The 72,089-nt window shown below is 48.5% G+C and overlaps 1 protein-coding gene and 1 pseudogene across 1 annotated transcript; both read left to right on the forward strand.

The window, feature by feature from the left end:
* Positions 1–212: 212 nt before the first annotated feature.
* LOC149347911 (scoloptoxin SSD14-like) lies at positions 213–47,134 on the forward strand. The gene is made up of 11 exons (XM_089541649.1): positions 213–385; positions 2,320–2,442; positions 5,782–5,879; positions 16,256–16,466; positions 17,430–17,593; positions 20,237–20,441; positions 24,523–24,598; positions 33,554–33,747; positions 41,818–42,055; positions 45,052–45,165; positions 46,913–47,134. The coding sequence occupies exons 1-11, from the start codon at positions 213–215 to the stop codon at positions 47,057–47,059; spliced, it is 1,743 nt and encodes a 580-aa protein (XP_089397775.1). The 3' UTR covers positions 47,060–47,134.
* Positions 30,070–32,049, forward strand: LOC149347912 (uncharacterized; annotated as a pseudogene).
* Positions 47,135–72,089: the final 24,955 nt, after the last annotated feature.

The following is a 72,089-nucleotide window of genomic DNA, read 5'->3' on the forward strand; positions in this document are numbered from 1 at the left end:
GTCCTTTTTTTTAGCTGTGCTTTGGGTTATGGCCAGGGAATATGCGCCTTCCAAATGTAAGTAAGCCTACAGTGTGTTTAATGAAACACAAAAATGCTCTTGACGTCCGTCCAAAGAACCATTCGAAAAAAAAAAAGAGCGCTGCATCTCATAGCAAGTGGCTATGTCGGTCCGCTGAGGTCTGCGCTTATTCGCTCGCTGCTTTCTGTGACATGCGGAACTGGGCTGATCTGCTCGTGGCGACTGCGCTTCTGGGGCTGTGCTCCGCAGAGCGACAAGATCGCGGTGAAGTCTGCGACGTGAAGCACAGTTCATCCACCGTCATGGGCAACTTCACCCGTTGGGCCGTAGCTTCAGATGCTGCGCTGTGTGCCAAGGTGCCCAGGTTAGTAGCGACCGGGGTGAATTTATTTCTTCGCTTAATCTATCACTTGTTTTAATAGGCGCTGTCCAACTCTGCTTTCAAGCTTTTATTGCCTGCTTTTAGTTTATCTCAACTGATGGATGCTAATTGAGTTGCTTGCTATTCCTTAGGTTTTAATCGGAAATGGATTATTCCTTTTTCAGAATGTGTTTGTTTCTGTGAATCAAACAATGGAAACAGAGAAAAAATTAAAGGGGACGCTTTAGCTCCACCTTAAGAGTATGACGCGATAGCATAATAAGCTTTCATATTTGCAGAAGGTAATTCTCTACTTTACATTCATAGATCCCTGGGAGCCCTTATGCCACTTCTGGTGCAGTGTTGCAGCGATAAACGATGCTCCACTGCACTGCGATGGCATGGGCTCCAAGCGGTGGGCCTTGTGCGGCACCGGCTGCTCTTCCGCAGCGAATTAATTTAACTGCTACCTTCAGCGGGGGCAGCTTTCTCACTATCCGGTAGGCAGGTTGTGATGACGTCGCAAGGTCACGTGACCTGGGTGACCCACCTGCCTCCTCGGTTGCTTTCCTGGGGATCCTCTGACAGAGCGATGATTTTTCGCTCACAACACCGACATCAGATTTTCTGGGGAACGGGCATTGAACGCTATGGCGTCAAGAATTACGAAATCGGCACCCGCTTAAAGGCAACTTAACCTTTTTCAGCGAGAGGATTGCCTGCGTTCTTATGTTAGCAGCCAAGCTTGAGCGTGATACATATTTCATTGTTCAGGAGGATTGGCATTATTATAGAAAAAGCATTACTAGGCTATGTCGGCGGGGTCGTGTCCGCAAGACGTGTGGGCAGCAGTTGTGGGCAACTCAGAACGTCAAACGAATGGTTTTAATCGAAAGAGGATGATGTGAGGATGCTGCGCAAAAGAAGAATTTGAAATTGGATGAATAGGTAATTAATTATAGCCAAAAATGTTCAAAAAGTGGGTGGCGCCACAGCGAAAGCGGCACCGAATTTGAAAATGCCGGAAGTGTGGCACCAGGAGACCGGAAGTATGGCCGAAGCCACCGCGTGGAGTCAAATTTGAAAGTCCGGAATGAATACCGAAATGACACGAAAAAAAATGCGGAGTTCATCGAAATCCAATCAATAATTAGTGGTTATAGAAAGAGTGCAGAGTGAATTAAGGTGAATTAAGATGCACTAATTGTGAATAAAGGTAATTTATTACGCATTAAGGTGAATTTTTAATGAATTAAACCGAATTAAATGCGAAATATTTGTGGATTAAGATGAATATAAATTAAATAACTGAATGAAGTGGGTAATTAGGGAACCAATTAAAACAAAGCAACTTGAAATGAGGGGGCGTCATTGCTTTGGCATCACTGCAATGTGGGTTACCGCAGTGGTCTCGAATTTTTTATTGGTGTCGAGGAAGCATTTCACCCTCACTTTACTTACTCAACCCTTCTGAGTTGAAAACGAAATTCCTTTTACGCAATATTTTATTTAGAAATCAACTAGATAACAAGCAGGTGATGGAAGCAAATGTCATAGGCTTCGCCGCCTTTCCTTTCAAAGCACTACTATTGTACTCAGTCTAGCGTTATTCCCTGCAAGCGGGCTAATTTATATTTCCAGTACATGACCGTATCGGTATTACAAATACTATTTATAGTACTGTTCTGTCCTTGCTTTTGGCCTAGTGAGCTATGACGCTGCGATTGATTTGCTTTTTTTTTCGAACTCTAGTGGAATGGCAGGGAAGCCTTATTTTCGCGGGATGCCGCACCAATGAAAAGTTTGGGCGCAGAGATCGTGAGTTTCCTGAACTTCGTGATGACTTCGGGAAGATGTCCGACTGAAAGCGCTGATAATAAGAACCTAAGAGCAATAAATGCGTGGAAACTTGCCGCTTTCTGCTATTACTATGGCAGGAAGATGATGCAGAGAGGAGGCAATATGGCCGACGCGGCCGTGGCTACTATGCTCTGCATGGGCGTGGTACTGCCTCACTTCATGGGTATCGGCGGTGGATTTGTGGCCACCTATTATTCAAGGTACGACTCATGTAGGGAAATGAGAAAAAATGGCTGGACTTCAACGTAACTTGAACCTAGTTATACGATCGAAAAGTGCGCTGAGCATTGTGTCCACTGTCTCAAATCAAATGTCAAGGTCAAGGCGAAGGTCAGGCCCCCAAGGCCACAGTCATATGATCACGTAGTCATTCTACCGTAGCTTGGGCCATACCTACACACAATAAGTTCAGTTTGGCCTTGTGAGGCATTGAAGGTCGTTGACGATATGGTGCTCACTGTCTCAAATCAAATGTCAAAGTTCAAGGTCAGGTACCTAAAGGTCATAGTCAATGATCACGTGGTCATACTACTACATATCGGGGCATACCACCTCGCAGTTAAGTTCGGTTTGACCTTGTGAGGTGTTAAAGGTCATTGTAGATGTGGTGCCGACTGTCTCAAATCAAAGGTCAAGGTCAGGTACCCTATTATCAGAGTCATATGACCACCTGGTCATACTACTGTAGATTGGGCCATACCACCACGCAGTTAAGTTCGGTTTGACCTTGTGAGGATTAAAGGTCATTGTCGATGTGGTGCCCACTGTCTCAAATCAAATGTCAAGTTCAATGTCAAAGGTCAGGTACCCAGTGGTCATAGTCATACGATCATACTACTATAGTTTGGGCATACCACCACGCAGTTAAGTTAGGTTTGACCTTGTGAAGCATTGAAGGTCATTGTCGATGTGGTGCCCAGTGTCTCAAATCAAATGTCAATGTCAATGTCAAAGGTCAAGGTCATGTACCTAACGGTCATAGTCGTATGATCATGAGGTCATACTACCATAGCTTTATCCATACCACCACGCAGTTAAGTTCGGTTTGACCTTGTGAGGCATTGAAGGTCGTTGTCTCAGCTGCATCGAAATCGGAAGTTGTACCCCGAGGAGTAGAGCTCTCGTTCTAAAAGGGCTGGTTGCTGCCGATACTTCTCATTCATTATGTATTTTTTTCCGGCTTGTGAAAGCTTCGATTCCAGAAGTCTGGCCTGCTTATAATTAGAACAAGGTAGCGAATCGGTGAAGACAAAGTTCACTTTGCACTCGCTGCTCCGCTAATTCTATGCCTTGGAGAAAAAACAGGAGGGTGAGAGAGAGAGAATCGTTTAAAAGGGCATCGTGGCGTACACCCTATGCACGCATAGCCAGCACGCCCGGCCTGCTTGTGCGCAAGCCGTCTAGCTTCATTCCGACGGAAAAAAAAGCAACGCAGAACCGTAAGCATGAGCTCAAAGTACCAGATAAGCTTACTGTCAGATCCGCTTCTATTTTCTTCTCTTTTTTTTTGCGCGTTTTTCGCCATTTACTTCACGCTATATTGCTGCTTTGGATTTCCGAAAGTGTGCCCGTGACATGTTCTGCGGCCCTTTGTTATTCGGAATGTTGCCATCCTTGAAACGTTCACCTGTGCTTAGATAAACTACGACCGTTAGGGCAGCTCACTTTCAATGTGCGACGCAAAGTACAGAACGACGAATAACAGTAGGGATAAGAGTACGCGTTCACTCTTTAGTGAAACCATTAGGAAGGGGTGGAAGGAAAGCCTCAGTACACTGACCAGTGTTTCGGCAAGAACAAAAGCTCTCTTCTAGTAAGAGGTGAACTTCCCTGTTCCTCTTGTTGTACCTTGTAGCCGTCACCAAGTAAGCTCACTCGAAACCTACCCGATAGCAAGAGTGCCCAGCTGAATAGGAGGTCGTGAATTAACAGTCGAAAAATATGACAGAGCCGGTCCCAAAATACAGCAACAATTTTTGTTGTCCTGTCGTTACGACAAATTTTTCTGTAGTGTTGCCAAGTTGTCTGTTGTTGCGACATAACTGGCTGTGTCGCTACGACAGAATTCCGGTCAATACTAGTGACACTCCTGTTGTTATTACAAGGATTTCTGTTGTAAGCTACCAAAATACTAGAGGAAATCTGTTGCGACAGCAGAATATTTTCTGTTCTCTTTTTCGATACGAAAGTGTCATACTAAATCCTAAAGTGCATGACAACTTTTGTAAGAGATTGACAAAATTTTTTATAGCTGATCTCATGCGCTGAATTTCTCTCCCCTTCTTTGTGACTGCCGTGAACTGTGGCGCTATCTACAGTATATCAGTTTCAGACCTTATAATATTTTTTAAAAAGTGAAAGAATTCGCAGCAAATGTTTAAAATTAGGTTTCCGAGGTATCTGGAAACAATCAGCGTTGCAGGAAAATTGTTTTGGTCTTTAGAAGTGCAAGATGCCGGGCTAGTTGGTATTTCATAATGAAATAAAACAACGCAAGGAACGTGTCTGTGTTTTGCTCCTTCGTGTTTCGTACCGTTCCTTGCGCTGTTTTATTTCATTCGGTCTTTAGTTACGCGACCAAGCTAAATCACAAAAAAAAATTTTTCAAGATTTTACTGACAGCACACAGCATGCCACAGTTTATATCGCTGGCTTTGTAGCGGTCGTATCACCAAGGCTTTTGCATTTTTTGCAATTCTTCTAGCAAAACCGTGATTTAAGATACTCTCCCCCCCACCCCCCCTCGTATCAGCTCCATCGTTTTTAAGACTGACGTATAAAACCAATGAGGAACGCTTTTCCCGATAATAAAAACGTTAATAGCAAAAACAAAAACAATCAGCCCACTGGAGATGTTCGGATATTTTGATTGATATAGCGAAATCTCACAATCTATGAAAAGATTTCGCGCATGAATTCTTTGTCGTTGAAAAAATTCAGGGGACACTTTGGCTGTGTAAAGTGCTGCAAGGCGAAAGCCTTTCCTGGCACACTGTTTGGCAGTGACTGCGAGACTGTTTGTGCTGTACTAATGCTTTATTTGACTACACACTTTGACTAAACATTACAACTACGCACTTTGACTGCGGACTGACTGCTTCTTTAGAACGACTCTCTCTCTGCTTCGGTGAGTTCGGTTGTGTCCATGGCTCTGTTCGCAGTAATGAGGTATGTAATGTGGTCACCCACGGACGCCTTACGCCCCCTGTTGGTGCGGACGACAACTACTTTATTAGTTGTCGTCTGCTCCAAAAGGGGGCGTCGGGCATCCGTGAGTGACCTCATTACTTCGAATCCGCGCACTCAGACGTCATAACCATTTCGACCAACCGAAAAGCGTGACACCTCTGCTGAAAACCTTCTGTCGACAACGATGAGTCATTAAAGGCTTTCGCCTTAACATCTTTTTGGCAGTGTCGAGTGTTATTTGTTTAAAGGCCATTATATTTCGGCAGCTGTTATGCTTTTAGTTACGCGTCGCTGGCGCGTATTATGCATTATTGCAGTGCACTGACGTGAGCCGCCTCTCCTTCCTGCAGGCGCAGTAAGCGGGCCTTTTCTCTCATCGCCCGAGAGGTGGCGCCGGCAGCTGCGACCACCGACATGCTCGTCTTGAATGGAACGCAAAGACGAATGGGTAATGTCTTGCTACACCGGAAGACTACGCAGCGGAGGCTTTACTTCACAGTAAATATAGTTCTGTAATCGATGCCGCCTCCTGAGGTATTTTGAGTGGTACAACAATTAAAATTAGACATTTCTGAGCAATACATTCTGTATTTATGACGAGAAAGATTACTATTTAAAAGTATTTACGCCTGCGACAGTGATGACAAATGTTAATCTGGGAAGTAAACAGGTACTGAAATCCAAATTTTTCTCTTTTTGTGTTTCGCCTCCATCTAAACGCGCCCGCCGCGGCCGCGTTTCGCTTGAGGCGAAACGCGAAAGGCGCCCGTGTGCTGTGTGATGTCAGTGCACGTTAAAGATCCCGAGGTGGTCGAAATTTCCGGAACCCTTCACTACGGCACCTCTTTTTTCCTTTCTTCTCTCACTCCCACCTCCCTCCCTTCCCTTAGGGTGCGGTTCAGGTGCCCACCGAGACGTGGCACAGGTACTGCGCATTTCCTTTTCTCAAAAACCAATTTCCAATTTCCCGTGTGCTGTGCGATGTCAGTGCACGTTAAAGATCCCCAGGTGGTCCAAGTTATTCCGGAGCCCTCCACTACGGCACCTCTTTTTTCCTTTCTTCTCTCACTCCCACCTCCCTCCCTTCCCTTATGGTGTGGTTCAGGTGCCCACCGAGATGTGGCACAGGTAATACGCCATTTCCTTTTCTCAAAAACCAATTTCCAATTTCCCGTGTGCTGTGCGCTGTTAGTGCACGTTAAAGATCCCCAGGTGGTCCAAGTTATTCCGGAGCCCTCCACTACGGCACCTCTTTTTTCCTTTCTTCTCTCACTCCCACCTCCCTCCCTTCCCTTATGGTGTGGTTCAGGTGCCCACCGAGATGTGGCACAAGTACGCCATTTCCTTTTCTCAAAAACCAATTTCCAATTTCCCGCGTGCTGTGCGATGTCAGTGCACGTTAAAGATCCCCAGGTGGTAGAAATTGTTTCGGAGCCCTCCACTACGGCACCGCTTTGTTCTCTTCTCTGAATCCCTCCTTTATTCCTTACCTAACGGCGCGGTTCAGCTGTCCACCGAGATATGTGAGACAGATACTGCGCCATTTCCTGTCCTCAAAAAGCAATTTTCAGTTTCATTTGAACCAGCGCTACAACTTCCTATATTAAACAAGATACATTTAATGCATGACACTGCGCCGAGTTCTTAATGCGTATTATGCAGGAGGGCTACCATGCACGTAACTCCTATGTAGCACAGTACGCACATTCGCCCATCATCAATTCCTGATTCCTTTCGAGCTTTTGCGTGTAAATCTAGTAGCCGTATAGGTGCACATGCGATGAAATATCCCGTGTCAGTCTCAGAGCTGTAACTTATCGCCAAGCGGCAGGAGGAAGCATACCTTAGCCGCACCACTTGGCTGCATTTGCAGGGATGAGCTTCCGCGCTCTTTTTGAGCTACACCTGGCACTCGTCACCTTGCTCGGCTCGCTGCGACGATAGCAGCTGCGCAAGGACTGTGTTATAGCCAAACGCACCTCTAGTCGAAAACAGGATATGACCTTGTGTTTGAGGGATGGGGGAGGGGGGGGGGGCATGCCACTGGCGACAGCTGTTTTTAGGTGCACAGTGGAACAAGTGTACTTCTGCCTGGACACTGTAGGCTGCATATATGGATGTATTATGTAACGTGTTGTGTCGTTTACCAGTGCTGTCGGTCGGGACGCCTCGCGTTACGAAACCAACAGCTGGGGAAGCAAATGGGGAAGCAACACACAGGCATTCCTCAATTTATGTTGTTCTAATGCGAAATCGTTACTACTCCTATTAAGAAAAAGCCGGTGGTGTGTGCGCATGTGTGCGTGCGTGCGTGCGTGTACTACCACATGGAACAGAAAATCGTAGCGATGGCAGGAAAACAGATTACATAATCACGTGGTCTTATGACACTGAAGAGAAGTACTGTTTAATTGGACCCAGGAGCATAAAAGGGATAGCCGTCCCTCTACAAAAGAGAAAAACACATTACGGCTACAGATGTCACCCGATGCGCACACATACAACCACAAGCAACGTAAGTGTCCAAAACACAAAGTGTCCAAAGTACAAGAGTTCAAGAGGGTCCATACGCGCAGGGGAAGCACGCGGGAAGAAGACCGCGCACCAATTCCGCGCACAAACATCGCGCACTGCATTGACGCGCGACACTCAATATGACAGGAGCCGCACCGTCACACGGCCCCTGCTTGCGACGATGAAGCGGGTGCTCCACCGTCGCAGGAACTCTTCTTCGGGCAGCGTCACCCTGTCTAAGCACGCCTGCTGGAGCAGGCGTTTCGCTGCAACTCGCTGCAACATCGGGAACATGGCCCGCTAGGGTCGGCCCTGTAAGGAAGCGGCGCCTACATACAGTAATAGCCGCACAAGCGTATCGCGCGGCCTAGTGCGGGCGTCGAGAGAAACAAAAAACATACGCGACATAAGTCGCCAAAACGTTCCTGCCACTGCACACTCAAACATGGCGTGCTCGAGAGTCTCAGTCTCGCCGCAGTGCGCACACCGCGAAGAGGGTGCGATGCCCCACGCTGCGACGCGGACTTCCGTAGGCAAGACATTCCAGCCTCGCAGCCAGCCAAAGTCGCGGACGTCTGGTGGAAGCGTGTGAGACGTCAAGTCTCGCCACCGCACCCGCCTGCTCCGCTCTAGCTGTTCAGGTGCAGCCTCCTGGATGGCAAGGAGGTCGCAAACGCGGGTGGTGGTGGTGAAAACTTTTAATTTCTGAAATAGAGTTTGGGAGCCACAGAGTGGCCACGCTACATGGTCGGCGTCCCTAGTCCGGGACACCGCATGACAATGCCCCGTCTCTAGCCCGTTTCACCAGAGCCCTTTGGGACTCAAGCGAGGAGCAGTTGAGAAGGGCAGTCTCCCATGCCTCTCTGGAAGGGGTAGGGGAAGGGGGGAGGTGGGGATTTTGAGTACATGCCCACACCATGTGGAAGATATCACAGGTCTCCCCACAGTGTGGGCATCGCCCATCCGTGTTAGGATCGTAATGCTTTAAGATTGCAGGACAGAGTAGAGTACCTGTCTGCAGGCGCCTTAAAGTTCGCTCCTCCGTCTTACTCAGCCCCTTTGCAGGGGCCGGGAAAAGGCGGTGGATGTCGCTATAATGCTTTATAATTTCCTTGAATCGCAGCAGCGGCTGGTTAGTCTCCGAGCCAGAAGAGCTGGGATGAGGAGCCCGGTGAGTAAGCGCTCGGGCAGCCGCGTCAGCGGCCTCATTACCTCGTAAGCCCTGGTGGCCAGGAGCCCAAATGATTCTTTTGGGTGTTGGATCAGTGGCAGTCCGTCTTAGAATGCAAGCAGCTAAGGGGGAGATCTCCCCTGCCAAGTAATGATCACATGCTTTTCGGGAGTCCGTAATGATGATAGAGAAAATAAAAGGCTGATTGATTGATTGATTGATTCTCGAATTGGCGTGGGCGGCAGCAAGCGCTATCGCTACTTCCTCAGCTCGCATTGAATTCGGGGCTCGAAAAGAGAGTCCATCAACGTGCATTTCCTGGTGAACGACAGCGGCCGTGTAAAATCCCGTGGGCGATGGGCCTGCTACGTCTACATAATATACACCGGGTCTGGAGCCGTGTTGTCTCTCAAGAGCCCGAGCCCGCGCTTGTCGCCTGTTTACGTGCATGTCGGTGTCCATGTTACGGGGGAGCGGGGAGACCCAGAGCATATGGCGCCACAGTACTGGGATACGCTCCGCCTCCTCTGGAGTGCAGTCGTGTTGGATGTGTAAGCGGTTTAGCAGGCGGCGCCCAGGGGCCGTCTGCATGAGCCGCGTGTATTGGTTCACGAGGTGGGCCTCCCGCAGCTCCTGGTAGGAGTTTAGCACCCCCAATGCCTTGAGTTTGGCATTAGAGGTAGTCACCGGGAGATCCAGGGCTCGCTTAGTTGCCTTGCGGATGACAGCGTCTATTCGCGCCTCGTCTTGCTTAGTAGTGCGGAGATATGGCACGGCGTAGAGGATCCGGCTAGTCACGAAGGCATAGACGAGCCGAAGCGCGTCCCTGCCCCGCAGACCGCCCCGCTTGTTGGAAACGCGGCGGATCATGCGCCCTACCTGTTCGCCTACTCTCTTGAGTTTCAGAATGGTGGAGTCCGGTCTGAGTCTGTGGTGAATGAAAAGGCCCAGAATACGGAGCTCCTCCACCTCTCTAATAGGACCTCCTGACAGAGAGATGTGAATTGCTGTCCTATCCTTTGGGTTCGCTCTGACATGCAAAAGCTCTGATTTCGCTGGAGCACATTGGAGCCCACAGTCAATGGCATACGCATCGACTATGGAAGCGGCCTGCTGAAGGCGGGCCTCCATGTCCCCAAGGCTCCCCTCAGTGGTCCAAATTGTAATGTCATCTGCATACAACGCGTGTTGAATGCCTTCCACCCGGGCCAGTTGGCTTGGGAGGTGCATCATAGCTATGTTGAACAGGAGCGGTGATAACACCGCTCCCTGAGGTGTACCCCGTGTTCCCATCATGTAAGGGCCGTATTCCTCGCCCTCAATCCGAAGAAAGGCCTGGCGATTAGTCAAGAAATTTCTTACATACGCGTAGGCCCTAGCCCCACAATCGGTAGAACTCAAGTTGGCCAGGATGCTTCCGTGTTTAACATTGTCGAAAGCTCCTTTCAGATCAAGGGCGAGGATGGCTTTGTCATTGTGTTGCATAGTTGTGGGTCGTATTACATCCCTGTGCAGCTGGAGAAGGACATCCTGTGCAGACATGTGGGGGCGAAACCCGAACATGGTAACTGCAAAGAAGCCCTTACTCTCCAGGTATGGAGAGAGGCGATCCCGAACCATCGTCTCCATAAGCTTGCCCGCACATGAGGTCAGTGATATGGGCCTCAGGTTGTCCGTATTCACGGTCTTACCTGTTTTAGGGATAAACGTCACAAGTGACGTTTTCCACTCGGGAGGGAGTGGACGACCGTCCCAGATCTGGTTGATGTATTCTAATAAATGGAGGTAGGCTGAGTCCGGTAGGTTCGCCAACAGGTTCACTGTTATGTGATCCCGTCCCGGAGCCGTACCCCGGCGCATTTTTGCTAAGGCCGCCTTAAGGTCGTGCAACTCAAAAGGGGCATCAAGTGTTTCATTAGGCCTGCCAGAGTACATGTACTCAGGCCCAGGCGGGTCCTCCGTACGACAAAGATATCTGTCGCACAGAGTGTCCGCAAGTTGCGCCGTCGTACCTTGATACCCTTGCAGAGCCCGCCGGAGCTGCTTTTGCGTCTCCCCTCTCGTTTGAGAGGGGTCGATTAGACTGCGAAAGAGACGCCACGTCCCCTTCGAGCTCATCTGATTAGCTGCGGCGTCGCAGCGTGCTATCCAATTTGAATCTGAGAGTTCGGCAGCATACGCTGCAGCTTGCTCTGTGAGTTTGACTATGCGGTCGCGTAATTTGCGATTAGTTTTCTGCTTTTTCCACCGTTTAGTTAAGCTCCGGCGCGCCTCCCACAAATGCAGGAGGTGGGTGTCCACTGCGGGGATCTCTTCAGTGGTTTGTAGTGTTGTGACGTGTTGTTTCTGAATGTTGTATATGTGGTTAGCCCACTCCGCGTAGCCGCCGGAAAATAGTACGGGAGGGATAGTGTGATTTCGGAATTTGTGCCAATCGGTCAGCTTGGCCTGACCCCATTTTTTGCGCGCTGCCTTCGCCATGAGTGTAATCCGGAGAAGGAGGTGATCGCTGCCTAGAGAATCTCCCAAGTTCTCCCAAGCAGCCGCTCTAGCATTTTTGACGAGAGAAAGGTCTGGACACGTGTCGCGGGTTACCGAATTCCCCACTCGGGTGGGATACGCCGGGTCCGTGAGCAACGTGAGGCTGAGTGTTGAGATGAGCTCCGCCAGCTTACGTCCTCTTGCCTGTTCGAAGTGGTAGCCCCAATGAAGGCTGGGAGCATTGAAGTCTACAACGATCACTAGAGGCTCTTTGGCTGCCATTTTTATCGCGCGAAGGAAGATTTCATTAAAAGTTACGCGCGGCTTATGCGGAGGGCAGTATATGTTGAGGATATGTATTGACGGGTCGCGGCGTCTGAGAGGCAGTACCCGGACCATTGTATATTCTTGCTCGGTACTCAAGTCTAAGTCGACCTGAACCCCGGTGTAAGCCTTATTCACCAGGATGCACGTAGAGGGGCCCCCCTGAAAGGTGCTGTAGCCTGATAATTTAGCATCTATGCCGGGCTCCTGCAGGGCAACGAGTGCCGGCATGTCACCTAGGGACTGCAGGTAGAGCTGGAGGTGTGACCGTTTTTTCCAAGCCCTGAAACCCCTGCAGTTCCATTGAATGATTTGGATTTTTTCAAGGTTTTTATCATTCCTATTAGATGTGCTAGCCATGTTGTTCTATTTATTTACGGGGGAGCGGTCTAGCTCTGGCCGGGAGCCAGCGCAACCCCAGCGAGAGGCCGCACCGACCCAACAGCTGCCGAGCCTGAACCGTGTTCCTTCGCTGCCTGGCGGGAGGCTGTCTTACGTTTGAGGTGAAGGGAATCGGAGCTAGTGGCGTTCTGAATTTGGGTGCTGACCCAGGGCTGCACGGCTTTAAGGACCGAGTCAGTGACCTGGGCCATAAGGTCGGGAAGTGCTTGCGTTAAAGCTGCCTTGAACATGTCCTGGAAGGACTCGCGGTCTGCTGACATGATTTGATTCGGGAGGGCCGCCACTTGCTCCTCCAGTTGCTCGGTTTGGCGCTGCAGTGCCTCTAGGCCGGCGACGCGACCAGCTGATCCAACTACCGTGTCCCCGCTCTGCCGCGAGACGCTAGTGAGGCAAGATGTTACGGATGATCCGTCATCCTCGTCATCTGGCTCAGCTTCTTGCATTGGTTCGGATGACCCGGCCTGTTTGGCCTCTAATTCCTGAATTTTGCGCGCTAGAATTTGGTTCTGGCGCCTGAGCTCCTCTACCTGCTGCTGTAGGGCGGTTTCGGTAGGGGAGGGACGGGTAGGGAAGGGACGGGTAGGGGGCCCAGAGACTGCCCTACTCCAACTGCTCACCTGTGATTGGACGGGTGCCAAGGGCGGGAAGTCCCTGGCGTTGAGGACCGGGGGCATCGCCTGGGTCGCGGACTTGACAGGTTTCGATGTGCCGGGTTTGGCCTTGATTTCCTGATCGGCTGGCGCTTTCTTGGCCTTGGGCGGAGGAGCCTGCTTGGGCCCCGTCTTTGTCTTCGGTTTCGATCCGGATGGGGAGCTCGGTTTGATGGCTTTCCGGAACCGCCCAGCACAGCCAGGAGCTCCGGTAGGGTGGCCACCTCCGCAGATGAGGCAGCTCGGAACACAGTCATGTTCCGCCAGGCCGTCAGGAGTGGCATCGGGAACCTGGACTCCACAGCGTTTGCAGCGTCCCGGCTGCGGTCGCGGGCACGCATCGGCCCGATGGCCCACTGTGCCACAGCGGTGGCATGCTGGCACTGTTTTCTTGTACAGGCGAACAGGGAGCCGTTCGTAGCTGTACAACACCGTCCGTGGCACCTTGGTCCCCGCGAAGGTGATCACCGCAACCGGGGTTCCCCCTAGCTTGCGCACAGACACCACATTTTGTTCCGCACTGAGTTTTCTTTTAACGCTTTCAGACGTTTCGTCTGGCGAAACAGTCACGACGCCTCGACAGAACGCACCGGAGAGTTTAGGGTGTCCCCGGAACGGTAGCTCGCGTTCCCCTACCGGCAGCACAATATCCCGGAGTAGCTTCTCCGCGGCGTCGACTGATTTCAGTGCACATACAAGGACGTTTTGGTCCCAAACGGGCCACACCGCAAGTCCAGCATTTGCGTCGTCCCCGAGGATGCTGCGGACTGCAGCGCCGGCTTGTCCAGGACCAAACGTTGCCTTGAGGTCGACCGTGATTCTTGGTTTCAGCACAACAACGATGTCATCTTTTTCAATGCGCGGCGTGTTCTGCGGCCGCCACCGGAGTTGCTTGGAGCTCTTCAAGGCTGCGTTCAGCGCACTCCCGCCCTGCGTATGCGCAGAGCTAGCCGGTGCCTGTTGCTGGGTGGCACCAGCACCAGCGTCCCTCGATGCCGCTGCCGCGTTCTTCTTTCCGCGCCAGACGCGGATCATATCTTGTAGGTAGTCGTCCTCCGTTGGTAGAGGATCTTCGCCTTCAGTCGTATCCTCGGATTGATGGGTATCCATTGTTACGATCTGCAAGGACTGCGGGTCGTATCCGGTGACTTGATTTTGAGCCGCCAGAGCCGAGGGATCCCCGACCGGGGCCATCGCAGGCCCCGGCGCCGTTAGGCTTAGCACCACCGCGGCGTGACGAAAGCTTCAAATGACCGAAAAGTGGTCGAAAATTGGCCCCACCTTAACAAACGTGGTGTAGACGGGTGCCGCTGAGGTTCCTGGAGACGATAATACCAGGCTTGCAGGGGAAAAAGTTGGTGTATCGCAATTGATTGCGATTTGTCACGGAGCCGACGCGGTATGTGACCGCTCCCGTCACCGACGCTAGCGCCCCCCCCCCAAACGCGGGAGGCCTGCGTCTGAGAGACGTCGACCTCGGGCAGGGTAGCACACAGAAATTTGAGCACCGCCACTTCAGACTTTCCTATAAATGCCGTTCGTCTGTATATACACCCCACTGGCCGACCTCCATGTGGCACCAGTTTTCCCGACATTGGTTCCAATATTGTGACGCAACCGTTTGTCGTACAACGCTCCAGGTGTTGTCTTTCGATTTGTCTTTGAATACAGCTTACGTGCGCTAGTCAAGTTGGAGGCTGCCTTGCGACAGGGAAACGAGCCGACGACTTATGCACCGTCACTTTTATGGCTTCCCAGACTTTCCCACAAAAAATTGTGATGCAACGGTTCGTCACGTAGTTTCGGGGGGTGTCACACAAGAGTGTGCGTGTGTGGGTGGTGGTGTCATACATCGCGCCACTCATGCTTTCGCACTCCCACGCGTAAGCAGTCTTAATTGCCTCTGCCGATTTTTTTTTTAACTATAGAGGCAGAAGAATGCGATATCCCCCACCGCACAAATCTCTCAGCAGAGAGGAAGCTGTCACTTGGAGACAATTACAAACAGGCTCTTTCCCAAACCTACATATACTAAACAAAATGCACCCTACCATATACGCGGACAAATGTCCCTGGTGCGACGAAAAACCTACTCTATACCACATCTCACGGGCCTGCCAAAACATACACGTGGTCCCCAAAATACAAAACCCGAGTGCGGAGCAGTGGGAGGCTCTGCTGTCCAGCGACCGCTGTGAAGACCAACAAGGTCTGGTACAGCGAGCTCAACGGGCGGCAGTGGCCAGCGGAGCCCTGGACTGAGGGCAACCGACCACTGATTAGAGGCGGACGACTTCGACAGAGAAGGCTCCTGGGGATAGAACCAAGACGTCTCTGAAGATGCCCCCAAACCGAAGGGAAAGCATTAGTAGAAATAAAGTTTTCCCTTGCTTAATGCGCCTGCATTATACGGCTCATCGGCAAAGAAACCTGGCGTTGTTGACTGCAAATGTGGTGACGAAATCTACCGCTTTTCTTTTGCAGCATATGCCAAGGAACCAGGAAATTTAATTGTGAAAAACCACGCGCTTATAAATAGCGGAACGGGCAAACAACTGGCAGCATGGGAGTGTGTGCAGAAAAAACTTTGAGATCACTGTGGCAACCCGCATTCGAGCAATGAGAAAGCAAAAACTTCCTGATACTTCGTGCGTGGATGCTCTGACGTCTGTGTACTATATCGGTGTCCGTGGCTATTTTGACGTCTGAGTGTATATTTTCGCGTTTTTTCGCGTTTAATTGATTAACTAATACACCTCATCAACTAAATTTTCCCCACGGCAACATTTTATCACACACTATCCGTCACAATCATTCTTTCACACGTTTATCTTCAGAGAAGGACGTAACCGTGCGGACAAATTTGCGGACACTTTTTGCTGACGCGACATAGCCATATAATGTTCTGGCATTAATGGTTTGGTTTGTTTGGTTTGTTGGGGTTTAACGTCCCAAAGCGACTGAGGCTATGAGAGACGCCGTAGTGGAGGGCTCCGGAAATTTCGACCACCTGTGGTTCTTTAACGTGCACTGACATCGCACAGCACACGGGCCTCTAGAATTTAGCCTTCAAGAAATTCAGCTACCGCGGCCGGGATCGAACCCGCGTCTTTCGGGTCAGGCATTAATGAACGCGTCTCTACATCTGCGATAGCCTACCGTACTGGTAAGTCCCGACTAATGAGAGGGTACCAGAATGAGTGAACCAAACGTACTGTCACCAAGTGAGGTCGTGGGAATAATGCAGGATGTTGGCTGAGGCTTTGTGCGGAAATTACACAGGCGGCCTTTCAATCGCTGTGCCGGGACAGATCCGTGGGTACGAGGAGCTGCACAGGCGCCTAGGAGGCAAGCTTGCCTGGAGGGAACTTTTCCGGGATGCTGTCCGCTTGGCCCGTCATGGATTTCGTGTGGGAAAACAGATTCCCTACACTCTATGTTACGAAGCACCACACATGTTCACCTGCCCGGATGGACCATGTGACCCCCGATGGTAAAGGACCCTTTGCGGCTGCTCTCTTCTTAACCGGCATTAAGCCAACTGCGTTTTGGTTACCTTTGAAAGCATAAAAGAATTATGACGATATTTTAAAGTAGGAGTATTCTGAATTGTTATTGGTTAACGAAGTGTGCCCTTGGCAATTTCAGAAAAGACAGCCTAATTGGTTCCTAGCCGAGATATTCCATTTACGCTATACATTTTAAAAACTTCAAGCGGCACTTTGACTGTCTAAAGTGCGTAAAAGGGAAAGCGTTTTCCGCACCACTTTGACTGCCTCTGTGGCACTGGTGACGTCACCACTGGATGACATAACACATAATTAATGGCTAATTACTAAGTAATTACAAATTACTAAGTAGTGGGTGATTACTGATTAATGGCTAAATACTAGTTAACTGCTAATTAAGGACTCTTAAGTTTCCCCGTTAGGAGTGGAAGGCGACAGCGTGTTGTAGCGCTGCCAGGGAGTCCACGGAATGCCACCACCCATTCAGTGCGATTCCTTGCCCGTTGAGTCCGCCGCGGTGGCTATGGCAATGGTTATGGCGCTCGGCTGCTGACCCAAAGGACACCGGTTCGATCCCGGCCGCGGCGGTCGAATTTCGATGGAGGCGAAATTATAGAGGCCCGTGTACTGTGCGATGTCAGTGCACGTTAAAGAACCCCAGGATGTCGAAATTTCCGGAGCCCTTCACTGCGGCGTCCCTCATAGCCTGAATCGCTTTAGGGCGTTAAACCCCATAAACCAAACCAAACCAGAAGGCAAACAAAAAGCCACATACAGGGTTTCAATCTTTACCTTTTCTTCAGACATCAACTCCTAGCGACAGGAGCACCACTTAAGTACTGAAGAAAGTTTTTTGCTAGCTCGAAATACATTTGAATGCATCCCAACCGAGAGCTCCATTGAAAAGCGAAGCGTGAAGCTTTCTCCACACGCACTTCCTATTTCAGGAGGGCCTTCTGGAACTATCATGAGGGGAGGCCGCTCAAGGAGGGAGACCTGCTCGTCCAGAGGGACCTTGCATCGACGCTGGAGGCTATCGCCGAGTACGGACCGGATTACTTCTACGAAGGCGAGCTGGCCGAAGAAATGGTGCGCGAGATCCGCAATGAAGGTCGGTGTATTAGAGTCTACATTCGCATGGCCTATATAAAGGAAGAAACGAAAGGTGCTCGAAGACGGACACAGAAAAAATTGGCAGAGGCTTAGCTTGGTTAAGCTCGGTAGGTTGCGAAAGCAATCGTGTGCACGTCGTTTAGCTAAACGTTCTTCCCATTCTTTATCCGTTTCTCGTGCACGTCGCTGTTTCCTAGCTTCAGCAAATCGTCTCAGCTTCTCCTTATACTTGTCGGTCGACATGGCTTCTAACGAGGCCTTGGTCGAAACACCTTATATATACACATCCACACGTAATCTTCTCTCAGAGAGAGGAAGGAAAGGAGAGAAAGAGGGAGAGCAGCAGCGGCGTGGTTACCGTGGGACTGCGGCGACGAACCGAGCTGGTCTCCAGTTTTCTCTCCGCTTGGTGTGACGTCACCACAGCGAGCGCCCCTCGCGGCTGCAGCGCGCAGCACAGGTGCGCGGCGCGGCGTGGTTACCCTGGGACAGCGTAACATGGGCATGGCTTCACATGAAGGCAGACGACAAGTGCGGGTTCGCACGCTTGAGAGGCAATATGGATCTAAAGAGGGCGTCTACTACGTGGACATAACTGGGCCGTCGCCCGCGGGATTCTACACGGCTGCCGTAGTCCACCGGGGAATGAATGTCGATGGGCTATCTTTTCATGCCCCAAATTCAACACGAGCGGAGGAAGTCGCAATAGCTCTCGCTGCCGCCGATCCAAAATCGAGAACGGTTATTACAGACTCTCGCCGGGCTTGTGGACATTATCTTGCAGGGGAAATATCACCTCTTGCCTCCCAAATTCTAAGACGCGCTCCCGCCGATCCAACTCGCACAAAAGTGATCTGGGCTCCTGGCCACCAGGGTCTACGAGGCAATGAGGCCGCTGATGCGGCCGCCCGAGCGCTCACACACCCGGCTTCTCATCCTAGCTCTCCTGGCTCAGAAGCTCAAAAACCACTTCTGCGGTTCCGCGAAATCCTAATCCATTATTGCGACAGCCACCGCCTCTACCCGGCACCTGCCAAGGGGCTGAGTAAGGCGGAGGAGCGAACTCTGCGGCGCCTGCAGACAGGAACTCTTCTCTGTCCTGCCATAGCAAAACACTTCGACCCGAACACAGATGGGCGCTGCCCGCACTGTGGAGAAATCTGCGATATCTTTCACATGGTGTGGGCATGTACTCAGAATCCTCACCTTCCCCCTTCCCCCACCCCCACCCGAGAGGCATGGGAGACTGCCCTCCTCAACTGCTCCACACTGGAGTCCCAAAGGGCTCCAGTAAAGCGGGCGCGAGACGGAGCCTCGTCGTGTGGTGTCCCGGACTAAGGATACCGACCATGTAGCGGGGTCTTCTGATCCCCAAACTCCCTGTGAGTATTAAAAATGTTTTTTCACCACCACCACCGCCGACGAACCGAACTGGTCTCCAGTTTGCTCTCCGCTTGGTGTGACGTCACCACAGCGAGCGCCTCCTCGCGGCTGCGGCGCGCAGCAGATGCGCGGCGCGGCGTGGTTACCCTGGGACCGCGCCGACGAGCCGAGTTGGTCTCCAGTTTCACTCGGTATGACGTCACTACGGGGGTCGTCTAAAGGTCAAACGTGGTTACCGCCGGGACCACACCGACGGCTCAAAACCTAGTGTAGTATTGCTTTCGCAATAATAAACTACGCTGCATGCAGACGCTGCCTGAGCCAGCGTCTGCATGGCTCAGGCCCGACGCTGAGCCATGCTTGTCAGTGTATCCAACCCTGCAATGTTTTGACGTGTGTTCACGTCAAATCAACTGACTAGTGGTTCACTATTACCTTAAGCTTCGTCAGGTGAAGCCTTAATGATTGTCTACCCACTGTGTTTATCTTGCAGCTTGCATTCAAAGAGAGACAACAAATCCACACTCAGTAGCCACGCGCAAAATTTTCATGCATCAAAAAAAGTGTGTTGTTAGTTATTGAGTGATTCTGTGGATGCGCATGTCTGTGGGGAGTCACATAGTACGAAAGAGAGAGTGAAAATGTGGTAGGGTTTTAACGTAGCTAAACCGAGTAATCGTGCGAAGTGATGTGTTTAGCCTGGTTGGCCGATGGTTTTGCTTTGCTGTGTCTTCTGCACGTCTGGCGACAATATCAGTTGGGCAGTAGTGAAGGGTGGTTTATTGAGATGCGGGACCGGCCGGCGGCTGAGACTCTTGCTCAAGTTATCGATGAAGCAGCGGGGCGAGAGGCAGGTTCACAAAGAGCAGTTCTTCAGCATGAGCGTCAGCCGGCCACTTCAAGAGCTTCGTCGCTGTTGGCGCATGATCATCTTCTTCATACCTGCAGTACTGGTTGATGAACGACGATGAACGATAACGACGATGTGTTATGCACGATTTCCTTTCCTCAAAAATGAAAAAGCAAAAAAAAATGGACTTGCATATGCATATAGGCGCAAAAGGGGACATGATCATCGGCGAACTGCTTCGCCTGTACTCCTTCAACAAAGTCTGGTTGGAGACGTAACACGCTTGTTTGATCGGTTCATTTCGCATTTGGCCGAAAGGATTGGCTTTCTAATCGAGATAGCCATTTAACACTTGGGATGAATTTGCTTTTTTGATTGGCAGCTCAGTTATTCGTTTCGCTGCCGCAGGAGGAATCCTCACCATGGACGACCTGCGCTCGTACCGACCCACATGGGTGCCGGCCATCAACGTCACTCTTCAGGACGGCCGAGTCCTGTGCTCAGCACCCCCTCCGGCAGGTGGTGCAGTGTACGCCTACATTATGGCCATGATGGATGCCTTCCGCAACAGCTCCAGCGTCTTCCTGGAGGACGATGCGCTCACACTGCACCGGTACGAATAGTTTTGAGTTCTCTTCCTCCATCGGACTGGAAGGCAGTATTTTCAAGTGTGGCATGCTGCGTTCACTGCTCTTTAATTTGGTTCGTTCTCGTTTTGTCCAGTGTTGCGCGCTAAAGACAAGCGGCACATTTCAATAGAAACGTCACATGAAGTTCAAACAAGATGGGAATCTTGCTACTTATCTGCAAAATCAGTTCGAAAAATGCAGTGTGGGTTGCCGCGTTTCGCTTTATAGATGTCGGCGTGAACACGAAGCTTCTTTTTCCAAGATTTTCCGTCAAAGTGTTCAACTAGAACGCATGTGCCTTCATCGGGGTATGCGAGAAGCCCGTATAATCAATACTTGGAGTTGAGGTTTGTCTCGACTAGCCTATTCGTCGTTTATTTTCCTTCAGTAAAACGTGATTTTGATAAGGAAATCAAAACTTCGTAAGGGCATAACGAAGGCTAAAAGATAGGGCGCTTTATTTTTGCATAACGACATAATCCTGATATCCAGAGTGATATTACTAATGTGATCCAAAGTTAAAAAACCACTAAATTAGGCAATGGCTTTGTTGAAACATTTGATGAAGTCCTTTATTGGTTGCAGTAGAAGCTTGCAAATTTATGTTTGTGAGGGGAAGAAAAAATTTTTCCTACAAAATACTCGTTTATAGCCTCGTTTTCACTGCCTTTACTGCTTAAAAATTAGGGACGTTTGCATCAGTCGGTAGTGTGAAATTTGAGCGCAGCTCCGCATATATTTTAATTTTGCGATTTGTTAAGGTAATGGATTTCAGGGAGACATGTTTCTGTATATACATATAGTTGCAGCCTGCTCCATATTTTGCGACCAATATTGGTGGTTGAAGTCAGACTCCTACAAAAGAGGCCTTGTGATCGATATATCAGCAAGAGATGTTTTTCAGGTGCTGGACTAAGGGCTGGTTTTCAAAGATGAGTCTCCCAAGGGAACAGCAGTTTGTGGTAGGCAGCGTGAGGTTTGAAGCTCTAAAGGAATGCATCTACTTAGGGCCATTTGTGACCGCCGACTCCGACCGTGAGAGAAATAACTCGAGAGTAAGAAGCGGGTTGCTTGCATTTGTAAAACATTCTATGCTAATGAATAGCACTTCACTAATATCCCTCAGAAGTAACGCATACAACAGCTGTACCTTACCAGTGTGCACCTATATGACAGCAACGTGAAGTCTAACGAAAAGTATTGAACTTACATTGAGGTCAATGCAACCAGCTAGGAAAAGGAAAATGGTAGGTTAAACGTTAAGTTAGAGGAAGAGAGCAGTGTAGGACCTGGAGCAAACGCGAGTTTAGGACATCCTTCTCGAAATCAAGAAGTGAGCACACGCAAAGCATATAATGCGAAGGCACGATAACTGATGGGGTCTAACATAACGGAATGAATTCCAAGCTAAAGTGGTTCCAACTGGTGGCAGTTAAAATAATAATTGGTCGCCTCAGTACCTCAAAGCCTCAGTACCAAGTGGAGTTCAGCGCGTTCTGGAAAAAGGCCCCAAGTTCAGGCTTGAGGTGACTGTCCCGAAGCATGAAATACTTCCTTCGGTTCACAGTATAGCGGAGAATGCGAGTGGCGAGGAGAGAGCACATTGCTTTTCGGAGTGTGTTGACACTCTCGAAAAGGCCTACACGTCTGAAACAAGAACAAGAAGACACACAAAGGGGAACAATGTCGTTGGGCACTTTCGTGATTCAAAGCTGTCTCTGATGCAAGCCGATAAGGATGGAGGCTTTGTCGTTCTTCCTCGGGAGATGTATGATGCAAAGGCTACAAATGCAATCGAGAAGAACTTTAAGCGCTCGCTTCTTAAGCCAGCTAAGGCTAAGAGTAGGGCGTTGCAGTTGCTAAATGAGTGCAAGCTGGACAGGCTGGGGAAGGAGGTGAGCAACTGCAAAGGAGATGCACTGAAAGTTTTCTTCAACGTAAAACTCACAAGCCCGAATGTCCCTTCAGAGCCATCATCACAGAGCGACACAGCTGGCAGGCACGTCTAGGCAGGTTTCTCCAGCGTCACTTGAACAGTCTTTGTACTGTGGACCCTTTTTAAGTCGCCTCCTCAGCCGTCTTAGTTGACATTCTGCGGAGTGACGTGTGCGTTGTAAACTGCATTTTCAGTAGATATAGAGGAGCTCCTTTACTCGGTGCCGCACGATGAACTGTTCATTGCTGTGAGAGAGTGTATTGAAGAGGCGGGTCCGCTGTCTTTTCAGAATTCATGTGGTGATAGTATTGAATCATTTCTGGAACTGTTGGCCCTGTACCTCAATTCTACAATCATTAGCAACAAAGAACATTTCTATGTCCAGAAACGTGGGATTTGCATTGGCTCAAATGTCGCCCCTGTGCTATGTGAAATGTTCCTTGCCAAGTTTGGACGTTTGCTTCAGTCTCAGTTGAACGATGAGTGTGTTGTACGTGTCTTTAGATATGTAGATGACTTCCTTGTTGTTCTCAAACTTTCGTCTACAGATGACTTGGGTGTAGTTGCAGACTCGATTTTAACCCGATTCAAAGGTATGATGAAGTCACTGAATTTTTCTATAGAACTTCCGGCTCACGGTTCCATTCAGTTTTTAAATATTCACCTGTATTTTAATCCTGTTGGTCATTTTTGCTGGGCTTACGAGCCACTGTCCAAGAAAGCGCTACTACCTTACTACTGTTCTCAATCGAAGCTCATTAAGCGAGGCATAGCAGCCACATGTCTCTGGTCGGCGCTCCTCAAGTCATGTCCGCACAAAGTTCGTAGAAGTTTTGACAACCAGGTTCAAAGACTTAAAGAAGCAGGCTTTCCTGGCGATGTTCTTGTGGCTGTCACAGAAACGCTACAGAAAGAGTTACACAAAGAAATAGAACACATCCAGTTACCTAAGATAAATGTACCGGGACAACAGAAAAGGAAGTTTGAAGTTATGCCCTATGTACACAGGCTCTCGCACAACTTCAAGAAAGTGGCAGCAAAATTTGGTATCGATGTGGTATTTTCAGCTGCCCTGAAGCTTGCAAAGCTTTGCGCTCTGGCAGATCATGAGAGCCTCAAAAATTCAGGGTGTAGCACAACACACAATAAGCCGCACGTCTCATGTGGCACAGGTATTGTTTATCAGATCCCTCTCCGCTGCGGAAGTGTGTACATTGGGCAGACGGGCAGATGCCTAAACGTGAGGCTGAGTGAATATGCATCTTCGCATCGTCAGCAATCTGATGAGCACTTGCCAAAGCATTGCAAGAACTGCACAGGTTGCTTTCCCTCTTTGAACCGCACGAAGATCTTAGGAAGGGGTAAAGATCAATTGGCGAGGGAAATCTTGGAAGCTCATGAAATATCACAACGCAGTAGTGACACGTGCATTAGCACACCATCTATTTACCTAATGGAAAAAGGAAGAAAGTTTCTAAGACGCACTTAATGTGTGTAAAACAGTCTTCATGAGCGGTGGCTATTCTTCCCCTTTTTGTCTCTTTTTCGTTTACCGGATTTTTCTAGATTATGACACTTTTGCCACTCTTTGAAGTTTGCGCGTGCGTGTCTTTGCTTTGTAGTTCCGTCCTGTCCTCATCTTTCTCTTTCCTGTTTCAACGCTACGTTTTTTCGTTCAGATTAATAATTGGTCGCTCGGGAAGAGCACTTTGGGCTGCACAAGGCCCACCGCTGAAAGCACCTGTCATCGCAGGGCAGTGGCGCATCACTTATACGCTGCACCACTGCGCCAGGAGAGGTATGAGGACTCCCAGGGATCTGTGAATGTAATGTAGAGGATGACAGTCTGCATATATGGAAATTGACCCGTTAACTCTAACGCGACATACCTTTAAGGCGGAGATTAAGGGACCCCTCAAAATTTTTCGCATTTTGTACGTATTCTGGCTTCTGCAGCCAAGGAATGAGACGAAAGGATAAAATGGATAAAGCGAACCGGAAACCTTTCTGGTTAACATCCCTGCCTTTCCTCCCTCTCTGTATCTATCTGACTTCAGGTTAGTACAGCCTTTTTACGAAATAAAGAACATCTTCATGCCGACCTTTTACCGCTTCTTTTTGTATCACAGCTTCATCGAGGCGTGCAAGTTCGCTTATGCCAAGAAAGCTGAGCTTGGGGACCCTCGTTTCGTGGACGTTGAAGACGTGAGTACATCGCCTGCTTGGTTCTTTTTAGACGGACCGAGGCTTCAAATGCAGTCTTTTCTGAACACTGTCGAGCCCCATTTATTTTGACCCCGTAGTACTGTTTCGGTGGCATGATCCGAGGCTGGAAGGCTTAAGGTTTAAAATTTGCATTTGCCTTAGCTGTGCTTATGGGCTATTCTGTGTGGCTCGCTTTTCCGCCCTTATTGTTTCAAGCCTTTTGAACTCTCCCATTCATCCCTGTGAGGTACAGGACCGCCAGTGGGGCTAGAGAGCTCCACTACTAGGCTTAGAAGCAAATGCTTTGGAATGCATATTTTATTTTAAAGTGTAGGAGGCGACCTGAAATCGTTGGGCCCGAAGAGAGACGCATGCCTGGTTCATAGCGTTGTTCTGCATCATGGACTGCCCTCTAAATACTAATAGGCACACTCCAGAGGTGTAAATGGCTTTAACAGCTTGACGCAGCCCTTTGAGAGCAGCTTTAATAGAGGCTGCGCAGAAATTCCCTTGAGGACGTTGCGAATGCTTTGCTTAGGTATTACAGTTGAACCATCACATAATTGTCCGCTGAATGCTAAAGCATGCGGTTGGAACGAGCACGACATGATTCTATTGAGCCATCAAATGTCGCGTTTCTGTGCTGTGAATGATTTTGTGTGAACGGCGACAGCAGTCGCCGTCGTGTTCTTGTTTCATAGCTTGCTTGTACCGAGCGACACTAGTCGGTGCCTTGTTGTTTTTGTCACTGTGAGCGACTATGGCCCCTTTGTATGAATAATGAGTCCAATAAACTTCTCTTCAAGGTGTTGTTTATCATTGCACGGAGCCGGCTCATTAGTGTGTATATGTATTCATTATGTATTGTATCGTTCTGTTCGTACACAATAAATTCTCTTTGTGTATGCTGGGATGTTCTCCTCCCCCTTGAATACACAAGCAATGTGTGGTTAGGTACGCTACCCCAAGAGCGAGTACGTCATAAAACTAATTCTGACAAAGTGCCACGCTTGTTTAACTAGTGCTGTTACCAGCGTTTAAACAATTGCTGGCTGTATAGCATTGCTAAGCATGGAATATTGAGCAAAAGCAGGTTTTTATTACGAAAGAAATACTGCGCCAGGTGTCGCCTCTTCGCGGTACCGCAGCCTACCCTTCACGGTCGGTGGTCGGTCATGTGACTACTGACGTCATACCAGAGCGAGAGATGGGGCTCAAAGTCGGCTCTTCAGCGCGCTGCAGCTAGACTTCGCGGCCGGTCGACCACCTGCGAACGGCGGCAAGCGATTGACGTCATAGAAGTTGCAAGACCTTTTAGGCCTTGCTGCGGTGATGGATGTGTGTTGCAGCGTGTGGTATGACGTCATCCACAGACATCCAGGCGCTATCGGGTGTAGAGAAAAGTAGCGCCTGCTCGCCGGTTCTTCGGTATAGCTATGGAAGACTTCGGACGCGAGTCAAGATTCTCGTGTTGTGTTACCGTTTAACATGATGGAGGCTATGGATATCGAAGATGCTACAAGTTACACCACTTGCTTTCGCAATTACCTAGACTTAATCAAGGCTAAGCCCCCACATTTTTTTCGATAAAGGCTTTATACTCCATAACAAAACATAGAGACTGAAAGTAAAGGCTGTCTTCAGGCTTCCAGACTCTTTACTTCGTTAAGACCCTTTTCCAGTTGGCTGAGAAAACTCAACGAAAATTAAAGATTCTGTATACAGTTTTCTAGCGCAAAAGCACTGCTACAGTAACTCGATACCATTGATGCCTGCAGGCCTAGCGAAGAGCGTCCATCCTGCGCCTTTAACTCCAGAAGCGCTACTCCTTAACTGGGGAGTTGTCCACCCACCCACGGCCACCCTCTATTCAATGCCCCAACCCTCAACCCCACCCACCTTCGGCCTCCGAAACAGCCACCCGTCACCAACCCACTCAACTATATCCTCCAGAACCGCTACCGGCCTATCCTGCGCCCGCTACTAGGAGCACGTGCAGCAGCGGGACTAAAAACATATCGGGCGGTCAGTTGGATTGATACGGAGGAAATGCAATGGAATGTTTTTATTCACTCGCCAATCTATTCCAATTCGATTCTAATCCTACTCCGACAAGGCAACTAGGAAAAATTCGTCGCATTCATAGATGGCGCAGAGTCACCATACCACTACCGGGGCAGTACCGGTTAAGAGATGCCCCATGGTACTGGTAGGCGGCTGTTTAAACAAAGCCACCGATGATGCTTGCAAAAACCAGGTTGCTCTTCCCGAGCAATGCGAGAAGTAATAGCTCCCCGTAAGCTTCATTTGTGCTTAGGTATACTTCTTCGGGAGGCTGTACATTTTTCACGTAGGCCTCCTGTTGTCTGTGTCTTCTTTCAAGACATTTTCATTTTAAACCCGATGGAGTTAAATTCCCCGTTACGCAGAAAATCCAGTGTCAGCGTTGTTGGCGTCGTCGTTCTTGGCATTGTGAGCGGTAAGTAGGGTGGCCTAGGCAGCCACCCCCGGCGAAGCAACCTAGGAGGGAGGGTAAGCTAGGTCACGTGACCTTGTGGGGTCTTCGCAAGCTACCCACTGGTTTGTAAGCAAGCTAACCACCCTCTCAGGTGGCAGTTAAATGAATGATTGATCGCGAGAAGTTGCTCGGACTCCCAGGACACCTGGGGACATATGACTGCAAAGTTGAGACTGACCAATTCCGCATATACGAGCATTAGCTCAGTAATACTATCATGTAATATCCTTAAGGTGGAGGTAAAGCATCGCCTACAGTTTCTGCTGAGTCATTCTTCATCCGGTGTCTCTCACCTCGTTCCTAAAAGAGCAGGGGGGAGAGGAACAGAAGGACAGGTGGACAGTTGACAGGTGGCAGTTGTTGAGAGGCAAACCCCCTTGAACATGAACAAGCATGAGGAGGCTTGACACAGACGCCGACGCCACCGACGCCGCCGGACAGTTTTCTCCTTTTTGGCACTAGTGATGCTATCGCATTAAAAATTGCGAGAATACTTCGGCAACTAAAGTGTTGGGAGGCGGAAGCCAAGGACACTATGTCATGTCGACTTCTGGCGGATGTGAAGTCACACTGTTCCCGTGGCTATATCGATACCCTAATTATACATCTTTCGGTGATCTTAAATGTTAATTACGCTGAATTACATATTTTTCCGTCTAATTTGACACAAATTCAACGTTTTTGCGAATATTCTGTGACAATTTTCACTATGCCGTGACGACTTCCGGTGGATGTGACGTCACATCGTTCCCGTGGCTATATCAACGTCCGCGCCATTTCGACGCTTTTTCGACATTTTTGCCTATAATTAATTGACGAATGAATCTACAGTCATCAAACTTGGCTTCTAGGTTGACTTTTTCCTCCTTTATCAGAAGTAACCATTCGTTTTCTTCTATCCTTTTTAGTTTCCGAGTCAAACGCGTATGACACGCTTTGTTAACGGACGACAGAATGAGCCATTAAAGGCTTTCGCTTTAAAAAGGAAGGTCAAATCGAATTCAAAGGCGTAATGGGAAAGCCAGCTGCGCTCCAGAGGCCTGCCTTCTCACCCGTCACCCTCTCGATCCATCTCCGCTCAGTTTCACCCTCCTGAAGAATTCTGCTGTGTGTGTTAAATTTCGGCTTCGAGTAACATCTTTCAATAAAGCAAGAGTGCCTAAGTAATCGTCGAACGTAAATCCAACTGCTTTCGCAGAATTTTCGCATCAGATACAGTAATTTTTTAGTGCGACAACACTGTTTTCCAGACATACCAACCCTGAGCAAGAATCTTGTCTTGTGCGCCAAGAGCCGATGTTAGTGAACCTAGGGCCTCACCATGGCCCCTTGCCAGCAAATTGAGGTTTGCCAGTGGAACTGCAGGGGCTTCCGTCGCAAGCGGGGGAACCTGCAGTTGCACATACAAACTCTGGACAGTAAGCTGGACATTATAGCTTTGCAGGAGGCTAGCAGCTCGGTGAAATTACTGGGATTTAAGACATTTACACCACCAGAGATTGATCGAGGGGGCGTATCGAGCGTCTTCACGGCCGTGTTAGTCCATCGCAACACCACAGTGATTCAGCATACCATAGATAGCAGCAGGGAGGACTACGTCCTGCTGGAGATTTTGCCCAAAAGAAAGGTCGATAAGAGTCTATTTGTTCTTAATGTATACTCTTCTCTAAAAGATAAGGGGGTGGGCTTGCCAGACCTTCTGATAAAGACGCAGCGGCTAGCGGCTAGGTCGCAACTCATCGTGGTGGGAGATTTCAGTGCGCCTCATCCGGAGTGGGGCTACATCCGAGCCAGCCCGAAGGGAAATAAGCTTTGGCAGGTTGCCCAGGACCTGCGATGGACGATCTTGAACAACCCACTAGATCATACCAGTATAGGCAACAGCGTGAGCATAGACACCTCTCCAGACCTCAGATTTGTGAATGGTATCAGAGATGCAAAGTGGGTAAACACGGGACAGCCACTGGGAAGTGATCACTATATCCTTTCCACGACATTTAGTGCTGCTAAGCACAAAGACACGGTGAAAGGAACTCGAGTGACGGACTGGGACCAATTTCGGAAATACAGGAATGACACAGTGAACGGGGAAATCGAGGACTTAGGAGCCTGGATTGACACACTCAAGCAGGCCGTGAAGAGTACCACAGAAGAGGTTCCGACGGAGGAGGAGGGCTTTACGGCTGACTCTAGATTGTTACACATGTGGGAAGCACATGCGAGTCTCCTTAGGAGGTGGAGGAAACAAAGGCATAAAGGTGTCCTCCGTAGGAAGATGGCCAAGCTAGAACGAGAAATCGAAACCTACACATTGGAGTTGCAGTGCAAACAGTGGGGGCAGATTTGTGACCGGATGAATGGGCAATTCGGATGCAAAAAAACATGGCAGTTGTTGAGGCACCTTTTTGACCCGGCGGTAACCAAATCTGCGCAGAAGGGGCAAATGGCTAGGTTAGTGCATCGGTATCAAGGCACGATTGGGGAATTTATACATGAACTCCGAAGTCGTTACATAAACAGAGAGGCGGGCAGTTGCTTGCCGGATTACTCGGGAGAGGAAAACCTTGAATTGGATGCAGACTTTACGGTGGCGGAGGTGGAGTTTGCAATGGGCCAGCTTCGTACCACGTCAGCAGCGGGTCCGGACGGGGTTACTAATAAAATGCTGAGGAACCTGGATTTCAAGTCGGTGGGGGCACTCACGAATTTGATGAATAAATATTGGGCGGCCGGGGAGATTCCGCCAGAGTGGAAGCATGCTAGGATTACATTTATTCCTAAAGCAGGGAAGAAGCTCTGCATTGAGAATCTGCGTCCCATCTCGCTAACGTCGTGCTTGGCCAAATTGATGGAGCATGTAGTCCTGAACAGGCTTCAGCGTTATTTAGGTGACAATGAGTTGATACCTGAAACAATGATTTGCTTCAGGGCTAATTTATCAATGCAGGACGTCATGTTACAGCTCAAAAAAGACGTGGTTGATCCTGGGTACGGCACGGGCACCAAGGCTATTTTGGGCTCGACCTCACTAAGGCCTTTGACAATGTTACCCATGAGGCAATACTGAGGAACCTATCGGACATAGGACCGGGGGGTAGAACCTTCCGGTACATCAGATCGTTTCTGGAGGGTAGGACTGCGGAGATTGTAGTCGGAGAAATTAAATCGGATTCCTTCCCATTGGGGGGTAGGGCGACACCACAAGGGTCGGTATTATCGCCCTTCCTATTTAATCTCGCCTTGATCAAGATACCACTCAGGCTGCAAGGGATATCGGGGCTTAAACATACATTTTATGCGGATGACATTACTCTATGGGTAACAAGAGGCAGTGACGCACAATTGGAAGAAACTCTACAACAGGCGGTGGATATTGTGGAGGAGTTAACAGGGGAGGCAGGACTCTCGTGCTCTCAGCCCAAGTCCGAGCTTTTTGTGCTGAGGGATAAACCAAGAGGGATACATGCGAGGCACTATATGCCGCCACCACCTTTAGAGGTGAAAGTGGGGGGAGTACCGGTCGCTGAGGTACAAACGATCAGGATCCTGGGTATGTATCTGCAGACTAACAGGAAGAATAGCGAGTCCTTGTAAATGCTTAAAAATACAGTCAATGCTACCGTGCGGCTAATCAGGAGAATCGCCAATCGTAGGAGAGGTGTTAAGGAAAAAGACTTGTGTAAGCTAGAGCAGGCATTTGTGCTGAGTAGAATAGTGTATGCGACGCCTTCTTTGAAGTTGGACGCGGCGGAAAAAGGAAAGGTGGAGGCTATGATTAGGCAGGCGTATAAAGCGGCCCTTGGGTTGCCTCACAATGCGTCTACCGAAAGGCTGCTGGGATTAGGGGTGCACAACACCCTAGAAGAACTACGGGAGGCGCACTTGGTGATGCAGCTCGGTAGGTTTTCAAAAACAAAAGCAGGAAGGGATATATTGGAAAGGATCGGCATTGGAGTTGACGTTCCAGCCGGTGACACGAAAATTCAGATGAGGCGGGAAATGCACAAGGGCTTGTACATAAAACCTTTGCCCAAGAACATGCATCCAATACATCACGAGGACCGCAGGAAGGCAAGAGCCAAAGCTTTACATGCTAAGTACGGGAAGTACAACGGTGCAGTCTATGTAGATGTCGCCGAGTATAAGGGCAAGGATGCATTTGCAATTGCGGTGGTGGACGGGCGGGGACCCTTGATCGCCTCTGGATCAGTCAAAACCCGCTCCCCAGAAACTGCAGAGGAAGCGGCGATAGCACTAGCTATAACTAGTAGTAATGCTGACCTGATCTTCAGCGATTCAAAAACAGCCATCCGAAATTTGGCGAGGGGCACAATATCTGTCACAGCGGCGCGATTGCTGAATCGGGCCACGGGGCGAGGGACTACGGAGGCGGAAATTGTCTGGGTACCTGCACACTCTGGGAACCCTGGGAACGAGCCGGCTCACATGAATGCTCGAGGTTTCGTCAGCCGAGTAGGTGAGCTGGACGTCCCGGGAACGTCCACGAGAGATGGGCTGGTATCCTTTCATGACATTACTAATCATTTCAGACTTGAGCGGAGGATTTACCCACCCCCGGACAAGCAATTGGTGAAGGCGCAGGAATGCGTCTGGCGACGATTGCAGACTAAATGTTTCTTCAACCATACGTGTTGAGCAAAATCTACCCGGACATTCAGCCGGAGTGCAAATGGTGTCACGAATTGGCAACCTATGACCACATATTATGGAGCTGCAGCATAGCACCGCCACCGGTGGACATTATGCGTGATCCTTCCCTCGAACAGTGGGACGCCATGTTGGCCAGCTCAGACCCGGTCGTCCAGACCAGGGCCGTGGAGTGGGCCACCCAGGTCGCCGTCAGCCATGGGTTGATGGCCATCTAACACGGAATCGTCCACACATGCTCTCTGACGAAAATAGTTTTTCCATCCATCCATCCTTGTCTTGTGCGCTGTCTTGTCCAAAACCTCAAGCAATTTTTGTCTTTTTTTGTACCCCGACATAACGCAAGCTTACCCGATTTACTCGGGTAAGCTCGGGTTAGTTCCTGGAAAAAAACAGCGCTGAGACAAGGGACAAAGAAAGACGAGGACAACAGGACCGGCGCTGACAATCAACTGAAAGCTTTATTAGAAACAACACGTAATATATACTAACTTGATAGTCAGCGCCGGTCCTGTTGTAATCGTTTTCGTTGTCCTTCGTCTTAGCGCTGTTTTTTTCCCAGCAACATGTACCAACTAACTCAACTCTCCGTTTTATCTGGTTAGTTCGAGGAGCGTCGAGAAAGCTGCAGCCAGTGGTAGGAAGCTCGGGTAAGTTTGCAAGAGCGTCACGCCAACTGTATCCAATAGGTGAAAGGCGTCGCGCCACCCAGGTCACTTAACCTTGGTGGGTGCGAATTCAATTAATGACTGGTAGCGAGAGGTTGCTCGGGATGAGCAACATGGGTCTTCACTTCACTTTATTACCCTAAAGGGCCCCAGGATGGGGGGTATTACATAAGGGGTGGGTTACATGTAAAAAGCAGATTGAATGAACAAAGAAAATAGTAAGGTACATAAATTATTCGCTGTTAAAGGTAGTTGATAAAGAGTTCGTAAATGTTGATGGGCAGGTGATTGCGGCGATGTCGCGTGGAAGGCTGTTGTAGTCCTTGGCTGAGCGTGGAAAGAATGAAGATGCAAATGTAGTTGTACGCGTATACATGGCCGAGCTACTTGAAGGAGATTACCAATGCGGAGGGAAATGCATGCCGGCGGATTGATGTAGGGCGGACAAAGAAATGAGCTGAAATAAAATTTGTGAAACAAGCACATACTAGTAATACGACGCCTACAAGCCTCGGATGTTATGCCCGCCTCTGCTTTTAGTGATGATATACTGACATTATATGAATAGCACGAATGTACGAATCTTGTGGCTCGATCTTGTGGTCGCGTAATCCCTACCGGTGGCTGTGATAGAAACAGCCACCTGCCAGTGCAGTGGCGCATCTCTTGACCGCTGCGCCACTGCGGTGGTAGTGGTATCCGAGGACTCGCCGCCATCTATGAATGTTAAGCAGAGAATGACCAATTCTTCATCATCATCAGCCTGACTACGCCCACTGCAAGACAAAGGCCTCTCCCATGTATCCCCAATTTACCCTGTCCTGCGCCAGCTGCGGCGACCCTATTCCTGCAAACTTCTCAATCTCATCCACTCTCCTAACTTTTGTGTCAACCCCTTCTACCCTTCCGTTCCCTTGGAATCCAGTCTATTACCCTTAAGGTTCGTCGGTTATCTTGCCATCGGCTGACAGATACAGCATACAAGGGCATTAACCCGCTGAAGCCCTTAAGGTGTAACTTAAGTGTCCACTGCTCTAGAACGTGTACTCGGTTGAACTACATTGAACCCCTACCACTTTTTGTTTTCCCGGTGGCGTGCAGGTAGTGCGAGACCTCACCTCGTGGAACTATGCAAATGCGACACGCTGGCAGATCGACGACGACCACACGTACCATGACCCAGCACATTACGGCTTGCTCACTCAGGTGTCGCCACCCGACCACGGCACGGCGCATCTGTCGCTCTGGGAAGACGGTGGAGACGCACTCAGCGTAACCAGCTCCATCAACGGATTGTGAGTTGCACCGTTTTTAGAGAGTGGCCCCTTCCAACTTTTGAAATGCTTAGCACTTATCGGACCAATGCTTATGCTTGATTGCGCCCATTTACCGATGTCCAACGGGAGGTTTATCTTTAGGGAAAGGTCTTGAGCGTCTCGAAGGAGAGAATTGCCACGATAGAAATGCAAATATCATCTGTCGCGTTGAAAGGAGGCAAGCGTCGGGGAAGGGGAAGCGCAGAGAGAGTAATACCTGTGCTACACGGCAACGTTCGAATGACATTCGAGAATTGGAATGACATTCGGACTCGACGGACTCCCGCGGTGCTACACGACACTTTCCAAACGCATTCGAAAGCCTCAGCTCGTTTTCAGTGTAGAACGACGACGACGGCCAAGGGCGTCCGCAGAATTTTTTGCAGGGGGGGGCCCCATTGGTTGTTGGCGCCGGAGGGGGGTGGGGGGGGGGTATGTTCGTAGCAAAAAGGCACTATTTGCGGAGTAAATTTATTTATTTATATACAAATAAAATAAATAAGCAAAATACACGCATGAAAGAAAAATTACAAACAGCAAATTAAAGCGAGGCTAGGAGAGATACATTGGAGTTTATCAACGAAGAAACAATTAAAATTAATAAAAATGCAAAAAGATACTATCACTTCGTGGAGAAGAGTGCTCAGTCTTGCTGCATACGGGTTCTCGACACACCCGGATTGATGACCAGCACACAGCACATTATGTTCACAAACACGCAACGACAGTCACTCAGTCAGTCTTCCTTGAACAGAAACTGTAGACGCCTCGGATTTTTCTGGGCGAATTGCGTGATGACACTGGTGATAAATTCATTTCTGTGCTTCATTACACGCTCTCGGTGCACACTCATCATACAAAGGCCGTCCAGTCTGTCGTTTGTCATCGTTGAGCGTAGCCACGTTTTCACTCTCCTCATTGTACTGAAGGAGCGTTCGACCGTACAGGTAGTAACTGGCAAAGCCAGAGCCACCTCAATGGCTTTTGCAACACCAGGGAAGAATGTCTTGGCCTGATGTAGAAGCTCGCAGTAAGTTATTTCTGATGGGTCCCCAGTTTTGTTGCACCACATCTCGTACCAAGAGATGGCCTCTTCCTTGAAGTTGTCGATGCCGTAAAAGCACTGGAGTCCTTCGGCGAGAACAGCGAACTCAACACGGCTCAAGTGCTTCATTTTTGATGGATGCAGCTGGAGAAGTTTGAAGCTCCTCTCATTGCTTTCAGAAAAGCGCCGAGCTAAAGAAGCAGTGAGGGAGTCCAAGTACGGCACATATATTGCCACACGGTAGTATTCCTCTGGCGACTGAATCCCGTAGTTGTCTCGGTGGGCCTGACGAGAGACTTGTCTTGGTACAGATATCACCACATTTAAGTGATTGGCTGCCTCCCTTGCTGCATTCATGATGTTAGAGAACTCCTCTACAGCGTTTGTCCGGTGGCCGCGAAAAATACGTTGTAGCTCAGTGATGTGGCCATGCACAGAATGAAAGTCCATGGATACACCTTGCAGAATGTTCGTAGCTGGTTCGAGCCGAGCGCTGTACTTCGCTACAATATGCAAGCAGACGATGAAAGATGAGCTTGTTGTTGCGCAGTAGAGGATGTGAGCTCGTTGTCTAGTTGCAGCGTTCGAGCATGATTCCGTGGACGCGAGCTGCTCGAGTGCTTCGACTATGGCCACGTAATGCTGAGAGAAGATCCTAATAGACTTGTACTTTGCAGACCATCTTGTCTCACACAGCATCGGAATGTTGGGCACCAATTTTCTCCGGAGCACGCTCTCGCGGAAGAAGTTTATGGTTTGTTTGATTATCCCAATTGTGTTTCGAATTTCAGAGACGTCGTTCAAATCGTTGATGACGAGATTTAGTTTGTGACTTGCACAGTGGAAAAATAGTGCATTCGGGAACTGTTTTTGTATAATTTTGTTCACTCCAGCTTCTTTTCCAGCCATTGTAGAGCATCCATCGTACCCCTGTCCAACGAGGTTCGAAAGAATCAGTCCGACATTCGTCAAAAGCTTCAAGATTGCCGCGGCGATGCAAGCGGAGTTTAATTGCTCCAGCTCTACAAATCCCAAAAACTGCTCTCGAACGCACACTTCGACTTCCGCCTTGTCAATAAAGCGAACGCCTATAGACATCTGCTCTTTTCCTGAAATATCTGCAGTTTCGTCAGCAAGAACGGAAAAAGCAAACGCTTTGTTAGTTTCGGTAACTATCTGCTCTCTCAGGATGTCGCCACAGATTGTGATGATCTCGTTCTGGACGCGGACAGAAGTGTACTTGGCATTGCCAGCAGAAGAAGCGAAGTGCTCCTGAAGTAGAGTATCTCCAGCTTCTACACGAAAGTCAAGCAGATCATTGAAGACTCCACTATCGGACTGCTTGCCGCGAATCGGCAAGTCATGCGTCGCGCAAAAGACAATGGTGGAAACTATTGGAAATAGTTTCTCACGGTTCCTTTCAACTTGCGCGTGCAGTGCTCTGTTCAGCTGCTGTACAACGGGTAGCTGCTTGCCTTTCATCACATCCATAAAGTTCTGTGAGGCCGTCATTGCCTCCTGGTGCCATTGGGATTTTACGTAATCCCTGCACGCCTCGTGCATTTTTCTGTAGTTACTGAAAGCGCGCACGATAAAACTACCTTGAGTACCCCGGTGAACACGCGGAGGAAAAATGACGCAAAAACGACAAAAGGCGCCTTTCGCTGTCGCTGAGTACGCAAGCCAGGGGGCGTAATCTCCCAGCCACTGATGTCGAAAAGGCCTCTTTCCAGGTGTTACATCCTTCTTAAAATCATGTGTGACATTTGGCGACCATGGCTTAGTAAGAAGACGTAACTTCAAAACGTCCGGTATGCCAGTGAGTTTAGCTTTGCCTAGAAACTCTCCTAAGTCATATTCTTGAGGCAAGTTATTTGTTTTCTTGATGTTGTCTCCGGACTTCGATCCCAAGCAAGGAGAAAGGGAATCGTTTCGGCTTACTGCGTGACCGGAGCTCGCTGGTGGAGTTCCATCCATGGAGACGACGACGCCGGCTACTGTCCGGTGATGAAAGGTTGCATCGCTCTGGTCAAATCCGGACTTGAATCCCAAGAAAGGAGAAATGGAATCATCTCGGCCTCCTGCATCACCTGAACTCACTGTTGACAGAGTCCCTTCCATGGAGTCGACGACATCAGCTACTGTCCGGTGATAAAAGCTTGCATCACTCTGTTCAAATGCTACACCGTTGTCACATGTCACACCAGAATCTGCAGGGGCGCATTTGGATAATGCGTCGTCAGACAACCGCTGACGCTTGAAGAAGCGTCGAATATCCATCATTCGGGACCGCGCGAGACAAAGCTGGCTATGGAGTTCCTCGGGGTTGGTAGTGTTAAAAATATATACACATTGATTGGAAAAACGGTTGAATGCGTACGTTGAAAACAAAAAATGACTATGTATGCAGCGAAAACTTATTTACAAGATAAATGCACGCTCGCAGCTTCATACACCTCGCTCCATCTTGCTCGCGCAACCGCACAGTCGAGTATTTGCACACACACTACTCGCCGCTCGTCGTTTTCTCGTCCGCTGTCTTGGTTGTTCTCAGCTTCGTTGACAACCGGCCACTAAAAACCCCGAAGCACAAACAAAGAGGCGCGCACTGTTGTGCTCGGAGATCGGGACCAGGGTCTTCACCGCATTAGGACGAAGCAGCCAGACTACGGAGGGAAGCCTTCGGGAGGAATAGCAAAGCTGGAAGGTTTATTTTACATTTTGTACAGTAGCACGGAGACCAAAGTCAGAAAATGAGGGAGGATGATCTGGCACCCCACAGATTGCTGCTTAAATGCAGTTCAGATTCCCCAGGTACCCAGGTAGGGAATCTGATCTCGGGTTGAGCGTCCAATGGGCTGCTAGCGTCTTCTTTGGCTCCGCCCTCCCCACGTGACGGCGCACACCGCACAGACACACACATACACGGGCAAGGAGGAACTTGGCGTCTCTGAGTCGCGAACTGTTTTCCCAGGCCCAAAGGTCGTTTGCTGCTGAGTGACGATCCTGATCGATGGGGACGCGAGCGCTGACCGCTCACACCGGTGACCTCTTCAGTTCGGTGGAAGGGACAAATCAGCCGTGTCGCCCCTCGGCTTTGTCTGCTGCCCAGGGCGCACGCGGGTAATGAGTTAGCGGCGCCGCCGCCCCGCCGTCGTCGCCACTGGGTCTCGTCGGTCAGTCCACGGGCAGTCCGGGAGAAGCACCGCGCTCAGCCTTCCCGGCGAAGGGATTAGACGTCTTTGTGTACGCCGACGCCGTCGCCAGTAGCTGCCCCACGCAGTGTCTCTTTTGTCTCCCCCGGACAGCAGCGCTTTCCGTCGCAGTAGCCTGATGACGCCGGTCTGGCTCGCCTGTTTCCGCTGCCAGTCCCCAGGAACGCAGTCCGGCACCAGAGCCGCATTCAGCATCGCCGGCGAAGGGGATTAGAGCCTTTGTCCCCGCAAACGCCGAGCCAGAAGCCGCCTCCAGGCCAGCTTTTCCTTGCGTCTTCTCCGAGAAACAGCAGCGCTTTTGGCCGCATACCTGATGACGCCTGACTGTCTCGCCGTTCTCCGCTGGCTGGGCCTCCGATCATTACAGCACACGCAAGGAACGCCGCGCGACTTCCGAGGGGAAGGGACACTCGCCACTCCGGTCGGAAAATTTGTTTTGTGTGTTTTTATGAGGTTCAGAGCCCCAAAACGACTCAGGCTATGAGGGACGGACGGTCTCTTTACCATGCACTGACATCGCACAGTACATGGGCGCTGTTGGGATTTGAGGCCCAGCCAGAGGTGACAGGCGAGCCAGGCAGGCGCCATCGGGCTGCCTTGACCAAAGGCGCTGGTTTCCGGAGAAGACGCAAGGAACGCTGGTGTGGGGGCGCCTCTGGAGACTGCGTCGCCGTGAACAAAAGCAGCTAATCCCCTTTGCCGAAAATTCTGAAAGCGGCGCTTGTACCGAACTGCGCTCTCCCGTGGATCGGAGGAGACAGCGAGCAGCGGCGGCGCCAACTCATCGCCCGCTTGCCCCTGAGCAGTCCGACAAAGCGGGGATGGACACGGCTGATTTGTCCCTCCCTCCTGAAGAATTCATCGGTGGCCGGGGTGTGCACTGTCTGCCTCCGTGTCGCTATCTCTCTAGAGATCAAAGAAACAGGCACACATCTCAAGACGGCTCGAAACACATGCTCGCCGGTGCCGCTGTATGTCTGCAACGACGCGTCCCCGGACGCGGCACTTTGCAGATGTGACCCAAAGCGTGGAAGCAGGGCCGCTTTTACTCTTTTGGCTGAGCGCACCGCCGCCCCTGACGTGCGGCCATCACTCACGGTTCGAGTGAGTGATTTTCCAGGGGGGTGCAGCCGCCCCCCCTTGCCCCCCCCTCCGGACGCCCATGACGACGGCGGCGGTCACACTAGTCCGACAACGACACTATATATCACGCTCAACAGCAGCATGTCATTATAGTAAAATATCTAGTTTACTATAATATCATTGTAATGGGACGGATTTGTCAGGCCAACGACACCGACGAATCCGATCGGCGGACGGTCAGCCTTGTCGGCGGCTGAGCGAAAGCACGATGATGAGGCGGCCGTGTGAATATGTTCGCGCTTCTAAATGATACGAACGGCTACATTTCACATGTGCACACCTGAACACTCACCAGCGATAAGCGCTTGCCAAATTAATTTCAGTCGACGACGGCTCCCTTCCCTTCCGCGACGACTAGGCCTAGCGAGTCCGCCGGGTTGGATCTGTGATTGCTGTGGTTGTGAAGAGCGAATCACAAGCTTTGGCGAATGCAAATGGTCACCGAGTGTAGTTTTGGCAACAGCGACCTGAAATCAACTATTGCTTACACCGCAGGGCACGTATACGAAGAACGGCAAACGCCGATGTGACCCAGACTGCCGAGTCGGGCTTTACGGCCAGCAGCAGTCGTCGCCGTCGCTAGCTTGTGGATAACAAGTTAGGCCGTTCCAGTTAAAGCGAATGGTCGCCAAACATACTTCTGCATGAAGTAGTTTGAAATAAAGTACTGGTCACGTCGGAGGAAGCCGGGACAAGAAGCGAGAAGCGCCGGTCGTGCTCGATGTCAACAACCTGGCTGTCGTGTTTCTCAAGCGTGCGATCGCATCATCGCTTCCGACACATTGTCGCGCTGCGTAAACAAGCACGGGTACAACTGGTAAAAAAGAAAACAGGTTGTTTAATAGAACTAAAACACAGATTACGTTTTATGTCATGAAAAGAGCTCTAGCTGTTCGTACGCTGCAATGTAAACAACAGTATGAGTACAGTCGTCCTCATCGGCGCACTCCTGTGAAAATTTCATGCTGACGTGGTTAATGTTCGTTGGTGTAATATTATCTTCAAGCATTCCCTCAGACAGAGCACGAGCTATTTCCTAAACAAACAGCAGAAAAAAGCGAGCAGCGGGTATCGAAATGAACAGCCACAGAGCCGAAAGTAGTCGCTCGGCTGTGGGCGGGGCGAAGCAACGGCAGCGGCGACGGCTATTGGTCGGTTCGGGCTCGAAGGCATTCCAAAATCTGGAATGTCTCCGCGTAGCTCCGTCGATTCGAATGTCATCCCAACCGAATGCCGGTCAAAAACGTCGTGTAGCAGCGCACGTTTGGCAGTCGAGTCGAATGACATTCGGTTGGAAGGCATTCGAAACGCCCGTGTAGCAGGGGTATAAGAGAACAGCGAAGAGCCTAGTGCCGAAAAAAGTGCCTTAAAGAGCCCCGCCGCGGTGGCTCAATGGGTATGGGGCTCGGCTACTGACCCGAAAGAACCGGGTTCGATCCCGGCTACGGCGCCATAATTTCGATTTCTAGAAGCCCGTGTGCACGTCAAAGAACCCCAGGTGGTCGAAATTTCCAGAGCCCTTCACTACGGCATCCCTAATAGCTTGAGTCGCTTTGGGAGGTTAAACCTCAATAAACCAAATGCCTTAAAGAGAGCATACTCAAGAATTCTGGATAAGAGCATTTCTGAATGGGAAAACGTTTGAGTGCATTATTTTCATATATTGTGAAATTTCACCATAACAATCAATATATATACGCAGATTTCCCATCAACAGGCTTGCAAGTTTTTGCTATTAACGTTTTTACAATCGCCAGAAGAGTTGCCCATTGGTTTTCTATGGAAGCCGTAACTGATCCATGCGAGCGGTGGAAAAACTTTAAAAGAGAGATTTTGCTATACATATGAAGAATGGGCCATTACATTCCATATTTTCATAAGATTACTTTACAATTTTGCAATATTCAAAATTTTTGGTCAAGAATTTCAAGTACCATGCCAGAGAGGGATGCGCGGTGAGGATTCGCAATCGAGTACAAAAGGTTTCTTTAGCAAGTAACCAAAACTGCATTGTAGAATACCAGTACAGCCCTTGATCCCTATCAACCTCCCCACAAAAACAGAGTAAAATGCAAAAAATGGTTTGGAGTGCTAACATTCTGTCGAATTTCATATATGATTTACTTTTTAAGAGGATTCTGGTGTGGGCTAGTTGGTTCATTCTTAATAAACAGATTCACAACAGCGCTACGGAACGAGGACAGAAGGAACACGAAAAACACAGGACGGGCGCTGACTACCAACTCTTCATTGTGTGAAAAAAACCAGCACAGATTTATACTATTTCCTGGACCACGTGATGCACTGTCAGCCACGGGACACAGCGAAGGAACGCCTCACACGTTTGGGGAGTCATCACACAGCTCGACAGAACTCATAAAACGTGCATGCACTATCAAAATATAGCATTGCCAAGCTAATGATAAAGGGACTAACAGATACAAAGATACAGATACTTTTTTGCCGGCCGTTAGCTTCTTTGAATGCTTCCGTAGACGCTTACCTCAACAACAGCTTTCGCGCCATGGAATAAATTCAGGGAACAGAGCAATTCACCTTCTACATGGCTGATGGCTAGAACCAAAGTGTCACCATCTGATGGCCGCTAGAAAACCAATGTCAGCGCACGTGTATCGCTATGCGCAGCTTTGGGAGCCTGATCCGCACATCTTCAGGCGTCATCCTTAACAACGAAATGGAAGACTTCTCGACGCCCCCAGCGACTGATTCCGCGGGCGTTCCGCCATCACGTGCCAACTACATCGAGCCTGGCAAGCGACCCCTGTCCTCCATGTCTCCTGCGGTCGTGGTGGACCGAAATGGAGAAGTCGAGATGGTAGTTGGAGCATCGGGAGGAAGCAAGATCATGACCACATTGGCCCTGGTTAGTGTTCCGTCCTATTGGCTAGAAAATGTTGTCTGTGGCAACCAGTGTTGGCATCGAAAGCCTTTTTTTAATACCCGCTAGGGACTACTGCATAGAACTTTAAGGCGGAAACCTTACTAACCTTACTAAACCTTACTAACTTTTTTGGGTAAACATGTCATGCTACAACCAACTAGCTCAAATCAAAGTATTACTAACCCCGTTACGCGAAAAGCCGGAGGCATGTGTAAGTGCGTTAATGCGTGTGTTTACTCGCAGATTGTACAGAAGATTCCAGCGATCGCACGAAAAATATGGTGACGTGAACATGCGACCGTAGGACGCACACACCAAGCCGAACGTCGCCATTTCAGGCAACCGTACATACATAGTTCGCCTATATACCGGGTGTTTCACCTAAGACTTTCTGCAATTTTTAAAAATAAGCTATTTGAATTAGATGCGCGCTTTTTCTGGCATAGCATTGTCAGTGGTGTAGTACATCATAATGCAGCTAAGACGTGCTAACTAGCAGGCTTGTTAACCAATATTTAACAGTTAACTTTTAAACTATTACCGTTGGGCTCCTTAATTATTCAGAGGCATGCAGCCCATCGAAAGTAGTGTCCATATCCGTTTTTAGAATTTCGAGAACGCGATTACCCTCGGCGCTGTGGCCCAACAAATTTCGCCTACATCGCGCCAAAATACATGCGGTTTGAGAAGCTTGCAGGCAAAGCAACCTCTCCAGTGAACCTAACTCGTCGAAATAGCCAAAATTTGTTGGGCCACAGCGCCGAGGATAATAGCGTTCTCGAAATTCTATAAACGGATATGGACATTGCTTACGGTGGGCTACTTGCCTCTCAATAATTAAGGAGCCCAACGGTAATAGTTTAAAAGTTAACTATTAAATATTGGTTAACAAGCCTACTAGTTAGCACGTCTTAGCTGCATTATGATGTACTACACCACTGACAATGCTATACCAGAAAAAGCGCGCATCTAATTCAAATAGCTTATTTTTAAAAATTGCAGAAAGTCTTAGGTGAAACACCCTATATTCCCTCCCCTGGCTGACCTCAATGTGGCGGCAGTTTTCCCGACTGCATTCGTAGCCGCCGCGGTGTCTCAGGGGTTGTGGCATTCGGCTGCTGACCCGAAAGACGCGGGTTCGATCCCGGCCGCGGCGGTCGAATTTCGATGGAGGCGAAATTCGTGAGGCCCGAGCGCTTATGGGTACGTGGGGTGATGAGAGATATATGTGCGCTGCATGCGTTAGCGCTGACAACGGTGAGAGAATTCTCGCGATCAACCATTAACTGCCACCTTCAACCATTAACTGCCACCTAGTAGCTTCAAGCTACTGATTATCGTACAGGCGTGTAGTCATTTCAAATGGATATAAGTGGAGTCGCTGACTGGTTCTCGCAAAATTTCATTTTTTTAAACGTGAACAAAACAAAACTGACATGCTTTAAAAACCCGCATAAAATTATTGCTTTCAATCAACCACTGTATCTTCATACATCCCATTGTTACCAGTGTAATTGTAAAGCTATGCAAATAGAGCGAACAGTTCTGTATCTGGGCATCCACTTTGACCAACACCTTACATGGAGCGACCACATGATCTACCTCTCTAGAAAGATAAGCGCCATTGCGGCTATGATGTATCACCTTCGTGGTAAAGCTCCGCTTCATCTTAGACGCCTGATCTATACAGCATTAGTAGAACCTGTTTTAAAGTATGACATTACTCTATATGGTAACTGCTCCGAATACTAGAAAGAAGCATTAAATGTTATCCTAAAAAGAATAGGGAACACTACATCGTACGGCACGAAACTACACTCGGTTGACATGAAAGAGAAATACGATGAGTTAGGCATCCTTCAGATTCGTGAACTATTTCACTTTGTTGCGTTAACACGGTATTATTATTCAAATAAATATAAAACTGCCGTAAAAAAAGATATCACCTTGATAAAAACGGAACGTTTTAAAAAGCCACGAGTTTACAGAAACTATGGTAAAAAGATGCGCAGTTATTATGTACCGGCTGTATTTAATGAAATTCCCGATGATCTATTTATTGCAAGTAACAAACGTAGGATGACATGAGAAATTGACCTGAGAAATGAGAAATTGGTGTGCAAATGTATTGCCCTGTGAGTTCTTTCGTATGTGCAATTTTGTGTTCATTTTTTGTTTGTTTGTTTGTTTTTCTCTCTGTTAGCATGAGTGCTTAGACAAGAAGTGTATGCATATGGAAGTACTTCTCCACCTGCTGCCTGATCAGCCAATAAGCAAAATGTGCTTAGGCAGATGAGAATTTATGAATGTGCACGCATACAGACGAAGAATAAAATTTGATTCGATTTGATTTGAGAATTAAAATAAAGAGTATCGTTCCCGACATCCCCCTCTTCGGTATGTTGAATCCTACCCTGCATAAAAATAGCGAGGACACTTTGGCAATTAAAGTTTGAGAGGCGAAAGCCGAGGACAGTATGCCGTGGCGTCGTCCGGTGGATGTGACATAACACCGTTCCCGTGGCTACATCGATACCCAAATTATATATCTTTGAGGGATCTTAAGTGTTAATTACACTTAATTACACAATTTTTCATCTAATTTGACACAAATCTGAAGTTTTTCCCATCATTCTGTGGCAATTTTGATTATGCCGTGACGACTTCCGGTGGATGTGACGTCACACCGTTCCCGTGGCTATATCGACGTCCCCGCTATTTCGACGCAATTTTGACATTTTTGACTAATTAACTAATTACTCTACAGTCATCAAACTTGGCTTCTATGTTCATATGTTTTTCCTCTATCTGAAGCAATTATGCATTTTCTCCTACCTCTTTTAGTTCCCGATTTAACACGATTCAAACTCTGCCAAAGGTGTGACACCCTCTGCTAACGGACGACAGTATGAGCCATTAAAGGCTTTCTTCGCCTTAAAATTGGAGACGTGCCTTTGAATCTCTCGCTTAAACTGCAGATGTGTATGCGGGTGATGCTGCAGGGCAGCAACATCAAAGACGCCATCGACTATGCGAGGCTTCACGAGGAGCTTATTCCAGACTCTGTCCAGGTGGAACCAGAGTTTCCTGAGGTATTTACACTGAGATATGTAAACCGCCCTTGGCAACTGTGGACTGTTTTATTTTCTGGGCTCTTTGTTCCATGCCCACCAATTCTGGACAAAAGCATTTTTGAACGGGGATCAGTTTATGAACGAAATTGTTGCATATATTGTAAGATTTAACTATAACAATACATCCTGCAGGTCTCCCGTCGGCTTGCTTGCATTTTTATTACGAAAGCAATACTACGCTCATGAACAGCCTTTCGCGTAGCCGTGGCCAGTAGCCACGTTTGACCTTTAGAATAACCTCTGACGTCATACCAGGGGGAGAGATGGGCTACCAAGTCGAGTCGTCGCGCAGCGGCGGCCGGTAACCACGCGTGACATTTAGAATGGCCTCTGACGTCATGCCATGCCTAGTGACGTCATAGCGTTACGTCATACCAAGGTGAGAGATAGGCTACCAAGTCAAGGCGTCGCGCAGCGGCGGCCGGTAGCCACGCGTGACCTGTAGACGCGGCGCACTGCGTTTCTTCTGTTTTACTGTCGGCAAAAGCGTTCCTCACTGGTTTTCTTTATCCGTCTTAACTACTTGACGCAAGCTATGAAAACAGTTTAAAAGCTATTGCTGCACATCAGAATAATGGATGTTACCGACAATATTTCCATAACAGTAGATTGCAGTTTTCCAATATTCAAAGTTATTGTCCAAAAATGTTGGGCATGAAGGAGTAATCTCAAGGCTTTGAGCTGACTACAGCTACCCGCACTGGAGCAGTGTGAAAGAAAAACATCCACATACTATATAAACGTCCGTGGCTGTTCTGACGTCCATGTACTATGTCAACGTCCATGGCTATTTTGACGTCTAAGTGTATTTTATCGCATTTCTTTATCTAATTACATCTCATCAACCAAATTCTTCCCACGGCAACATTTTATCACACACTATCTGTCACAGCGTACGCTTTCACGCATTTGTCTTCAGAGAACGACGTGATCGTGCAGACAAATTTGCGGACATTTTTTGCGGACGTGACAGAGCCATATAATGGTCTTGCATTAATAATTTATTTACCTTTTCCTCTTGTAAGTTAAGCGCATAGTGCAACGTCAATCTATTTAAAAGATACGCACTTTCAAGTTAAAAAGCACACATGACAGTGGGGAGTCTGTAATGCAGGTATTAAGGCGAAACCCTTTAATGCCTCATTGTTGCCGACATAAGGTTTTCGGAGAGGTGTCACGCTTTTCGGTTGGTCGAAATGGTTATGACGTCAGCGTGCGCGGATTCGAAGTAATGAAGTCACCCACCGATGCATTGCGCCCCCTTTTGGAGCAGACGACAACTAATAAAATAGTTATCGTCCGCTCCGAAAGGGGGCGCAAGGCGTCTGTGGGTGAGCACATTACATACCTCATTACTGCGAACAGAGCCATGGATACAACCGAACTCATCGAAGCAGAGAGAGAGAGTCGTGCTAAAGAAGCAGTCAAAGTCGGCAGTCAAAGTGTGTAGTTGTAATGTGTAGTCAAAGAGTGTAGTCAAATAGAGCACTGGTATAGCACAAACAGTCTCGCAGTCATTGCCAAACAGTGCGCCAGGAAAGGCTTTCGCCTTGCAGCACTTTAGAGAGCCGAAGTGCCCCCTGAATTTTTTCAGCGTCACCTAAGGTCCGACTGTCATCAGCATATCGTGCCACAGCTGCTCACGTTGAAATTATCATTGCCACTATAATAAATGCCTCGCTTTTTTATTCTATTGTCATTCAAGGCCTACATTCGTCAGCTTGAAGCGAAGGGTCACGAAATCCAGGTCGTGCACGAAGAGTTCAGCAACGCCATGGCTTTGAGACGCACCGGGGAACTGTTGCACGCCTACACCGACGGCCGCTTCGAGGGAGGCGTCGATGGCGCATGATTTCTAGATTGGGTGGAAAAACGGGATGGTCTTACTACATAAATTTCTGAGGGCACTTACATCTGCTCAACTGGAGGAATGCGAAAGCATGTCACTTTCTTTTTTGCATTACATCCTTACGTCACATGTTAACTCCAGTCAAGTGACTAGACAACTTGCTGTGTCTTGCAGTGTCTTTCTTATGTTGATACTTTTGATAATGTTGATAATGTTAATGTTGAACATGAGCCCTGCACTTTGTATTTCTTGTTGATGTAAAGAGGAAGATGCTTAGCAGTCGGAGCAACAGAACCGATGCGCGGCGCGAGGCGAGAAAAAGACGATCGGCAGCTGAAGGAGCAGAACCGACGCGCGGCGAGAGCATCAACTGTTCTGGGACCGGACCTGCCCTTGCCCGCTCTAACCGGCCTTCACAACCAGTCATCTCTTGCCAACCACTGTATAATGTAACGACTGCTCCCCCCCCTCCTTATGTAATGCCCTAAGCCAAGGGCCCTTGAGGGTTAATTAATGATGATGATGATGATGATTATGACAAGTCAAGTGACTGGAGTTACATAGTACTGGAGTTACAAGTACTGGAGTTACAAGTGACTGGAGTTTTTGGAGTTACACAGTCAAGTGAGTGGAGTTACATCCTGACGTCACACGTTAACTCCATTGAACACTTCCAAATATGATCTAATGCTATGTACACGCCTAAATACTTATAGTCCAACGGTATTTAAGAGTACGACGGCACACATTTTTGCAAATCATCCAGATATCACGTGACTCTAGTATGAAGTGACACATTTTGGACAACGATTTTGGACTAAATCGGCCAAGATGATATTTCGATGGTGACCCCAGCCATAATTTAGAACTGTACCACGCCAAATTTGGAGGTCGTCATCGTGAGAGGCACTCTCTCTCACTTATGATTGGACATCGATTTTGGTCCAAATCGGCCGAGGTCAAATTTCGGGGGTCGCCCGAGCCAAATCTTTGGAAGTGACCCGGGTCAAATTTATGACATATGACGTCACGTGACGTTTGGTACCACGTTCTGCGGACATCCTCCGGCGATACCTTTAGGCGACAACTTCCAGCGACAGCTTTCCTGTCTCGTGAGCTTTCTCATTCAAAATCAAACAACGGTAGCGTCGACTCAACTGCATCCGTCTCAAATCTAGAATGCTGTCGACGTTCCCTTTAATTATTAACTGCTGTCAGAAATTAACATACAGCTTTGATCAAAAATATTCAGGCCTCAGCGTGGGTATTTGAGCCGTGTAAATATTTCAAGGTATTTGGGGCCGCTATCAGCAAGCGGTATTTATTTTAAGGCGAAAGCCTTTAATGCCTCATAGTGTCGTTAACAGCCGTGTAGGCACATATGTCCGCGTTTCGGCGTCACTATTTGAAAAAAACTGTGTCGAGGCTGGGAATCAAACCACGGCCTTTGGCATCTGAAGTGGAGACGCTACCACTGCGCCACGAAGGCTCAGGGTTTGAGCGTGAGTAAAGGCGCATTTAGTGAATGCATGGGTTTCATAAATAAAATAAAAGAAATAAAAATAACGATAGAAACAAAAATAAAAATAGCAAAAGAAACAAAAATAAAACGATAAAATAAAATTAAAACATAACAATAAAAAAGGAAACAGTGCGCCAGGAAACGCTTTCGCCCTGCAGCACTTTAGAGAGCCAAAGTGCCCGCCAAATTTTTTGCCTTTTGTACCGCAATAATGGGCGCTGAAGACAACGCGCCATATAATTTTTGCTCCGATTAAAAAATGATTCTGTGGGTTTTTCTAACTACGTTAATGGTTGTTCGGCAGCAAGAAATACGTTTCCTTCAGAGAAATTTACATTTCAAAATATTGCCCGCACTCGATCGGGTTCAATAGATACTTTTGACAATAAATCTAAAAAAGGACTCCATGGTTGCTGTTCAGAAGCGATTGGCGGGGAGCATTATCCTCCCAAATCTGCGCGAACTAAACTGTTTTTTACCACAGCTGTTTGCTTGCTAAAAGCGACCGGCGGTAGCGGCAACTGTAGTGTTGTTGTTGCGACTGAAGGAAGGAATGAAAAGTTGGTTGGTTGGGCTCAAATAAAATGCCGCATACCCACTACGGGGGAGTGGCCAAGACACAGGCGATGAACTGCTGGAAAGAGGAGCGTTTATAGGGGAAGAAAAACGCACGGGCCTGCCCACTGGCTTCAGCTGAGCCACAATCTCTGTCACGTGCGGACAGAGGAGAATTGAAAGATGTGAGAAGAAAGATTGAAAGAACAGACGCGCGTCCGTTACCTTTTGTGCGTTTATAGCTTCTAAAACGCCACTTCCAGTTAAAACAGCGCCTTTTTCATTGAACATGGTAATCTCTTGACGCAGACCTACTCCAGTTAATCCTCAGTGTCCATGTATTGGAAGCAGGCCCAGTGGACACGTGTGGATTCGCGTGATTTTATCCAGGAGTTGAGAAATTGAAAGGCATTTAGAGGCAACACCGAACAAAATTAGTTATGGTGGTTGGTTTATGGTTGGTTTATGGGGTTTAACGTCCCAAATCTACTATGGCTATGAGAGACGCCGTAGTGGAGGGCTCCGTAAATTTCGACCACCTGGGGTTATTTAACGTGCACTGACATCGCACAGTACACGGGCCTCTAGAATTTCGCCTCCATCGAAATTCGACCGCCGCGGCCGGGATGGGACCCGCGTCTTTCGGGTCAGCAGCCGAGCGCCATAACCACTGAGCCACCGCGGCGGCGAAATTAGTTATGAGTAAAACTACAGCAGCAGTAACTGTCTCAGTGACGCACGCACCAAAGATGGTATGAAGAAAGGAGTGGAAGAAGAAAGAGAGAAGGAAGTGGTGTTGGAAATTTGAGCAGCTCTGGAATAAGTTTGTATCCGCTATGCACCCTGGTCAATCCCCCGCCGTGGGTATGTGCCGTTAAGCCTGAGGACATCATCATCATCAATTTTGAAAACGGCGGCTCTTTACTGTCCGCTGACATTGTACACTACATGGGCACCAATTGCACTTCGCCTGCATCGAACCGCCGGTGCCAGGATTTTGTTCTGCCTCCTTGAACGCTGTAGAAGATGTTGCCAAGGAGATATGGAGAAGGCAGATAGAAACCCATAATTTAGTTTAATCCGGGGCCCTCACGCTCGGCAGCAGAAGGCTGTGGAAATCCTGCCATGGATGTAGCCATTAATGACAATGGGTGGCAAAAACATTATTTGTGATAGAGAGATTGCAGAATTAGGGGAGGGATGGAACCAGCCGTCTGGTCTTTGCCACTCCTGTACGTGAATTGTTCGAGCCCGTGCGACGATAGCTCGCTACAAGGGGGCACTGCCTCTGCATTTTTAATAACGTCCCGAGCGCTCAAGATGCTGGTTGGTCATCGCTGCAAAACAACCTGCATTGGCAATAATGCAGGCGCTCTTGGTCTCATGCCTGCTCTGGGGCTGTATTCCATGAGGGTGCATTTGTGCAAGGTCCACTCCATTTGGAGCGACGTCAGAGTGACGTCAGCATCACTCGAAAGCAGCAAGCGGCCAGTTACAGATATCCCAATGCAATGGGGCCCCCGTGCAGGTTACCATGCAGGTAGAGAAGGAATTAATAAAAAATAAATATTAAAGTATAATTACACTTGTAATTTGGGACTCGCACAGGTAGTCTGGACGGCCACAGTCCTTGTTCCAGCAGTGCTTCTCAGCAGGCCGGCGTTCGCAAGCGCGCACCCGAGCTTCGTCAGCTTCGTCTTCTGTCTTCTCCTTCGTCGGCGCTAGCCGCTGGGGCAGCAAACCCCAACTCTCTTTCTTACAATACCCCCGGGATAAAAAGGCGCCATCCTGGCGGCCTAAGGGCATGAGACGATAGCTGGGTCGTAGTACGGCTTCAGGCGGTCTAAGTGCACAATTTCACGGCCGCGGCGGCGATGATCAGACGAAGGCGTGATGGGCTCCACGAGATAGGTAACTGGCGATGCCTGCTGCACAATGCGATAGGGGCCCTGGTATTTGCTCAGCAGTTTTGAAGACCGCGAGACAAGCTTGTAAGTTCTGTTTTAGCCCCGGCCTCATGGGAGAGGCTAAGCGCAGTACCTGAGCATGAAAACAACAGATCTTGGTATCACTTGCAAGCCACACGTGGGGGTGGCAGTTTATTGTAAACTGACGCGGATCGGACGCAGAAATTGATGATGATGATGTCCTCTGGCTTAATGGCAGATATCCACGGCGGGAGGCTGGCCAGGCTCTATGGGCCAGGGTATAGTGAACTAGAATAGATTAGAATATATTCTTGTTCACTATAGGCCAGGGTGACGCAGAAATTCTTCTTCTCCTTGCTTATTTGCTTCGTCGTTTTCGTATGGGATGCCTCTTCTGCAATGGCGTACAGAGCTCCGCCACTCCCGTGACCCTAGAATTGCCACGAATAAAGAGGAAGAAGTTGTTGCGTACTGAAGGGCAAAAGCAGGTAAGCTGGCTTGCCATAACGATTTTTTTTCTTCGAGCAATAATAAGCGTTGCCTACAAGGTTGGCTCCCTAGCTTCACGTAGTACATTGCGCATGTCCACAGTCTGAGCAAAAGTGCTTTTCCTTTACGATTTCCCTGGCACGTCTTGTACCCTCGTGCAAGGGAGCTTGCCAAAAGGGTTTTATCTCTGGCTTGTATGAAACGCAAAGGATGTACCCATCGGATTTTATTTGTTTGCGCATTCCCCAGCCCACTGACTGGCAGATCCTTGCGATTATGAGGGCTAGGCGACGACTGGGATTTTTTATGAAAGGCAGATGTGGGTTGAAATAGAACTGTGACGTAATGTCGGCTGTACACCATCGGGTTGGACTGGTACACAGGTTTGTTAATACCCGCTACTCTGCACGCGTTCATGTTCAGCTCGTATGTTCATGAATGGGGCGGGGCCTAGTGCTGAGCCTAAGCAAGCTTTCATAACTGCCTTACACCTCCTTGCATTAGTTTAGCTCATGACTGTCTGCATGCCCTCGCTGACCAGTTACTTCAACAAGCAAGGTGACAGCGAAATCTAGTAACGGTGTCTGGCCCATGCATTCAGACACACACTGATCAAGACGCCACCAGCTCCGAAAACAATGTCACGTTTAAAAGAAGCCCAAACCATTGCTAATTTTAAGGCTGTTATTAATCGATGAGTTATTTATTAGATTTTGCCCGCTTAAGCAAACGCCTTTTAGAGAAGCCAATATCGCTAGTCTGTTCATACAGGATGACTACTATACACAGCTAGTGATTTTTAATGCCACTTAAAGTCTAACTGCATACACAAGGCGACTATGCAAGCTCTGCAAGCGATAATACCAGAAAACATGTAGCCTACACGTAATTTTGGTCTATCAATATGCGGCCCGTCTGGAATTGCTGCTTTGCTTCCGGAAACACGATAGTGGCAACATACATGGTCTGTTCTGAAAGTAGTAGGACTCATTTTTTTTTTAATTATTCAAGAAAATTGTACAAACGCACCTACACGCACCTACACGCTGCTGCCAATGAGTTTTACAGCTTTCGTACGCCTCCAGGAACGCCTGGACCGGAATACTGTTTAGATCCCTCGTCACGGCCTGTGGAACCACCTCTACCGATCCGTGATGTTTCCCCTTGAGCGTCGATTTTATTCTCGGGAATAGAAAAAAGTCTGGCGGGGCCAAGTCGAGGCTGTAGAGGGGCTGAAGCAGCGTTACCGCCTTGTGCTGGGCAAAAAATCGGGGTCCTCATTCACATGATGAAGAAGATCCTACCGGTTGGCCTTTTCCTCCTCTGACAACACTCCCGGCTACAACTTCGCGCACGCTTTCCTCATCGATAAGTTTTCTGTCACGTTCTCAAAAACTTGGGTTTTAGGAATGCTCAAGTCATCAGCAATCATTCTGATACTCATTCTACGATCACTGTTAGGTAAATGCTTCACTCGCTACACATTTTCGTTGGTCTTGCATGTCGAAGGGCGTGTGGAGCGGTCGTCTTCCTCCACTCTTTCCTTACCTTCTCGGAACAGCTTGTGCCACTCAAAAAACACCTGATCTACCCATGGAAGCGTCACCGTAGGCCTCCTTAATCATGTTTTGAGTCTCTTTGCCCGTTTTACCAAGACTTACTCAAAATTTCATCGCGTATCGCTGATCCAGTAAACGCTCGATGATTTTGCGTGACGAGACGTTTCGACAGGGGTTCACAGTACAAGCGACCTCCTCTCATCAACGGCCGAGAGCCGACTGCCGATTTTCCCCAGCATTCCCAATATCCCCCTTCAACGATCCTGCACGCGCAGACTACCTCTCGTCCGCCCGTTCGCCCAGGAAAAAATCAGTCCTACTACTTTCAGAACAGACCATGTACCTCTCTCGCACGCAAGGGGAAGTGACTAAATAACCTGATCGGGGGTTAAGATTGCTATTTCATTTTCCGCACACAGTGCACATTTTTGCAAAACGCGCTTAACCTTGAGGATCTTATTTTTTAAATTTAATCTGGTTTTGGAACGAAGTTTCGGAAACTCTCATTATGGCGCCTGCGTGTGTGCCGCCTTTGATAACGGTTTTAGATTGCCTTATTTCGGACAACTCCATTAACGGTTACTTTATTGGCTTGGGAACTCCCTGAGTTTACATCATTCTCCCAGGCGCTGAAGTTACACCGACAGCTTTTCAACACCCATCCAGAGGTGTTCGCCGATTTGCCACGACATAATAGATGTTCAAAAATTTCAGGGGGCACTTTAAAGATCTAAAATGCGCGAGGCGAAAGCCTTTGCCACCAACGAGACGACGGCCGCAGTCACACACGAGGCGGCTATGAGGTGACTTGGATTGTCATGACTGATTAGTCATGACCATGACTAACTACGCACGGTTGGTTTATGACTACTAACGTGTCATGGCTAATTAGTTGATGAGTAGTTGACTAGTTAGTCATGACTAATTATTCGATGTCTAACTAGTCATGATTGGTTAATAACTAACTAGCATGACTGGTTAATGACTAACCAGTCATGACTAGCCAGCTGATGACTAACTACTCATTATTAGATAATGACTAATTAGTCATGGTTAGTTAATAACTAACTTGTCATGATTGGTTTATGACTAACTAGCAATGACTATCCAGCCATGACTACTCATGACTGACCTGTTGATAACTAGTCATGACTGGTGAATGACTAACTGGTCATGACTAACCGGTCACGACTACCTAGTCATGACTGCTTTGTTAATGACAAACTAGTCAAGATTGGTTAATGACTAATTAGTTATCACTTGTGACTAGTAATGACTAGTTACGACTTTCACTTTAGATGTAACGGACGGACGGATTTATAGCGGGACGATTTCCGAACGAACACGACGTATTCGGAACGAGCTAGGAAATGCGTCCCACATTAAGACGCTCTGATATCGGGCGGAAAGCTAACTGGTCGAAACCACTCCTGGATTGCTGCAGACGATGGCCGACTCGAAGCCGAAAGCTCCTGGGCCAGCGGAAATGTCGGCGCAGGCGGCAGCACCGAAGACGTTCATGACGCCGCTGGGCGTGGACGCGGGGGCGGGGAAAATTCATCGATCACAGATCGAAGGCCCCGCCAACGTGGCCGTGAAGGTGAGGCTGACTTTGGTCGTCGCTGAACCGGCTCTCTTTAAGGATAATTGACGGAAAACACAACGCCAAAAGAACGAGGACAAGAATGAACACACAAGACAGGACGGGCTGTTCTCTTCTCTTCTTGTCTTCCTTCTTTTCGCGCCGTGGTTTCCATCGATTAGCTATGCAGCAACCAGCCCAGACAAAACTCCTCATTTTCTCAGGATGGCCTACGATTTTGTGAGGAGGAGCACAATAGATTAAAGGAAAAAAAAAATTCAGGGGCCATTCTGACGATTTAAAGTGCGCGAAGCGAAAGCCTTTCCACGCAACTTTGGCCGCACGGCCGTTGGACCACACAAAGCGGCTATGGGGCGACTTGGTTTGGCGAGCCATGACTAATTGGGTCATGACCCATGACTTACTAGTCAGATTGGTTATCGACTAACTAGTCATGATTGGTTATTGACTAACTAGCCATGACTAATTAATCGATGATTGGTTAATGACTAGCTAGTCATGACTAATTAGTTGGTGACTAACTAGTCATGATTGGTTAATGACGAACTACTCATGTCTGGTTAATGACTAACCAGCCATGACTATTCATGACTAACCAGTCATAACTAGTCATGACTGGTTAATGACTAACTAGTCGACTGCTTATTGACTAATCAGTCATTAGTCATGACTAACCAGTGATGAATAACCATGACTAGTCATGACTGGTTAATGACTTACTAGCCATGACTAACCAGTCATGACTAACTAGTCATGAATGATTAATGAATAAGTAATGACTAACCAATCATGACTGGTTAGTCATCGCAAGTTAGTCATTAACCAATCATGACTAACTAGTCATGAGTGGTTAATGACTAGTTCAGGTGCCAAATGAGTGGTTAATGTCTTCAAATGCCAAAGGCCCTGGTTCGATTCTCAGCATCGACAGTTTCTTTTTAGTGAAGCCGAAACGCGGACACATCTGTCGACACGGCTGCCGACGCGGCTGCTAACGACAGCATGAGGCATTAAACGCTTTCGCCTTAATATACGGCACAGAAGAGAGAGTAGTGCTCTGTCAGCCTCAAGCCATGAGCTTTGTCTTGTGGAATGCTCTTCTTTAACATACTTTGTTCTATCTCTTAGAGTCATTAACCATGCCTAGAAGCACGTGTGACAATAATGTCGATCTACATTCCAGGGGTAAATAGAGAAGGAAGGAGAGATACGGAGTGAAAGAGTGATTTTTTTTAAAAAACCACAGCCGTAAACTTTAATGGAACTTGCACAATCCAGTTTGTTTTTTTTTCTTTCAAGGCAGATACAAAGAAAAGATCAATCGATAAATCGCGGCGCTGAGCTTATTCCTCTGTGCTTTATTGCTGGGTTTTTACTGAATATTCATTTGGATTCCAACGGTATCGCCACCCGTGCATTTCTTCCAGAGTCTAAGTATGCCGTAATACCGTAGGACAATCGCAAGTTTTATAGTCGTCCAGAGCTAGAGGTGGTGAATCCATGTGCAACAATTCTGGACAAAAGCATTTTTCAGTGGGACATCGTTTATGAACGCATTTTTTTCATATAATGAAAGGTTTTACTATAACAATTAATATATCCGCAGATAACCCGACGGCAGTCTTGCATCTTTATATACTAACGTTTTTGCTTTCGTCAGAAGCGTTCCCCGTTGGTTTTCCATGGCAATCTTAACCGTTCGATAGGATCGATGGAAACACTTTTCGATCGATGGAAAGATTTTCTGCTTATCGGAAGAATGAACAATTACCTTCAATATTTCAGTAAAACTGTCTTACAAATTTCCCATTTACAAAATTTTTTTCTCGGAGAATGTTGGACATGCATATTGTTGTTTTTTTCGTTTCAAGACGCAGGGGTCCAGGCGTAGTGCACCGAAGTACAGGAATTAAACAAGCCACAACCTGCAGTTCAAACATTAAAGGAACGTAAGGGAAGGCAGTCTGGATTCAGCGCTTTATGAGCAGTACTTCACTGAAGGGTACGACAAAATTGTTGCCTTGCGGCAGTAGATGGTAACTTACGATCTAGCCTTACAGAGACACTGATAAAATACTTCGCGATACGTTATATAGCTGGAACGCGCAAGCGAAAGGATTTAGGAAGAATCTCTTACACAAATCTCAGAGAGAGCTGGAAGTCGCGAGTAGCAGGAACCAAAGAAACATGATGGCGGAAACAAGTCTTTTTCAACGCAGGCGCGTCTTTTCCTCTCGGGTGTTAAACAAAGCAGCCACTCGGGAAGTCCTGCTGTGGAAAAGAGCAGAACACAGATATATCCCAACCTTTGTGGTCTCCTTAAATATATTGATAACTATTACATTGTAAATGATCACACCGATGACTACACCAGCCTCTCATACTCCCAAAGATGGGTCAAACACTCTAAACAGAAAAGACTAAAAAGGGAGTAACGTTGTCCTCTAACACTCCCCTTCATAGAAGGGAGTGCGCTAGAGGTCAGCTTACTGCATTTTTACTCTCATGTAGGCGTATTAGCGTTTACAGTGTATGACATAGCCGCAGCGCATTATTAGATGCATTTACTAGAGATGGCACATACTGCAATCGTAGGCGGAAGAACGCGGTATTAATTTGTTCTTATTGGGCGGAAGGTAATCCCCTGATGGACGACTTCATTGTGTTTCAGATTGCACTCGCCACTAGGAACGGAAACTCCGCACAACCTAACAACGACCATCGTCGCGAACTGTTTCGCCGTATAATTAGTTACACCCTGATCTTGTCAGCGGGAAACTTATACAGCTCCGCGTAGTGGAGTTCACACTATCTGCGTTTTGACTGCTACGCTAGTCATGTGACACTGCAGACGCTGTCGTATTCCCTCGCCGTTCACGTGCACAAGGGGTCTGGCTGTTGCACACCCAGTGAGGCAGGGGGCAACAGGTTAAGTACGTGTTTTGGACGTCAGGACACGCCACTAAAGCTGTCGTATACCACATGCTGTTTCTTGTTGCAGAACTGAAAACTTAAATAGCTCACAGATAAATTGTCCTGCAATTGTTCTGCGGTACCGAAAGCTGGCGGTCATTTCCCCCCTCCCTCCCAGTAAAGAACATCTTTTTGCGAAAAACTATGCGGGAAGTGTCCTGTGCGTTTTGCGACTTTCTGCTACAGTCGGATGCAAGTCGAAAAGGAAGCGGCAGATGCCTCTCGGAGGAGGCTATCTAGCCAATGCCTTCGAACGATTCTCTTGACGTCGTGGTTAATCTCCTTGGACCTGCTAGCATGAAATCGCAGTGGGTGACACACTAATGGATGTTCACCGCGGCTTAATGGGATTAACCATGGCGTCATGAATATCTACCGACGCCGTTGGCTGGAAGCCTCTTTTGAGGGGAATCTGCTGCTTCGTTCTTTAGTTGTATCCGACTACATTGTGATCGCGCAGTTCGCGATCGAACACTAGATATTCGAGCTCAAATCAAGTTGAGAAACTGAGCTCCAGCGAGACACTAATTGTGGGAAACAGATAATCAGTGAGCTGTCTAGTGTAAGAGAGTGTATTCCAGCAAAACAAAGAAGTGACAAGCCTTGAAATAGTTTTAAAAGATACGCTGTAGACGGCCTACAGACTGACAGTCCATGAACTGTCCACAGAAGCTGTTCTTAGAGAGTCGAGGGCGCAAAGCAAACTTATGCGATGAGATTAGGAAATGGTGCTCAGTGGGATAAGAGAGCTGTGGCTGAAGCAGGAGAAAGACAGTTGGGGTTTAATGGAAGAGGCCGTTGCCCTGAAGCGGGCGTGACAAGCCTAATGATAGTGATGACGATTGTGTTTCCTCGCAGGCGTTCCGGCTGCTGTTGGACCGAGCCAAGCGCAACCGAGACGAGACCGTCCAACCGGCCAGCTTCCAGTACACGCTGTGGTTCATGATGGCGCTCGTGCTCGTCGTCACGTTGGTGGGCGTGGTGTTGCTCAGCGACGCCGCCAGGAGGCAGCGCTCCAAGGTCACCACCTCCGCCATCGCCGAAGACAAGGCCAAGAAGACCACGGCCTCCGGCGACCGTGCGTGGATCCTCTGTCATGAGCAAAAAATTGCGACGACACGTTGGCAGCTAAAGTGGGGAGAGGCGAAATCTGAGGACACTATGACGTGACGACTTCGTGTGGATGTGGCGTCACACCGTTCCTGTGGCTATATCGATACCCAAATTGTACTTCTTTCAAAGATCTTAAGTGTTAATTACGCTTAATTACACATTTCTCCTTCTAATTTGACACAAATCCTGCGTTTTTGCGACCATTGTGTGACAATTTTCACTATGCCGTGACGGCTTCTGGTGGATGTGACATCATACCATTCCAGTGGCTAGATCGACGTCTGCGCTATTTCGACGCAATTTCGACATTTTTGCCTGTAATTAACTAACTAACCTACAGTCATCAAACTTGGCTTCTAGGTTCATTTTTCCCCCTCTATGTGATGCACACATTGGTTTTCTTCTATCTTTTTTAGTTCCCGAGTTAAACGCGTGTGGCACGTTTTGTTAGCGGACGACAGTATGAGCCATTAAAGGCTTTCGCCTTAAAAACCATTGACAATCTGTGCAGCCTCTTCCCAGTTGGAAAAAAGCGACCGAGCAGTGTAAAAAATTCGACAAAATGTTTTGCCCTAACGACAGATGTTGCTGTATTTTGGAGTAAATTTTAGTGCTATAACTTTTATATAATCTAATTTTGTAGTACTTTTCGCTAGTAATTGCATAAAATTTTGCTGTGACTAAAACATGTTCTTATTATGAATTCACAGGGGAAAATGCTGCAGAGAATTAACTGTCACGCAAAACATTTTCTGCTGGGTTTTTCAACTGGGCGTCGTCGCGTTATTTGACCCACACGTGCAAAAAAGAAAGCTGGATGAGCTGTTACCGGTTCATGCTGAAAAGAACATGATAACAGGAAGCTTCTAGCTCAATGGCACTAAGGCTTCTTTTTCACTTTTAGTTTTTAAAAGCTTACTTTTTAACCGTAGTGAACAATCTGTCGTAGCATATACTGTCATAGAAAATCAATGGGCAACGCTTTTGACGATAGCAAAAGCGTTAATAGCAAAAAAAAAAATGCAAGCCTGCCGACGGGTGATGTGCGGATATATTGACTGTTATAGTAAAACCTTATTAAATATGAAAATGATTTCGTTCATAAACCCTTTTTCATTCACAAATGTTTTTGTCCTGAACTGTTGGGTATGTGAGCGCAGTAATGCTTTCCCACGCACCAACGTTCGAAGAACCCTGGCAGCTACGGCCGTCTGATTGATCGTATTACAAGGAGCTCTTTTGCGACGTTCTGAAAACGTTTAAAATAATCATTATTCTTTGTACTCAGGGCACCGTATAGTTCAAATGCTTACCCAATTGTCGATGTCCGCCGCGTCGGAAAGGGTCGCAGTACACTTAAGGCTTTTCATTGACTATGCCGACGGCTAAAGAATCACTTGCGGCATGCAGCAAAGCGCGAAGAGTATGGTGGGCCCATCAATAAGAAAGCGGGACGCTGGGCGACTGAAGGCGACGAAGAGACCGAAACCACGGGCAATCCGGCCGACCTGGAAAGCGGAGAGATAGACACCGTCTTTCGTTTCACCGAGTGAGTGTCTGGAACCTCCAGAATCTTTCTCTAGTAGAGCCTAATGCCCCCTTCACACGGAAAGCCGTAATGCATGCCCACTGAACAATAGTCATCGATTTTTTTCTAGAGGCAGCTTGAGACCGTTTTAGTCAATGGCCATTTAATATTTAAAGAGGCAACCTCAAAGACCATTCTCTTAAATTGAAACCGCTTGGTTTTTAGAAATCATCATCCTCATCAGCCTGACTAGCCCACTGCAGGGCAAAGGCCTCTCCCATGTCTCTCCAATTAACCCTGTCCTTTGCCAGTTGCAGCAACGAGCTTTTAAGCTTGTTAAAAGTGTGTTGAAAGTGTGAAATTTGCAGGTAAAGCATGCGAAGCCTTTTTGGGCTAGCATTTGAAATGTTGACGTAATCGCCGATTGAAATCGCGATGCCCTTCAAGCTTCTCCGCAGCGCACAGCGCCAAGTGGGGGGCGCATGATGACGTCATCAAAGGTATCGGTATGTTTCCAACGCATAAACGCCTGCTCTGAAGAAAAAAAAAACAAACGCCACCGAAGGCAAATCCCGCTGAGAGTTGTTTGGTAGCGTCCAACGAGAAACGGCAGGGTGTAGCTGCCGACAGCGGTAATTTGAAATCATACCTTGCGTTACGCCACACTGAATTTCCTCGCACTACTCTGCTGCATAAAGGAGAAGCACAAAATTCATTTGTCGATTACGCCATTACTTTGAATGCTAGTGCAAAAACACTTGGCAAGCTTTACTTACAGGCTATATAGATTTCAGTCCTTAAATATTGCGAAAATCTTTAAAAGTGGTGCAGTTGTCCTTTAATGGTCACCGAATTATCTAGGGGCAACTTTTATTCCCATGCAGTCACTGCAGTCAGTGCACGTTAAAGAACCCCAGGTGGTCGAAATTTCCGGAGCCCTTCACTACGACGTCCCTCACAGCCTGAGTTGCTTTGGGACGTTAAACCCCATAAACCAACCAATCAACCAGTCACTGCAGTCACTGGCCGTCGAATCGAAACGAGGGCGTAACATAGGCCGCTCCCAGAAGGTGAATGTCATTGGTCGTTGACAAATTGCATGCGAGGAGACAAATGGAGCACCGCACAATACACGGGCCTCTAGAATTTTGATGGAGGTGAAATTCTAGAGGTCTGTGTACTGTTCGATGTCAGTGCACGCTAAAGAACCCCAGGTGGTCGAAATTTCCGGAGCCCTCCACTACGGCGTCTCTCATAGCCTGAGTCGCTTTGGGACTTTAAACCCCAATAAATCAATGTCTCTAAGCGTAACAAATTAGGTAAGTTGCTTGCAGCGAAAACACTAGAAGTAGGGCAGCAAGTTAGCATATATGGAAGCATGTGCTGTTTATTAGATAACGTTGTTGAAAAAAGAATCTTCATATGTTTCTGATTTCAGCAAAATTGGCAAGCAGCGATGGTGAAGGTAACATTTCTTCATTTGTTTGCGAAACATCCATTTTTCATCCGGCCCCGCCGCGGTGGCTAGTGGTTACGGCGCTCGGCTGCTGACTTGAAAGACGCGGGTTCGATCCCGGCCGTGGCGGTCGAATTTCGATGGAGGCGACATTCTAGACGCCCGTGGGCTGTGCGATGTCAGTGCACGTTAAAGAACCCCAGGTGGTCGAAATTTCCGAAGCCCTCCACTATGGCATCTCTCATAGCCTGAGTCGCTTTGGGACGTTAAACCCCAATAAACCAATGGCACTAAGCATAGCAAACTAGGTAAGCTGCTTGGAACGAAAACACTAGAAGTGAGGCAGCAAGTTAGCATATGGAAGCATGTGCTGTTTATAAGATAACGTTGTTGAAAAAAGAATCTCTTCATATGTTTCTGATTTCAGCAAAATTGGCAAGCAGCGATGGTGAAGGTAACATTGGGTCATTTGTTTGCGAAACATCAATTTTTCATCCGGACCCACCGCGGTGGCTCAGTGGTTACGGCTGCTGACTCGAAAGACGCGGGTTCGATCCCGGCCGTAGCGGTCGAATTTCGATGGAGTCGAAAGTCTAGAGGCCCGTGTGCAGTGCGAAGTCAGTGCACGTTAAAGAACCCCAGGTGGTCGAAATTTCTGGATCCCTCTACTATGGCATCTCTCATAGCCTGAGTCGCTTTGGGACGTTAAACCCCAATAAACCAATGGCACTAAGCGTAGCAAACTAGGTCAGCTGCTTGCAACGAAAACACTAGATGTGAGGCAGCAAGTTAGCATATGGAAGCATGTGCTGTTTATATGAGAGGGTTGTTGAAAAAAGAATCTCTTCATATGTTTCTGATTTCAGCAAAATTGGCAAGCAGCGATGGTGAAGGCAACATTGGGTCATTTGTTTGCGAAACATCCATTTTTCATCCGGCCCCGCCGCGGTGGCTCAGTGGTTAAGGCGCTCTGCTGCTGACTCGAAAGACGCGGGTTCGATCCCGGCCGTGGCGCTCGAATTTCGATGGAGGCGAAAGTCTACAGGCCCGGGTGCTGTGCGATGTCAGTGCACGTTAAAGAACCCCAGGTGGTCGAAATTTCCGGAGCCCTTCACTACGGCGGCCCTGATAGCCTGAGTCGCTGTGGTATGTTAAATACCAATAAACTAATAAACCATTTCTCACCCGCGAAACACCAGCAGAACTATCCCTGTACAGTTCGCAGCCACTTTGGTTGAAGAAGTAGTGGGGCATCTTGGGATATCGATCTTCTCTAACGATGAAACGCAAGGACGGCGTACACATCATAAAGGTCGTCTGTTTACATCAGGCAGTAGGCAGAAATTTTTTAGGTTTAAATAAACAATGTAAATAAATTATATTGACTCACCACGGCCTACAAGTGATAAGGCAAAAATTAATTTGGTTTTCGCCAATTTTCGCATCACGTTTATTTATTTTTTCATGTGCAATGAACGAGAGGCTGTTTTCACGTGGTCCCTTAAGATTCACATCGCCATTCACGAACCTCCACTGAATCTATCCCCGTCCATTTGAATACGCAGAAAGCTGCCCTGTCGTATGAAATGGATTAGTCGAGATCGAAGCGTCTTGTAGCTATGATGCTCATCGGATGGATTTTAGTTTGCAAGCTAGCCGAGTAACCTCTTCGTCGCTTTATAGACTTCCTGTTTACTTGCGCACTTTTAGACGTGAAAAGTTTGTTATTTTTCAAACGCTCCCGAAGCGCACCCTCAGGACCAAAGCCGCTGTGGCGCTCAGATACTGAGGGGAAGGCTGTGCGCTCGAACCCCGCACCTCTGGGCGCACTGTGTTTCGAGGCTCGTGGACTGATATGCCAGTTCACGCAATTCGACACTGTTCCGAGCATCCCAACAGCGGACGAAGCACACTTCAAGAAATTCCCCTAGATATAATGACTGTAATCTTCGATTTCTAAAATCACTACTTTCTGCACAGCCAACCAGACAATAAACCTGCCATCGCTGCCGCCAATATTAGGGCTACCTAAACGGAAGCAACCCCTAGATGGACAAGTCCATATGAGCATTCCTTAAGGCGTGTTCTGTTAATCCAGAAAACAGCAACCGCGGCCGCCGCTGTGTAGAATTGATTTACTACCAAAGAAGCGCCCAACTCCCTTAAAATCAATCCCAGCCTGCTGTTGCTGCTTTGGAACGCTTCAACGTAAATTATTAGTGTCTGTAATAAGGAAGTAATTACTCATGACATCCACCCAAGCGCATCAATTCGGCTACAAAGGAAAGCTACACAGCTTTCTCAGAAGCTTCGCAGTTCAAGAAAAATTCCTCCTGGTCCGGGGTTCGAACCCAGGACCACCGCTTCACCGGAGCAGACGCTCCACCAGTTGAGCTTACCGGGACGGCAAGTAGGGCGAGACCGAATTGATTAGTAACGCTAAGCGCGAACAGTGTTTGCGTTAGTGTCTATAGTTAGTGTCTATAGCACAGCGTCAAAAAAAATCAGTTTTACGCTAAAGTCATTGGCGTAATCTCAAGTGCAGTTTCATACAGGGTTACAGAACGGGAAATACAGGTGACCCGTCATCATGCAGCTGTCACTAACGGCTTTGGGTTTCCAACCAATCAGCTCGGACTGAAGAACACACGCGCACTTACTTAGGGTGCACTTCTCGAATACGTGTTGAAAACTAGCGAAGCGCGATAATTACCAAGCGAAGTTTCCTTAAAAGCACCCCAGGTAGGTAGTTTCTTTTCAACTGCCGGGCATAACAATTGCGACACTTTTCTTTGTCGCCCAGGGACGAGGAGACCACCGAGGCGACTGACGCCTACCCAGGCGAGACCACCACCTGACCTTAGCCACTGTGTTCGTCCGTGTCCTGTTGGGCCACACCATTCGTTCTTTCATCAGCATTTATGGTGCAAACTAGCAGGGACATATTGTTCGAGCAGTTTTCTCGTCTTTTCATCACACCTCGTAAATAAATGCCAACGTGTAATACCAGTCACACCTCCTTTAACAGGCCAGCAAAACGGTACTACTTGTTGCAAACTCCCAGTAAATTCTTTGAATTCACCATGTAATGGTTATTTCACACTTAAACTGAACATAAGGGGGCGTGACCGTGCTCCTACCTTACAAAAAATTTTTAGACAGCCTGAGGTTGCCCATAGACTTCTGTCTAAAGCCTACAGACAAATCCTAGAGAACGCTGGAGTAGCACGCTAGGCTCATAACCAGGCAGACTTCTCCTTTATAAAAGTCGACAGGCAATATAAATACAATCTATAGATTTATGGCCATATCCTTTTAGTAGACTTTTGTTTACAGACAGTCTATAGGTTTCGAAAAGAAATAATGTCTATAGGAAGGCAATAGGGTCCGTAAGAAGTCTATAGGCTGTCTGTAGACCATTTTTATAAGGGTTAGCAGCGTTAGTGCGCCCGACACGACCACGCATTTGGGCAGAATGAAGCAGACGCAGGGGGCCCTGGAAAGGGGGCTACGCTTTATCAGCCACACTGGCTGTTCATGACGCCGCTACGGACATGTTGATGCTCCAGAAAGCGCGGCCACATCCTCCCGTGTTCCCTCTAAGTGTGAAACAAACTGTATACAATTGTGCATTAAACGCCCTGAATAGGTATGGTACGCACTCACATATTTTAAAGCACATGCCCGCACCACGCTATACCAGGTGTGGTGGCAAGCTATTAGTTATCCGTGTCTCTCAGGCCACCGCGCTCAGTGGTGATGGCGCTCGGCAGTTGACCCGAAAGACGCCGGTTCGATCCTGGCCGCGGTGGTCGAATTTCTGTGGAGGCGAAATTTTACAGGCCCGTGTACTGTGCTATATCGTCACAGCACTAGGCCATCTCTCTTGCCCCACGAAGAGCCTTCACGCATTTCACGCCGCCTACATAATGAGTATAGCATTAAACGTATTTACGGAAGAACCCTAGCCTTCAATTCATCTGCACTTCCACGTGCCATTATTCTTTGGAATGATCTTCCCAACTGTATCGCATCTATCGGCAACCACCAATCATTTCAAGACCAGCTGCACAAACATTTTCTTTAACGACATTGTGTCTTGTTTCAGGTTGTTCTGTGTCGTTGGTTCCCTTTTCTTCTCGTTGGTATTGTATTAAGTTTTGGTTTCTTGTGCAATTTCAACCATTCGTATGTTTTTTTATGGCTACTGCTTTTTCTTTAGATGTGTATTGGGCGCATGCGTTGCATTCTTGCTACTATTTTAATTTTTTTTTGCTCGCGGTGATGTATGTCTTGTAGTTAAGTTTTGCCCTGTATATTTATAACTTTTTACTTTTTGCCTTGCATCACGCGTTGTTTCTAATTTATTGTTCCTATTGTGCTTAATCTATTGTTTTGCCCCCCTTACTCAATGCCCTTCTGGGCCCTGTAAGGTATTTTGAATAAATAAATAAACAAGTACACGTTAAAGAACCCCAGGTGGTTCAAATTTCCGTAGCCCTTCACTAAGGCGTCCCTCATAGCCTGAGTAACTTTGGGAGGTTAAGCCCCCATAAACCAAACCATTCATGTATCTCGTGTGCCCGATATTGCAAATTGAAAACAAAGCCTTTCCTTTTCCAAGGGAATGATAAAATGCTTCATTTGGAAGGAGTAAGTATTTCAAAGATGTAAGCATACTACATAACATGTCTTGAGGTCATTGGCCCCATTCTCAAATTGTTAAGGAGGCGGCTAGCTGGTTACCCTGGTTGTCAGGGGCCTAGTTATTCCTTTGCATACAAGTACTGCGGATGAAGGTGCTTGACCCGGCCTTTAAATATATTTAGCACATTTTAGGCTCTATACACATTGTCGGCTCTAGTGAGTTCATCGCACGTATTACCCTCACAGTGGACCATGAACCATGCCCATGTTCTTAACGTTAGGCAGTATTACGGAGGGATCTTTTAAACCTCTCTATTGCTTTTATTCCACTCTAAGAAAATTTCACTCACTGCTTACATTATTCACTCGAGTTTACCAGTCACCATGTGTTCGGCGCCCTTTGGCCGGAGCTGCACTTGCGGCAAAAACATTCATTTTCATTACCTTAAAGGTGCAGTGAAGAATCTGAACTCGTCTTTTTGCCGCGGGAACTCGATCAACACGTTCCGAGCATTCCTAGAAACTTCGACTTATTGCCCTGTGTGGCCGATTTCCTTAATTACATCGGATGAACGTGCGGCTCCCACCTTTTTTTTTTAATTCTCCCCGTACGGTGGGCGGAGACGACCAACGCGTGTAGTGCCTTTCAGTCAGCTCCGTGGAGGCTTTGGTTTCGCTTTATTTTGTTTTTTAGGCTTCCGTGAATAAATGGTTTCATTCGCAGATAATACAGCCGCAAAATAAGCCCGCAGAAATAAAAATACGCGCGGACTATTTGCTACTACTGATTACTAAGTATTATTCCGCCGATGGCAGAGCGGCAAGCCGCCACGGGACTGGCTGATAGGCACTCCACGCTTTGGTCGTCTCCGCCCACCGTACGGGGAGAATTAAAAAAGAAAGGCGGAAGCTGCACATTAATCCAATTTAACTAGGGAAATCGGCCACACAGGTCAATAAGCAACAGTTTCTAAGAATGCTCGGAACGTGTAGATCGAGTTCCCGCGGCAAAAAGGCGAGTTCAGACTCCTCTTCACTGCACCTTTAAGTTTTTATATTCTTAATGCTTCCCTTCTAAAACCACACAGAGGCCTTGCAAGACAGACAAGCACTAGAAAAATTTTTGTTTCAGTATAACATAAAACAGAAACTATACTAGCAAATGACCTTCAAAGGAGGCCCTCTGTTCTGGCTTGCTGCTAGGACGCCGCTGACAACCGCCTTTCACGGCGTACGTCCGTCCCTCAGTAACACGCTAGCTGGTGCAAGGTTATGACCGCCACTGCACGACAGTGGGTCGACGCAGTTCTTTGATGAGCCTCCTTGGGTGCCTGCCGCTTCCTTGTTAAACTATATTCGACTATGGGTCTTCTTAAGAACTCTCTCATTCCTCAACGTCAGGGTGGATGCTCATTCCTAGCCATAGCAACAACGAAGCCGAACAGCTGTAACTATGTGCAGCTGTCCATGTGCACCTCTTGTTTGTGCGCCCCTGCATGCGTGCATCATTTATGCGCTCATGATTTGATGACGTAATGCAGAGCTGTGTAGGCGTAAGGGACGAGCAGTCTGGAGCCAAGGCATGCGGCTTGCGCAGCGCTAGTTTAAACTTGCAGAATGGAAACCTCCAGTCCCGGGAAGCGTTCGGCAAATGATTCTATTGTCCTCTCGATATGAAGGATTGTCTGCTCATGCCTATTCGTTATTGTGCTGAGGTACTGCGATCCGACGGTAACGACCGTACACTCGTCACGATAGACGTCAGCTGACATGGAGCGTCAACTATGTTCCCTGTTACCTGCACGCAGCTTTGTTTGTTGAACAGGTGCAGTGCCGCACGATACATGTGTCTTCTCTGCCCACTCATGGAAATCTGTGCTCTTTGTAGCTCGGGGACGGCTCGGAGCTCGAGGAACGTGCTTCCAAATATGCTCAGTCACCCGCATCCTTCGCTGTTAAGTTTAAAAAGATCCTACCTTGCTGAATTCAAAGTCTTCAGTTAGCTCTTTGTCATCAAGGTAGGAGAGGCGTCACATAGGTAATGCACCTGGGATTGTAGGGTTACTACACGCTGTCTCACTGAAAGAGGCGGAGAAAATACATTTGTATGTGGGCATTTCAACACGATTTTGCTTGACTTCTTTAAATACCCTTTGACATTCTTTTGGATATAAAAAACAATGTCACTGTGGGGACTGTTTCTAGATTTAAACATATCATTATTGTGCCCCCTACATCCTTTTATGTTGGTAATGAATAAACAAGACTACAGCATTGCTATTTTCGGCAACACTGACCCCAGTTAACTTCTTTCTTGTGTTGGAAAGGGGGGGGGGGGGACTTTACCAGGGGTTAGATGATAACTTTTTAGTGGAACACACTAAAAGCGCCAGGAGAAGACAAACTTTGGTGTACTGAAGGTACTATTTTGGTAAACTAAGCTGGTATGGTAAACTATCGTATAGGAGCCATGTAAGGGATCATTAGTGTACGCGGGGTCATCGGAACGCGGCTGGGAGCGCTCAAAGCGAAGCGTTTCCTTTCTCGGAACGCGGCCGCTCGCGAACGCGCCGGGGAGTACGGGTGTCCCCCGCCCCGCGGTACCGACTCGCGCACGTGCTGGCACGAATGTATATTTGTGTTCGTTTTTATTTTATTTTGTGGTAGAGAGGGTCGTCTACCTTGTAAAAGCCGGAGGGCTGGCCATGCCCTTGAAGAGCCAATCATGTTAATAGTGCAACATGATTGGAAGTTACCGAATGTGGGCTGGGCCTTTAGGGTTTTAAAACCGGGCCCCGGAGCTGGAAGCGGGGTTCTGCGCTAAGGTGAGATGCTATGCATCTTCGGCTATGCCGAGTAGGGGCCTCCCCTAGTGTTAGCCAGTTCCACCTTTTTGTTGTGTATCTTTTTGCTGTTCAATTTGTCTCTAGTGCCTGAACTTGTATCTATTGTAAATTTCTGTACATAAACTGTACATAAGTATTCCCTTTATCCCTGCATCTCTACTCATCGAGAGACCGTCTCTGACGGAGCACCCCTGGTGCGAAGATCAAGCTTCAGTCTTGAGAGTTAAACCAACCGTCTCTGGCGGGGCACCTCTGGTGCAAGGAAGATAAAGAACCTGTGAAACTTTACTGGCGCAGTCGACAGGATCGTGCGGCCATCGAAAGACGGCGCACGAAGAAGACTGAAGTCAGGGAGAAAGGCGACGGTACAGCAGCGTTCGAGAAAGGACCTGCGGAGAGACAGCGGCAAGGATGCAAGGACCACGGCAGTAGTCCAGCGACGCGGGACTGCATACGGTCCAGAAAAGCAGCGCGTCGATAACTTCACGGTCACCGGCGGCGGACCAGCGGCGTGCGACAGCTCATCGCAGCGTCCGGGGAAAGTGGCGGTGGACTCCGACGCCAAGGAGCTGGCAATGCGGATCGACGCATCGAAACCGTGAGTTTCCTTGGTCGCATTGTTCACGTCCCTGTGTTCGAGCCGGTAGGACAGCTGAGGGGTACGGAAGGCGGTATGGAAAGTTATCCAAGCCGGCCCTCACTTGATGTGAAGTACCGAGTAGAATTGGCGAAGGCGCGCTTGGCTTAATTTCAGGCAGAGCTTGCAAAAGTGAATGGAGGAAAGGCGCCGCTATGCGAGGAAAAACCTCCCGATTTGCAGGCGTTAGAAGCAAGGCGCCAGCAGCTAGGGCTCGAGCTGGCTAAGCTCAAAGAGTCACGGAGAGCTAGTCAACTAGCCAGGGAGAACTGCTCCGAGTCCCGAGCAGAGAGGCCGCCTGTGCTGGAAGACAAAGGATTATGCTTGTCAAGCACAGGTCCAGAAAACAGCCAGGCCGAAGTAAAAAGTGAGCCAGAGTTCTGCGAAGCTGGAATCGCAGTTCAACAAAGTATCGTGACGGAACGCAGCGTCGCGGTATTAGAGGCGGTGAACGCGCACTCCGACGATCCAGCTGCACAGGTTAACTCTACCCCAAATGACACCAGGGACGCGGACGCGAGTTCAGGATTATTGGAAGTGAGTATCAGAATTCCAAAAACTCGGTCTCAGACAAGCTGCGAAAAAGAGCAGTTGGTTCAGCTTGAAACGATCAGTGAAGACAGACGTCAGATCGGCGAGCGAGTGAAAGGAGGAAGTTTAGCGTTGCTGGAACGGCACACTGTGTCGGGCATGGGGCAGGAAGGGCCCCGTAGTGTTATTGATGGAAAGAGCTTTTCGTCCGAGGCAGAGAACGGAGTTGGTCCCGCTGGGCCGACCGGGCAGAGCGCCGCGCAGTTCTCGAACGCACCCGGTGTGTGTCCGGCCAGGTCATTTGAGGACCCGGAAATGAGTGGCCACTTGCCGCAAGGCAAGCTCGGGTCAAGTGACTGCGAGGGAGCTCATGGAGCCTCAGAGTTAGACGTTGCCACGAAGCCGGCAAATGCCTAATATGCAGGGAACGGCAACGTCAGTGTTTGCCCGAGCAGGAACGGCGCAAATGGCTCCAAGCGAGATAGAGTAACAGGAGGCAGGTGCGTGGCTTTCACGGTGGAAGTCGGCGCGGGTAACAGTACGTCCCGTGCTGCAGAACGCCAAATCACGTGTGGCAAAAGTGGTCGCACTGATATGATTAGGCTGGACAGGGACTATGTTCCTCACGCAGTACGCGTTTCGAACCGGCGCGCCGGAGAAAGCTTTCCCTCAAGTGTGTCGCGTCCTGAAGTATTTGGACTTATCGAGGATAAGGACGTTGTTTTCGATCCTGGAGGGCAGCAATTTTTGAATTCTTGCCCCGCTGTGGCACCGGCCTAATGAGCGTAGTAGCCATTAGGCGTTGATCGTATCGAGTGAGACGTGTGGCGGCTCGAAACGCACACAGGGACGCTCGGTGCGACTAAGGAGGCTCACCTGGCCACTTACGGACGTCGTGCGAGTGCTACTGAACGCTCCGTTTGCGAGTGACTGTGTGTGTGGGTGTGTGTGTGCTCGTTCGCGAGCAGGACGAGGGTGTCTACTTGGAGGTGGTGAACTGGGTGCAACGCACCAAATTGGACGCTGTGTTACGGCGCACGGCAGGCATGCCACTGTGTGTATTTAAGTGTGCATTTTGCGTAAGGTTGTGTTGGTGCCCGTGTGCATTTTTTTTGTTTTTGGTTTTGTTCGTGCCAGTGCTGGTGTAGCTGCGGCATGTCACCCATAGGGTGGTTTTGTGACCCGTACCGATCCCTTTGTTATAATTCTAAAAGTGGCATTTGAGCCCTTTGTAGAATCTTGGGAAGTGCGTGTAAGGGATCATTAGTGTACGCGGGGTCATCGGAACGCGGCTGGGAGCGCTCAAAGCGAAGCGTTTCCTTTCTCGGAACGCGGCCGCTCGCGAACGCGCCGGGAAGTACGGGTGTCCCCCGCCCCGCGGTACCGACTCACGCACGTGCTAGCACGAATGTATATTTGTGTTCGTTTTTATTTTATTTTTTGTGGTAGAGAGGGTCGTCTACCTTGTAAAAGCCGGAGGGCTGGCCATGCCCTTGAAGAGCCAATCATGTTAATAGTGCAACATGATTGGAAGTTACCGAATGTGGGCTGGGCCTTTAGGGTTTTAAAACCGGGCCCCGGAGCTGGAAGCGGGGTTCTGCGCTAAGGTGAGATGCTATGCATCGTCGGCTATGCCGAGTAGGGGC

This window comes from Amblyomma mixtum, chromosome 4 (assembly GCF_055824585.1).
Source record: "Amblyomma mixtum isolate Tamu chromosome 4, ASM5582458v1, whole genome shotgun sequence".
Taxonomy (NCBI): Eukaryota; Metazoa; Arthropoda; class Arachnida; order Ixodida; family Ixodidae; genus Amblyomma; species Amblyomma mixtum.

Excerpts from the sequence above, each read along its gene's own strand:
- LOC149347911 (XM_089541649.1), top strand. The coding sequence starts at position 213 with ATGCGGAACTGGGCTGATCTGCTCGTGGCGACTGCGCTTCTGGGGCTG. Across the intron at positions 386-2,319 it reads CTGTGTGCCAAGGTGCCCAG|GAAGATGATGCAGAGAGGAG; the intron begins GTTAGTAGCGAC and ends TTACTATGGCAG. Across the intron at positions 24,599-33,553 it reads GTTTCGTGGACGTTGAAGAC|GTAGTGCGAGACCTCACCTC; the intron begins GTGAGTACATCG and ends GGTGGCGTGCAG.